Genomic DNA, 51,109 nt, shown 5'->3' with positions numbered 1-51,109 from the left:
ATTATCAGTGCAACCATCCTGCTGCTTTGCCTGCTGAGAAGGTCTGAATCAGAGGTGAGAGGTCAGAGGAAACAGCGGCGAGAACCACCCCAGGGGAAAGGATAGTCTCAGGCTCTGACTCAGCAGGTTCCGGAGTACCAAGACTCCTAGATAAGGCGTCAGCCTTAACGTTCTACGAACTAGGTTGGTAAGTAACCAGAAAGTTAAAACTTGAAAAGAATAGAGCCCAACCGGCTCGTCGAGCATTCAAACTCTTAGCTGAATTTAAATAAATAAGGTTCTTATGGTCTGTGAATCCCGTGATCTGATGACGTGCTCCCTCCAAAAAATGCCTCCATTTCTCAAAAGCCCATTTAATATCCAGTAACTCCCGATTGCTTATATCGTACTTTTGTTCTGTAGAGGAAAACTTTCTAGAAAAATAGGCACACGGTCTAAGATTCGTGAGTGTGGTAGGGCCTTGAGAAAGTACTGCTCCCACTCCAAGCTCGGAGGCATCCACATCCACCACAAACGGACAGGAAAGGTCTGGTTGGACGAGGACGGGCTCAGAAGAGAAGGCAGCCTTCAGGGTAGCGAAGGCCCCTAGCGCATCGGAGGACCAGGTACTCACATCTGCCCCCTTCCTGGTGACATCCGTTAAAGGCTTAGCCACAACAGAGAAGTTCTTAATGAACTTTGATAGTAATTAGCGAACCCCAGGAAGTGTTACCGGGCCTTCGGGGTGGCTGGCTGGACCCATTGTGTGATAGCTTTCACCTTTCCAGGATCCATTTGGATATCCCATGGTGTAATGACATACCCTAAAAACGATATTTTCTGCACACCAAAAACACATTTCTCAATCTTCGCAAATAACTTGTTAGCCCTGAGTCGAGTCAGCACGGTCTGAACATGTGCACGGTGTGTCTCCCAGTCAGAAGAGAAAATCAGAATATCGTCTAGGTACACTCCGACGAACACACCCATGATATCCTAAAAGATGGAATTCATGTATCCTTGAAAAATGGCAGGGGCATTACACAACCCAAAGGGCATAACCAGGTACTTGAAGTGTCCGAGGGGTGTATTAAATGCCACTCATCCCCCTCCTGAATACGAATGAGATTGTAAGTTCCTCTTAAGTTGAGCTTAGAGAACCACTGGGCACCAGCAACCTGGTTAAGGAGGTCGGGGATGAGCGAAAGAGCGTATTGGTTTCTGATCGTGATTTCATTTAACTCTCTGTAATCAGTACAGGGCCTGAGACCCCGGTCCTTCTTCTCCACAAAGAAAAACTCCGCACCTACTGGAGACTCAGAGGATCGGATGTGCCCTTTGGCCAAACTATCTTGGATATACTACTTCATGGACTCCCTCTCCGGAACAGTACCATTGTAGATGCGGCCTTTCGGAAGCTTGGCCCCAGGAATCAAGTCAATCTTACAATTGCATTCCCTATGAGGAGGCAAGGCTTCAGATAACTGTTTTGAGAAGACGTCTGAGAACCCCGAGAGGTAATCGGGTAGCTCAATCCCCTCGCAGGTGGAGATATCCACCTCCACTGGGCGCATGTGATTGGCACAGCGTGAACCCCCCTTGACCAGCTCCAATGCGTCCCAGTTAACTATGGGGTTGTGTTCCCTTAACCAGGGTAGCCCTAATACTATGTCCACAGACACGTCTCTTATAACCAGAAAAGCACAGGACTCAGTATGTAATGCTCCTACTGTAAACTGTAACTCTGGGGTAACCAGATTTACAAGGCCAGCCTGCAATGGAGTGGAGTCAACCGCAGAGAGTAGAATTGGAGGGTCTAGACAAAGAAAAACCCAGACAGTGGAGCCACGAAATCAAAGTTAATAAAATTAGCAGCTGCTTCAGAATCAACAAACACTTGCCCGCCATGGCAGAAAGACCAAAATTCTAAGGTGCAGGGCAACAACATTTTAGACTTCACAGGGAGAACCTTAGCTCCTAGACAGTCCTCCCGACAACTGCCTAGGACTGGAAGTTTTTCCTGCCGCGGCTTCTTTCTGCAGGTCGCGATGCGATCACTCGGCTACCCACAGTAGAGGCAGAGGTTCTTCCTTAGGCGATATTCCCGACGTTGCGTAGGGGACATGGTTCCCAGCTCCATGAGTTCTGCAGTAGGAGGTGACAGGTCGGGTCTATCGATGAAGTAAACGTACGGACCTGACTGGTCCGAGTGGAACATCTGGCCCTTAACCCCTTGAGTGGCACGCCCGGAAATTTTCCGGGAAGAGCTCCACTGCTCATAGTGACATAGCCCGGAAGATTTCCGGGCTATGTATCACTATGGGAGCTGCAGAGCACACTGCCACAAGCTGTGACAGTGTGCTCTGCCTGCACAGACCCACAGAGAACAAAGCAAGGGCTTTGAAAAACCAGCAGAAGATATTGCCGATATGCCGTCAATCTCCTGCTTTGTTTACAGGTTGCCATAGAGACCATTGGCTTGTCAGAAGCAAGCCGATGGTCTCTGTGGCAGGGAGAGCTGGGTGCTTGGCTGTGAGAGGACAGCTAGGTACCTGCTCTTACAGCAGAGATCAGAGAAAACCCTCCGATCTCTGCTGTGTTAACCCTTTACATGCTGCAGTCTATATGACTGCAGCATGTAAAGGGCTGTCACTGCAGCATGTAAAGGGCTGTCACCATCGGACCCCCGGAATGTGATCAGGGGTCCTAATGGGTCCCTGTGGAAGTCCCCTAAATGGACAAAAAAAAAGTTAAAAAATTATAAAAAAAATAATAAAAACACTCGTCTCCCTTTACTTTGCAAAAAATCAAAAATACAATCACACATGTGGTATCCATGCATTGTAATGACCCAGAGAAGGAAGTTAATACATTATTTAACCCCTTAATGACATGGCCCCTTTTTTTCATTTTTCCCCATTTCTTTTTTTCCTCCCGCCTGTTTAAAAAATCATAACTTGTCCTGCAAAAAACAAGCCCTTATATGGCCATGCCAATGGAAAAATGAAAAAGTTATGGCTCTTGAAACGCAACTGCAAAATTAGTTGAAATTCAATGATTAGACCATTTTAAAAAACCTGCCCTGGTGGGCACGACAGGGTGGTAGGAAACCCGCCACTCAAGGGGTTAAGCATCAGTCGGCCCGAATAGCTAGTGACATGGCTTGCTCCAAGGCCTTAGGCTCAGGGTACGCCACCAATAGGTCCTTGAGACCTTCAGACTGGTCTGCCAAAAACAAATCTTTCAAGGTGGCGTTGTTCCATCTGGATTCCGTGCAGTGCTGGCGGAATTGAGAACAATAGTCCTCACCCACTATCCGACCCTGGCGCATGGCTAGGAGCTTAGAAACTGCAAAGGCAGCCCGGTCAGCTTCCTCGTATAGTTGGCCCAAGGCAGTGAAAAAGGAGTCAAGGGACTGTCAGGTGGGAGAGTCAGCAGGTAAGGAGAAGGCCCAATTTTCGGGCTCTCCCCTCAGGCGGGTAATAACGATACCCACTTTGATATTCCGTGCTGGAGGAGTGGGGTCGGAGGTCAAAGTAGAGCTTGCAGCCTTCTCTGAATGCGAAAAACTGGCTTCTCTCCCCGGAAAAGAAGTCTGGAAGTGTAGCCCATGGTTCTGATACTGTACCAGAAACGGGAGGGGGCTGCACAGAACCCGTAGCCGCCCGCTGTTTCTGATGCTGCAGGTAGGAAGTTAGGTCCTGAGCCAGGTTCAGCAGAACCTGGACCTGGTTAGCTAAGGCCACCACAGCCTTCATTGAGGGGTTCAGAGTTGCCGGTCGGATGCAGGGATCTGACTTCCTTTCGGCCAGTGTTACTGTCAGGACTAGGGTCCAGGATACTTGAGGTCCCTGAAATAACCTGCAATCCCTGTCCATACCTACTTGCCCCCCTGGGCTAAGCCCCAGGATGACAACTGGGCGATGGTCCTTACACTCACTAAGGAAGGAGGACACAGGGACTAACGAACAGACAGATAGTCGTACAAACAACAGCAAGGCAAGTCAGACTATCGGGGTCGGCAACGAGAGGATACGCGGTACAAGAGGGTCAGGCAAAGACAAAGTATGTGGGTATAGCAGGAAGACCAAACTAACACTGGCACTAATTTACAGACACAAGCAGGTTTAAATGCTGGCAGAGCTCCTGCCCCAGCAGCTGATTGGGGCATGGAGTCTGACAGCAGCTGAGTACACCCAGCAGCACTGGGGAACCCGCCCCCAGTCTTGCAGGAGGCAGAGAAGGAGAAGCATGCCGGGTTGCCATGGTACCAAGGACGTCACGCGGGGCAACACCCGCCGTGTCCCTAGCAACCCAGCGGTGAGAAGGAGCCCTGTGGTCAGGGGAGGTGACAAGGACCGGGGCTCCCCTGCGGCACTCGGCAGCCGCGGATGTGACAGGATCGGCGGTGAGGGCACAAGGGACCTGTGAGCTGCCGGTCCTGACATTCCTTATGCAGATGATGTGTTGTTATTTGTTTCTTTTCCCCTCACTTCACTTCCTAACATATATCAGATTCTGGATAAATTTGGAACGATATCAGGCCTCAGAGTCAATGAAACTAAATTGTTGGCTCTGAATTTAAATTTACCTCCCCAAATGCTTAAACTCCTGAAACATAATTTTCAATGGGTCACAAAGAGCCTTCCTTATTTAGGTATATATCTTACAAACTCTTTTGAGACCCTATGCCAAGCCAACTATTCCCCCTTAATTAAGAATTTAAAGCAATACCTAAATACTTCGGCATCATACAACTTATCCTGGCTAGGTAGAATACATTCTGCAGATTTGAAAAGCTTACAGTCCAAACTTTTGGCTTTCATTTGGTATAACAAATCTAGACCTATTCAGCAGTTACCCTATCTGCGCCTCGGATCGTGGGAGGCTTGGGGGTCCCCAATATCATAAAATATTATCATTCAGCCCAATTAGCTCAATTAGTCTCCATCTTCTCCCATCATGATAAACCACTTTGGGTATTAATTGAGGCACAGGCAGTCTTGTCCCTACCATTCGAAGAAATCTTTTGGCATAGGTCGGAACATAAAAAAGCAATCATGAATCCCACCCTTTCTTTCTCCCTGGCTCTTTGGGATAGACTCTCTAAAAGATATAAACTGATATCTAGGCACCTCCCCATATCCAGTATCTTTTGTAATCCCACCTTTCCCCTAGGTATGAACAAAAAGGAGTTTGGATGGTGGATGGAGAGGGACCTCACCAGAATAGTTGATTTTGTAAATAGACTTGGCTTCAGACAGTTTAAGTTTTTTCAGGCTGTTCACTCTATTCCAAGCTCGGAGATGTTTTGTCTTCAACAAATTAAACACTGTTTTAGCACTCAAGGAGAATAGACGAGACCTTTCCAAACTAACTAGTTTTCATAGCCTGTGCAACTCAAATGCCAGGGGTCCTGGGAAAATCGCTAAATTGTATTCCCACTTTACAACACCCATGGATAAACTCCAGCATATGAGGAGTTGGGAGGAAGAGCTGGGAGAGAAATTGCCTATCTTGGACTGGCATAAAATAGCCATTTCAACCACAAAGCTTTCTATTAATGGAGCAATAACAGACGGGCTATAAAATTTTAAGGCAATGGTATATGGTTCCGAGACGACTGGCCAGTATGTTCCCTGGGATGTCAGGCTTATGCTTCAGAGGATGTGGAGGTGAGGGTTCCTTGCTACAGATTTGGTGGAATTGCCCTAGGCTTTGTAGATTCTGGATCCAGGTATATACTTTAATATTTTCCATTACAAACCAGTCACTACAGAAATCACCATGGTAAGCTCTACTGTGTAAATGAATTCCTAACATCCCCAAACACACACACAAATGGATATTTTATTGCTTCCTAGCTGCACAGATCGCAATCGCCCACTACTGGAGGAAAACCTCAGTTAGTATTGACTTTGTAAAAACTAAATTGTCTTGGATCATGGACAATGAGAAGCTTGCAGCTATTCTAATGGATCAAGAAGGGTTGTTGGTCATCCTGCTACCATTATTTGCAGACTATGCGCCCATGGAACCCAACAGCCAGAGCTTTGACCCTTCCAGAGCAGTCTAGTTTACCTTCAAGCATTTCATCTATTCCCTCAACAGATTTATGATGAGCATGGTTCCAGCCAGGTTACTACAATAAATTCATTTTTATTTTTCCTTTTCAGGTTCACCCACATAATAAATCATATTACAGCCTCATCCCTCTCTTCCCTTTCATTTTTCGTTATGTGTTTCTCTTGTGTTCCCCCACTTGTTAAAGCCCATTTACGCTGGACGATTATCACTAAAACTTTGCTCATCGACGATCGTTTTAGCGATAATCGGTGTGTGTAAATCGGAGCGGGGCACCCGCATCTCGGGCTCTTTTCCCTGATCAAGGGAGTTTAATTTTAGCAATTAGTTTTATCAGTTGTTCTCCACAGGGGACTGCTGATAGCATTATTTCCCCCATGGAGAATATAAGATCTGAGCACAGCTAATAGCCTCAGGCTATTAGCCTGCCCTCAGTAAAGGTTTCATTAACATACATAATTGGCATTTAAGTGGCTGAGAAGCTACTTGAATACCAAGTATTTTTTATGCAAAATAATCGCTCAAGGCTGTCGCTCAAACTGTCGTTTGAGCGATCTTTGAGCGATTTTCTGCTTGTGTAAATGGGCCTTTACTCTCACTTATGGTTCTCTAATGTTTATACTGATTTATCTGATTAGGAGTTGCAGTAATTGAAGTGAAAATTGGCACTTTACTTTTTTTTTAAATTTGTATGTTGATTAGAAATTACAGCTAGCAATGTAACTCCTGATTTATCTGTTCAATCTACTTGCCACTGGACTTTACACATGACTGTAATGTTGTAATTCTTGATTGATATATTTGGATCATCATAAAACCAATAAATATTTTGTTAAACAATAAAATGGACATTCAATTATGGTGATGAGTTTTCCACTCAGGATAAAGGGCCTGATATGTATTTCCCCCTCTTTGCTTTCCCTTTTTCTATATAGGTTCCCACCCAATAACAAAGAAGATGGGTCCAACTAGGGCTGGGCCCCACTCTCCAAGGACTTGGAGCAGCCGCATGGTCTTCCCAAATGGTTTGTACGTCTTTGCCTATAGTGTTATTATTTCAACCAGGATTTCCTATCATTTAGGTTAGGGAGTTCAACACAGAGATTACTTGATGGTCCTAAAAAATAGAGGACAATAATGGTAGAAATCATTTATTGTATGAGGTTACACATTAGACATGACGTCACATATACAAATGTGCCATATAGAAGATCATTCCATGAATTGTAGCACAGCCTAAAAAAAGTCAAGAAAGACCCCTTTATTTCATGGACACTTTTGTAATTGGACTGGCCTTTGTTAATATACAGCCAACTGGTGGTAAAATTCATGGATATAAACAAAAAAAATGGACTCCGTGGTGGTCCAAGATCAAAGAATACACTGCTGTGATTTGTGTCTATGATATATGGGAAAGATTACACTGTCAATGACTTGATTCCGTAGGGTTATATCAACATGAGCATAAAAATACTGTATATATTAAACTGGCCTGAACTTCATTTCCGTTATTTTATAGGAATACTTGTATCCTTTTCCAGTTTTCCAATTAATTCCATCTGCATCGCTGCTGTGTTCTCCTCTCAGATACTGTCCATTCAGATTGGAGTCATGACAGTATCTATACCACCAGGCACCCTTATACCGTGTTGCACAATTATCTGGACTAATATCATTGTGTCTGTCTTTGGTTGAGAAAGGGTAATAGTTGTGAGGACTAAGAGAGTCACCTGGAATAAAAGAAGGAACAATTATGAGAATTTTCTTTAAAGGTCTCCTTCACACAGGTGAACTGCTGTTTATCGTGGCCGATCACTGGCCAACTGTTCTAGATGCAATCAGTTTGTAAACCGTGTCAATCTGTAAATCAGCACAGTTTTGGCCACAATGTTTAAGGCGCCACTTAGTGATCAAAGTGCGTCCGTACACCACGCTGGCAAATGGTTCTGTTGCGAATCTCATGTTTTTGGATTGCATCTTTGGGTGTACACGATTTTCAGGTAAAAAGTGGTAAAAATCACACGAGGACATAAATAAATATACAATTTTCCAATAAAACACGACCCCAATGTAGCTTTCGTCCACAGCAGGGCGGCACTTTAACCTCATATATATTTTTTTACAGTTTTGTTGCGCACACTTGCTGGGAGCTTCATAATTGTAGCACTTAATTGTAGCGTTATAAACAGTTTCATATAAATACACCATAAATAACCAACAAATATTAGACCTAAAGCCGTCTTTATGAAAAACTATGCCTTTTCTCTTTTAGAACTCACAAATTGCTAACCAAGTCGGCCACCATTATAAATCCCACAGCAGTTATCATCCAGCTTTTCTACAGTGCTGAATGGCAAAGCTGTTATGCCTAGTACACTCTTAGTCACTCTAGTTATATGATGCAGGTTCGGCGTCAAGCCTCCTCCGTACAACTGACATCTACCCACAACAGAATAAAAATCACTCAAACAGCTGTATGTACCCCAAATTGCTACTAATGAAAATTACAACCCATCCCACAAAAACAAGCCCTCATACAGCTACACAAAGAGAAAAATAAAAAAACATGGTGGTTCTCCGAATATGGCAATACTACTGAAATACATTCTATGAAAAATGCTTTTAGCATATAAAAGTAGTAAAACATAAAAAACTATAGAAATTTGAAACAAAATCTCCCCCCAAAATTGCAGAATTATTGTTTCTTTTTTTAATTATACCATGACAAAATTGTATTTTCTTAGTGACCCCACCTTGTGCTCTCTATTAAAGCTCAGTCAGACGGGTGTTTTTATGTGCACATGTTACTTGCGTTTGCCATCTGCATCTATAAGGAACCAATGCTTTTCAATGGCAGCGGTCATATACAAAAATGTGTCACATCCAGGGGTTTCACCTTGTGCTCAACGGGGCCAGCGGCAGCAGCACCGAACCCACTGAGAACATACAGTGAAGATCGCGATCCTCTGGCACAGCTGGTGTATTCACTAAGGGGGGGTCAGGAGTATTTTGACCCCTCAGTTTCAGGAATTAATGCAATTTAGTGTAGAAAAAATAAAATTTCATATTTTTGCAAACACGTAATTTTAAATAGAGGATTTTTTTTCTATAGTGCACATAAAAATGAGGATTTAGGGCTCGCACCCACTGGCGTTTTTTTCTCCACTGCGCTGCGAGAGTAAGTGAAAACTCTCGCAGAGCAGTGCGAGAAAATCGCTGCGATATCACTGCGACAGTCTTTTCAATGGGGCCAGCGGCAGCAGCGCTAGCCCCATTGAAAAGATATGGAGAATGCCGCAGACTTCTGCCACAGCTGTGGCAGAAGTCAGCGGCATGCTATCCCATTGCTTTCAATGGGATTGGCACTGCTGCCGATCCCATTGAAAGCAGTGGTTTCTGACAAGCCCTGCAGAATGATTATTGGAGAAGGGCTTGAAATATAAATCATTCTGCAGGGCATGTCAGAAACCACTGCTTTCAATGGGATCGGCAGCAGTGCCGATCCCATTGAAAGCAATGGGATAGCATGCCGCTGACCTCTGCCACAGCTGTGACAGCTGTGACAGAGGATTCCTTCATCCCCGCGGTCTCCGCGGGGATGAAGGGAACTCCAGCCACAGCTGTGACAGAAGTCCGCGGCATTCTTTATATCTTTTCAATGGGGCTAGCGCTGCTGCCGCTGGCCCCATTGAAAAGACTGGCGATGTCGCAGCAATGTCCCAGTGATTTTGGGATATCTGCCTGCGTTTTTCTCGCACTGCGATGTGAGACTTTAACTTTAGAATCGCATCGCAGTGGAGAAAAAAACGCCAGTGGGTGGGAGCCCTTACACCTCAAAATGCATACCCCCGTTTGTCCTTTGTTCAGAAACATAAACATTGTGGCCCTAATCTTTTGTCCGTATGTACAACGGGGCCAAAACTGAAAGGAGCAGCCGGTGGCTTTCAGATCAGACATTTTGCTTGAAGGCGTTTTAGGCCCCATTGCTCACTTGTAGACTCCTTGAGCGGCCAATACGTGGAAGACCCCCACAAATGACCTCATTTTGGAAACTAGACCTCTTAGCGCATTAATCTAGGGGTGTACTGCGTATTTTGACCCAACGGTTTTTGAATGAATCAAAGCAAAGAAGAAGTAAAAAATTCCGATTTTTTAAATCAATTATGTGATTTTAAAAACAGTCTTTTTTGGACAGCAGACATATGAATGGAGGCTTTCACCCCAAAATGGATACCCCCATTTGTCCCGTGTTCAGAAACATACCCATTGTGGCCCTAATCTTCTGTCCATATGCACAACGGGGCCCTAACCGAAAGGAGCAGCGGGTGGTTTTTTTCAGAATAAACTTTTTACTTGAAGGCGTTTTAGGCCCCATTGCCCACTTGTAGACCCCTTGAGCAACCAAAACGATAGAGAACCCCCACAAATTACCCCATAATAAAAACTAGACCCCTTAACGCATTCATCTAGTGGTGTACTGCGTATTTTGACTCCACCGTTTTTAAATGAATCGAAGCAAAGCAATTATGTCATTTTAAAAATAGTTTTTTTTGTACAGCAAACATAGGAATAAAAACTTTCACCCCAAAATGTATACCCCCATTTGTCCCGTGTTCAGAAACATACCCATTGTGGCCCTAATCTTCTGCCTGGATGCACAACGGGGCCCAAACTGAACGGAGCATCAAACTTTAACTGTCTTTTAACTTTTACGTGATCGCCATTATCTATTGGATAATGGCGATCACGTGACCGAAGGCACTCACCGCGGCCCCCGTGACACCTCCAAGCTCTTGGCTACTCAGAGCTCTCAGGGGAGTACTCTCAGCTCCCCTTACGGATCCAACTTTATTTAACTTTTCTGTAACTTTAACTCAATCGCCGGTATCCGGTGGATACCGGCGATCGCGTGACCGGGGGCAGCATGGAGCTATCACGTCCTGAGCCTGCAGGGCTTTCATTCCTAGAGGATGCATATTTCTACGTCCTCTAGGAATTAAGCCCAGCAAGCCAGGACGTAGAATCCCGATGGGGCCGTCACTAAAGGGTTAAGCAACACCCTGCTCCAGTGAATGCAAGATTTTCCCGTGCATGAAGCTTGGGTCTTCTGCGCGTGAAAAATCGCCCGCTCACGTGATTTTTAGTGCAGTGTAGCCATGATTTTTCACTCGCCTATACTATGCTAAAATCATACCTGTGTGAAAGAGGCTTTAGAGTGGTTTCACACGGGCAAGAAAATCGCACAATTTTTCACATGATGTGAGATTCAGTAAAAAAGCAGATTATGAAACCAATAATTTACAGTGGTTTACTTCCCATTAGTGATGTTTTCACTCATACGATGTTGCGAGAGCAAAAAAGATGCGACATGCTCTTTCTTTCTGCGATGTACGATTTTTTAAATCTCTCATGTTTACCTATGGAGCCTCCTTTTTATCGCATCACAAACAAACTTTAACATTACAAAAAGTCATATTGACTTTCACAAAAAAAATCTCGGCAAAATCGCACGATAGAAAGGTGCGAGAAAATTGCAAACGTGAGAAAATCATGGGAAAAAGTCGTGACTTTGCCACAATTTTCTTGCGAAAAAAATCACGATCGCTCGTGTGGAACTAGCCTTATATAGCTATGGAGACAGAAAATTTTTTAAAAAAGCTATGGCTCTTGGAAAGCAAGGGTCAAAAATAAAAAAAAATGGCTGTGATTTCAAGGTGTTAACAGATGGAGTGCAAGCAGCTGACAATAGCAGCTGATTGTGAGGGATCCTACTACTGGGAGATCAGTCCTATTTTCTAGAACAGTGATCTCCAAACTGTGGTTCTCCAGTTGTAGTAAAACTACAGGTCCCAGCATGCCCTGACAGCATCACTGCTCTAGAAACTATTAGATATTGGGCCCCATGATAGAACATTACATGAATTACCAGAGTAGACATTACCTGCACTACCTCCAAGAAACTTGCCAAGGTGCAGCTTATACTTGCCAGCTTCTCCTGATATGGAAAATGAAGCATAAGCAGCAAAAGTGTGTTGATTTTCAAAATCTGTCAGATCGACTCGCAGTTTATGGGTTCCTAGAAGGTTAAGCATGTACAAAGTCATTGGATGAAGGAAGATGCCAGAATGCAGTAGTCTCTGAACACAGAGAGGCCAGTTTTCTGTAGCACGCTTACTTTAGGCATCTCATGCACAATTGATTGGGCTGCAGGCTTCAGAACAAGTAGTGGGAAATGGGGAGCAGAAGCTGAGCTGCCACCATTACCACCACCTTTACCAGCATTCACATCTACCCATATCCCAGCGTATCCCAAGTCAGCAGCCAGCCCTCCATCTCCAAGCTATGGAGACATAAAAAAGCAAATAGCACACCAACCATCCATGAACACAGAGCCTGAATACAAGCATTGCACAGCTGCTTGCAATGGAAATGCTGCCCTTCAGGCTAGAGGGCACAAATGCCTTCTGCAACATCATGCTCTGTGCTAACCCGCAGTACTAGATGCCCAGCTGCCATTTCTTTGCCTAAAAAGCTGTCCCTGCTCTGCATCGCCATGGTAGTGATAACGTGTCCTTGGCGGAAAAGTTGGTCCAGCAATCATGGCTAGGGACATTACATATCCTTAACAGCCCTGTGCATCAATGTCCTGTAGGTGGGGCCTGAAGCTGAAAGGGTTGTCTCTCATTTCCTTGTACCCCCAAGAGTTATGGGACATTCATCCTTGTCTGTTCCTTCCTCACCCCCTTCTCCTTTTATTCCTACCGCCTTTCAACATCCTCCACATTGGCACAGTTATCCAAATGTGACAAAATGTGACCTTCATACAGCAATGCACTAGTAAATGCCAAAATGCTGTCCTAAAACACATATGTCTAGGGGAACACAGCCACACAACTGAAGTGGTGTTGACAGCTCTGAAGGCCCAGGCTGACACGTGGCTGTCACCGTACCATCTGAAACTAGGCAAAGTCATATGTGACAATACAGTCAACCTGCTGGCAGCCCTTCACCTCGGCAATCTCACAAATGTTTTTTACCTGGCCCATGTGATGAACTTTGCAGTGCAGCACTTCCTAAACAATTACCCAGGTTTACATCCAGTGCTGAAAAAGGCCAGAAAACTGTGTTCACACCCAGCCACCTCTCGTCTGGCAGAGGTGCAATGACTGTTCGGGCCTACCACCCAATAGTCTCATCTATAATGTGCCTATGCAATCCACATTGCATATCTTGCATATGTTACAGAGGCTAATCTATAATGGAGTGCCAGATGCTGTATTCCGTTAGCAGATCAAAGACGTGTACCATTTTAGTCTGCGTTCAGGAAGCAAACAAAATGGTCTGTCGTGATGATGCACTGATTAGTATGACCATTCCTGTTGTCTGCCTGTTGAAACAGATGCTGCAGGGCTTCAGGGACAGTGATGTGTTGTCACAGGATTAGAAGGAAGGCATACAAATCTCCCAACTGTCTGACCAGTCCTACATTACTCAACACTGCAGGGAGGGTGGCTTTGGGCAAGAAAGTGGGCATCCTCTCTAAAACATTTTTCCACTGATCTGAGAAGTATAGAGGAGTTAGAGCAAGAGGAGGAAGAAGAGGAGGGAAATAATATGGGTTCAGAGTTGGGTGAGGTCTACACAATGTTCCTTCCATGCATTACTAATCACAGTTATTATACGTTGATGGCAGGATTAGCTAGAGGACACTCTTAGGCCTGACCCAAGGAATGTGAGCAATCACTCTTAAGCACTTTGAGCATTTGAGTTTTTAGGCTGCAATGCTTGCAGAAGGACCGTCACATATCCCACATCAAAACATCAGATCATTACTGGGTAGCCACCCTCCTTGATCTCCACTACAAGGCCAAAATGACAAATCTCAATCCAGTAGTGGAGAGGAACATCAAAATGCAGCATTATTAGGACATACTGTTAAGCAACTTGAGCACAGCATTTCCACATGGCTGCAGGAATGCATCTACAGTGAATTGCAGCTCTGCGGTTCATGGCAGACAAGCAGGAAGCCACCACAGCAGAACCACCACTGATGGCAGGGAAGTCTAGCAGATGTGTGGCATAGTTTTTTCAGCCCATCACAGCCTTCACCAAAAGTAGAAGGTAGGACTCACAGTCACAGGCAGCAGTTATCCATGATGGTCCAAGAGTATGTCAGCTTGGACTTGGATGTACTCACGCATGGCTTTGGCCCATTTGACTTCTAGGTGTCTAAGCAGGATGAGTGGCCAAGGCTTGCATAACATCGTTTAGAGGGGTTTACCTGCCCCGCTGCCAGTGTGTTATCAGAAAGGTTGTTCAGCACAGCTGGGGGTGTGATAACTGACAGAAGCATCTGCCTGTGTCTACAGACAATATGGATTGCCAGGCGCTTATAAAAATGAACCAGGCATGCATTTCACCTGGCTTTTGCTCCCCCTGTGGCAGATTTCACTGATTAGTTAGCATGCTGGGAATTTTCACTGACATATGATTGAGCATAGATTTATATCAAAGACCATATTGTGCCCTCAAGGTGCTGTTGCTGGCGATGGTGCTGCTGCTTTCCTTCTCCTGCTTCCACCATGTTTCTTCTTCCTACTTCCCCTCAAATGAACAATATGTCAGTATGGAAATAGGGAGCTATAGCTCTTGTGTTTCTACAAGGAGCACACTCTGCTATAAAGGTGCTGTTGCTGCTGGTGGTAGTGGAACTGCTGCCCTCCTTCCCATGCTTACGCCATGTTTCTTCCTCTTATTCCTTCTCCCAAAATGAAAATTTGTTAGAACAGAAGCAACATCTGTAGCTCTACAGCTTTTCCTTGGAGAAGGCCTGTGATCGTCTGTCCCTATTACCTGATAGAATTTCTCCTTTTCAAACTTCATGACATTGCTTTTAAAAGAAGTACCACTGGTGCCGTCTTTGGTAGCTCTACAGCTGTTCCTTAGACCAGATCCATACTTGAGTGTTCTGTTCACTTAACAGAATTTGCCCTTGAAAAATTCATGGCATTGCTTTTAAGCAATCAGTACACCTGCTGTCTTGCTTGGTGTAATTTTTTTTTAATCTAAAAGGCCTTCTTTTGTTTTCAGTGACTTCCTGTGCTACGATTCACCCCTACAACACTGCACACTATTTTAGCCAATTTTTGGGAGGACAACAGTCTTCTCCAGATGTGTATCTACATTCCCTTGCAATTTGGGAGCCTTTGGCTGCATTGGGAACTTTCTTGAAGGCAAATCAGTAAACCCAATTTTTACTCCCATTGGCTTTAATAGGAGTCAGAATCAACTGTCCAGCTTCACAATGCTTTTTGTGAAATCAGCCAACACAAAAGAATTATTCCACTAATATTGTCCTAATAGCAATAGTGTCCCTGATAATGTTCCTAGTGGTCCAAATAATAATCGTGCACCCTCGATAGTGGTGGCAATAGTAATAGTATGATAAGAGTGCAAACCTGTAGTGCCCTCCTTGCCCTTGAGTAACAACCATGGATGCAAAAAGTTTACATACTCTAGCAGTTTCAGTCTACCCATCATGGCTGCTTTATGGAGAAATCCTGCTTCCTCCACCTGCATCTGAGCTGCGTACTTCATATACAGGAATGCAGACACTAGGAGGGGGAGCATGGACTACGCAGACACCGGGAAGGATGCAGGGTCCCTGCCTACAGCAGCCATTTCCAGATGACAAAAAAGGCTCTCTGCAAACAGCAGCTGTGGCGGCCGGACGACAGCTTATTACTTGTGGTTATAGTTGCTGCCTGGCTGAACTCACAGGGAGCAATTATTTTTTAATATGGCTGCTAAAAAAATAAATACTGACACCGCCCTTGGAACTTGGCTAGGACAGTGCTTCAGAGGCTGAGTGGCAACCCTACCTGATGGGTATCGAGTAAGAGAAGGGAGTGCAGTGCTCTGCAGTTCCACAGTAACAACTTGTAGTACATCACAATATGAGCAGACTTGTCTACAGTATTGACAGAGGATTCTGGTAGATACAATAGTTACCTGAAGATGTGAGATAAAGGACAATGAGGGACGGCGCTCCACCTACTGAAATGCAATTCTCAATTAAAAGAAGGAATAACAAAGGACTTACCCGGTGTAGGTGGATGGATCCCTGTAATAAGGACCCCCCACCTAACACCTCCACGTCCTAGTAAGCGTTGAATATGTGATGAAATCTCCTCTCTCCAATCCAAAAAATATTGAAATGGATGCACAGAAGCAAGCAAGGATCTGTCGCCTCCCCCAATGGGGGTGCGACCAAATATATGTAGAAAAACCAAAAAAACAAAAAGGATCCAGCGCTCCAAAGTGAAGGAAACCTATTAAACTAAATCAATAGTAGGTTCCTTAATTAGCAAAACAAAAGAAAAACTTTTACTTAAAATTCGTCCGACGCGTTTCGTCGCAGCAGCGACTTTTTCAAGTGACATCAATACAAACAATTTCTTATCCTTATATAGCATACAAAACACTTTACTCACATGTTAATTGCTGCATGCTGCTCGTACACACACCCGAGACGTCGTGTTCTGACTTCCGGCGGGCGGGAGGGTGACGCAAACAGCTTCCGGTGCTTACATTATGTTTCCGGTTTAAGGATCCATAAGACACGGCATGCGCCGGAAGTTAAGCACAGTTACTCGGGACAACTTATGTGTAAAGTGTATAAGCTTAAATTGATTGCAATTTATGCATAAGAGAAGCCTATTGAGATGCGCACAAAGTTGGACTGATGCAAAAGTCCATGTCTAGCGGTATAGTACATAAGAGTACATAATACAAGGGTGTAACTGTGCAACTGAGGGAATCTACAGGGCCCACATTTACGGGGCAAGAGAAGAGGAAAGGCCCACATTTACGGGGCAGAAGAGAAAAAGAAGCCCACATTTATGGGGCAGAGGAGTGTAAGACCCACATTTATGGGGCAGAGAGTTTAGAGTTAGTAAGGTTCTTGTCGGTGACGAGTTATTTTGAAGTTTCATGAGAATTTATAGGCCACTGTGATTTTTGAATTTTCCTTATGGCTGGTTTTCTGTCAGGACAGATTGATACAGGTTCCTGGCTGACTGAGGCGAGGTCTGTATTCTCGAACCAAGACTTGGACACTAATTTTCAGGTTACATCCATCAATCAGGCCTTTAAAGGCCTTACTAAAGCCTACAAGGACTATGTACGGACATGGTGGGAGGTCCAAGGTCTCTCTAATTATTTAGAGAATAAGATCGTACCACGAGGTCTCAGGGTCCATATCGCCCCCCCCCCCCCCCCCGAAGCTACGCAATAGTCCCTTTCTTACGAAGTGGGAGCAAGAAGCAACGGAAAGCTCTTTTAGATTCATGAACCTTCTCTTGGATGAAGAAAAGCAGAATCTTGAGAAAAATGGAAAAACACTGGAGGAATTAATTAAAGAAACAAAAAAATTCTCTAGTGAACAGGATTTTGAAAAAAGAGAGAATACACTTAAACTAACAATAGAGAAATACACTTGTTACTTAAAGGAACGGAAACATTTCCAATTTAAAAGGGATCTGGCCGACTTTAAGGAAAATAGGGTATATGAATCTCGCTCCCACACAGAATCAGAACTAAGCTCATCAGAGGGTGAACTCTCAGGTACAGAAACATCTAGAAGAGCTCACTTTCCGGAAAGATCTAGAGGAAGGGGAAATAGTAGATCTAGAGCACGGGGCAGGGGGAGATATGGACCCAGTGATAATCGTTTTTTAGGTCAACCGATCTCCAGCTATATGCTGAGAGATCGAGGAAGCATGGGGACCTTTTAACATATAATAAGAGACCCAGAAAATCTAGGGACCTCCCTTTAATGACTAAAAGCAGTCCAACAGAAACAGGGCATCTAAAGGACAATTCTCATAACTCGAATGAAGATGAACTACAAGTGATAAATCTTTCTTCAAGAACTTTATCTGTGGATGAACTAACACTTCTGAAAAAAGGTCTCTCGTTTATTCCCACCAACCGATTTAATAGCTTCGAGTGGACAAAAGATATTTCCCTTTTTTTGCGCAAGTTGCGCTGGAAGAAACATTTCATTATTGAAGGAAAGAAAAAATGTAAAGAGATGGGCCTGGATCCTGAAGATCTTGAGGCGCTTGAAATGCTTGAATGCCTTGAAAATGACAACGAGAGGGATCCAGGACATGGACCATTTACGGATCTTAGATTGAAAAGTACAAGTACACCATCAGGGGATTGTCCCTTTATTGATCTATTTGAGTCCATGGTCCTAAGAGATCTTAAAGACCTGTCTCAAAAGAGGAACTTTAAACAACAAAATCTAACATCTAAACAAAAGGAGGCGATGATAGCTCTTGAAAGGGATACGGAGATCATAGTGAAACCCTCTGACAAAGGGGGGAACATCGTGGTCCTTGACAGGGAGAACTATCGACAAATGTGCCTTAAGATGTTAAATGACAGACTGACGTATGAAACTCTAGAATCTGACCCAACTGATTGCTTCCTCAAAGAACTCAAAAAGATTCTAACCGTAGCGAAAGAGAAATCATTGATCAGTGAAAAAGAGTTCTCTTTCATGTATCCAAAAAATCCACAGATTGCGACCTTTTATGGGTTACCTAAGATACATAAAGGGTTAACGCCCCTTAAAGGAAGACCTATCGTTTCGGGCATCAACAGCATAACTCAGGGAATCAGTAAATATCTAGATCAGCTATTGAGGCCTTTTGTCGAAGCACTGCCCACCTATGTCAGGGACACGATGGATGTACTGAAAAAAATAGAGGGTATCTCTCTATCTCCCGGAACTATGCTAGCAAGTCTCGATGTGGAGTCCTTGTATAGTTCCATTCCGCATGAAAAAGGGCTGGAAGCCGCCGAATTCTTTCTGTCCCAAAGGGGGAATTATCTAAAGGAGCATAATGCGTTCCTACTTCAACTGTTAACATTTGTCCTCGAACACAATTATTTTTTGTTCGAGGGTAAGTTCTCCCACCAGCTCAGGGGTACAGCAATGGGGAGCCCATGTGCCCCCAGTTATGCTAATCTGTACCTGGGCTGGTGGGAGGAAACCAAAGTGTTCAGCGAAGAAAACGAGAGATGGACTGCATCGATTGATTTGTGGCTCCGCTACATAGATGATGTGTTTATTCTATGGACCGGCGATCCGAGTGAATTCCAAAACTTCGTATTGAGCCTGAACAACAATGATCTCAATTTGTTCCTTACATCAGAGATTAATCCGCAAAAAATCACATTTCTTGATCTGACCATCTCGAAAACAGAGAATGACCAGTTGGAAACTACAATTTTTCGTAAGCAGACAGCATCAAATACTCTCCTTCACTGGAGCAGCCACCATCCAGCCTCACTAAAAAGGGGGATCCCGAAAAGTCAGTTCATTCGAGCAAGGCGGAACTGCTCCAGTGAGGGGGAGTTTCGTATTAAATCTCAAGAGATGCGGAAAAGGTTCAGTGATAGGGGCTATCCAGATAATGTGGTGACAGAAGCCTATAATCAAGCGGAAGCTTCAAAAAGAGAGGACCTTTTAGAAGTCAAACAGAAGATCAAGGATGATAAGTTGATCAGAGTAATAGGCTCGTTTGATGAGAAATCTCAAGATGTACGTAACATTCTAAGTAAATATTGGGATATTCTCACTAAAGATGGAGACATCAAAGATTTTCTGTCAGAACGACCAATGATTACATTTAGACGAGGGAGGAATTTGAAAGATCGCCTGGTCCATAGCCATCTCTCTCAAAAATCGCTTAGAACAACGTGGCTACCAACAGAGCCAGTCAAAGGCTCCTACCCTTGCTCAGGATGCAAGGCGTGTAAATTCATGCATCGATGCAAGTCCTTCAGGAGTTCGTCCACAGGAAAAGAATACATCATAAAAGATTTTATTAACTGTAGAACAAGTGCTGTCGTTTATATGGCAACGTGTCCTTGCCCGAGGGACTACATTGGCAAGACGATGCAGCAGCTTCGCCGTCGTGTGCTTGCACATGTAGGAAATATAAATAGGAAAGAGAAAACAAGTTTGGCAACACATGTCATTGAAAAACATGGCGGAAATCCTGATGTAGTAATGTTCCGAGGAATAGAGACAATAAGAAGCAACGGAAGACGGGGAGATATAGACAGAAGACTGCAGCAAAAAGAATCTGGTTGGATCTTCAGAATGGACTCCTGTGCACCAAAAGGATTAAATGAGTGTTTATCCTTTACGTCATTCATTTAAAGAAACATATGTGTTGTCTGCACTAAAGTAGATATAGAAGATTGATGATTTAAGTTCAGGTAGCAACATCAAACCTGTCTTTTATGGCGCCTTATGAGATGATAGAAATAACATCATGATCTTTATTATGATCATAATAACGTTTACAGCTGAAGTATAAATCCTGTTTGTTCTCTGTGCTGCTGCAACCGATGTGCGAAGAAAACTGGGTATGAGGTTAAAATCCAGTCCACTAAAAATGAAGTTAAGGACTATCATATAAAAAATATAAATAATAAAATAAAAAATAAAATAATATCTGAAAATCTCCCTCGATTCCTTGTTTCTGAGATCCATAAGAAGTAGACTTACCTGTTTGGTAAAAACACCTTGAAGAAAATGTCCTGTAGTATTTGGTACAAAGAATGACCTTGGCTGTTTATAATGTTATCAGTAGGGGCATGCCTGTCCTACTCCTTTAATAATCTTGGAAGCATTTATGGTAGGGACATATGAATTATATTTATATTCATATTAAATATCCCTTTCTCAGTATGTAAACTGCATTAGGCGCTATTATCAAGTGTCTCTATAGGAGCTCCATCCCAAAATGCTTGTAGAAGGTATCAGAAAGACAAACACCCGTTTTGGAGCCAGAGCGCATGCGCAAGGTTTCAGCGTCCTGGTGGCCATGGTAACATCTCTGCCATGTCGCCAGCGCCCGGAAAACACCGGCAATGCCTTCGCTATTAGAGACACACTTCCGCTGTCTGGCCGTTACCTAGGTGATGATGCTAGCATCACCGCTACTGTGCCGGCGTTCCGGTAACGCTGGCAACGCTGAGGCTGCATGGGGAAGTTCCCAGGACCCAGCGGGGCCACGTACGGAGCGACGCTGTGACGTGATGACGTCACAAATATCGCGAGATTTCGCTAATAAGCCCATACTGACTGAGCAATGCTGACTGGTTGTGAAGGACGAGCCCCCATGAAGAAAGGGTGGAGCTAGGTATATAAAAGAAGGTAAAGCTCACATACAGACCAGCTCTGTCTCCCTATGGTCACGTTAGCTGCTTTCCATCTAATGCAGCTAATGTGGCTCTGATATATCTCTGTCCCACTCATGTGGGCTTTCTAAACTCTAAACTCTCTGCCCCATAAATGTGGGTCTTACACTCCTCTGCCCCATAAATGTGGGCTTCTTTTTCTCTTCTGCCCCGTAAATGTGGGCCTTTCCTCTTCTCTTGCCCCGTAAATGTGGGCCCTGTAGATGCCCTCAGTTGCACAGTTACACCCTTGTATTATGTACTCTTATGTACTATACCGCTAGACATGGACTTTTGCATCAGTCCAACTTTGTGCGCATCTCAATAGGCTTCTCTTATGCATAAATTGCAATCAATTTAAGCTTATACACTGAATGCCTAAAGTTGATCACCAAAGTATGTCCACTTTCTAAATGTGGGTCACTACCGCCTTAAGTAGTTATCTGAATTTAGAGGTTGTGAGCACTGTGACCCTAACATTTGAAAGCAGTTTTATATGCGGGTTACCTTTATCATCATCAACATATACAGGCATGTCACACACTAACATGCTATTCCTGTAAATGTGGGTTTTGCCACAAAAGGAACTGTGTATTTAGCTGTGTGAGGTACTGGACCAAGAGTGAAGAAAGGTTGTTACATTTATTGTCCGCTAAGATTATTTTGCGCGGACACACATATACCTATCGCGGGGGGCTGAGAATTGTCTGCCATCCTTATGAGGACGATATAGAGGAGCCGGTACACGTCAAGTCAAAACGGATCGTTCTTAGCGCATAATAAAGCATTAATGATCCTTTTCTTTGACGGTTTAAGCCACAATCTGTCATCATCAGTGCAGCCGTGTGGCTCTGGAGAGAGTGAACAACTGATAATCACTAACCCTAACTAAGCAAAATCTATGATTTAAAGTACATACGGTTGATCCATCCTGATGAAGTGACACGAAAATAGTGTCATAGAAACGCGTCGTTTGATAGTGTGTACAGTGACAGTGTGTACAGACATAGAAAATTCAAGAAAAACACTGATTTTTTATCAACATGAATCTCTTTGCTGATATTTCTCTAGGGGTATGATAAGAATGAATGCTCTGGATTTCATAAAAACGCATTAACATAACGTGCGGGTGACAGAGTCAGATTATCTTATCACCTTCAACGTTTGAGATTATTTGTATCTCCCAATATAACCTGGTGCTACGTTTGATAGTGTGTACAGTGACAGTGTGTACAGACATAGAAAATTCAAGAAAAACACTGATTTTTTATCAACATGAATCTCTTTGCTGATATTTCTCTAGGGGTATGATAAGAATGAATGCTCTGGATTTCATAAAAACGCATTAACATAACGTGCGGGTGACAGAGTCAGATTATCTTATCACCTTCAACGTTTGAGATTATTTGTATCTCCCAATATAACCTGGTGCTACAAGTATCAACTATACACAGCACTAAGAGGTTACAAGAGGAATACAATAATAAAAAAAGAAGCAATATTTTCTCACCTAGAAAATAACAGAGTTGTGAGTGGAGTGATGGTCAAGTCACCTTGAAAACGGACCAACACTCACAACAAATTCTCTGTGTTTGTGGACTTTTGTGTATAGTCCCCCCTCCCTTTCCCTTTCTTTTAACAAAAATTTAATAAAATTTATAATTTTAGTATTAGTAAGGTTCTTGTCGGTGACGAGAACTCACTTAGTTGGTTACCAAACCCTCGCTTGTAATCATTCCAGTCTCTGAAAAAGTTGACAGTGCCATCATACCGTCGCTGAAAAACCTACAGACAAGGACAAGGTAAGTATAACACTGGAGGTGGAGGGGGAGCTTTTGTTTAGGGAGTTACTTTAAGTGAAAACTAAATCTACTTTATAACATACAATCCATCCTCCTCCATCTGTATCCATGTCACACAAGACTGTAAGTGGATTCTTTTCATCTGGGAATATTTTGTACCACCCACTGAGAATCATCCCTTTGTCCAGCAGTTCCTTGCAATTTCGAGGTGCTGGAAGAAGTAGAAGGTTTGGTGGTGAGTACCAGTGGTGATATAATGAGTAACATTATATTAGTAGATTTTTACGCCAAGAACTGGGTTCTATGGCCAAGGAAATAAAAGGACATATATATAACTATATAGTGAACCAGTAGTTATACGTTACATACTCCTACATGTATGTAATATAACCACTATATTACAGTGACATAACAGCCAACAGAAGTTGAGCAATGACCATGAAACAGAAAAAAAATCAATAAGAATTAGTTGTCATCATTTTACTAAAGAAGAAACATACAGAACTTAGTTAAAAATTCATTTTTTTATAGTTTCAACAAACGCTCAAATAAGGGCTCTTTCGCACAGGCGTAATTTATACATGCAAAACACAGAGGATAGAACCTATTGATTTCAATGGGTTTGTTTGGATTTCTGTTTTTAATGTGCACATCTCTTGCGCATGCAAGAAAATATAACATACTCTATTTTGTGTGCATTAGTGTATTAAAGGGCCCCATAAAAGTCTATTGAGGCTTTGAGGCTGCACAAATGCTCACACAATACATAAGGGGATGCGCAAAAAAAAATGGGGAAAAGAACACATGTGGATATCATTAAAAAGGATGTGCCGCACCTAATCGCCTGTGCTAGTACATGGTCATGCGAAGTACAACTATGCGGCTGTACGCAGGGACATGGCCGAGCTCACAGCTGGATTCTAGGCCCGCCTATGTCCGTGTGAGCCCAGCTACGGTGATTTCATACTATTTTACTTATTGTGCACATATTTTACTCATTACAATCTCTGAATCTACTGTTACATAATACTGTAAATTTACTCAATATTATCCCAGGTGTAATATCTTTGGATACTCACCATATGCTGGAGATGAGATCCCGGGGTCTCCTTTCTCTCCTAGAAAAAAATGTATTGATAAATGAATGAATGAATGAACAAATAACTGAGCATTTTCCTTGCATTTCTCAGCCTTTCATTAGGCTGCGTCCACACGGGCTACAAAATCATTGCTACAATGTGAAGCCCATGCTTTCCAATGGGTTCTTTTATATGAGCGATGTTTTGGAGCCAGACTTTGTAACCCGTGCGGATGCAGCCAAAAAAAAAGAGCAGAAGACATTGGAGAAAATGTATCAAAACTACTGAAAAACTGAAATAGCGCAGTTATAGCAACCAGATTCCAGCTCTGACTTTTCGGAGGCCCAACTGGACTGGTTTCTCCCCTATTTCTACACTGTTTTCCAAATTATTAAGCACATACCATTTTTGTTTGTTTTTCCAGAATAGACACTATGTGCAAAGATATATGTTACCCTCAATAGTTATATTACAATGCGGATGTTATTACAAGCAGAAGTCCTGATAACGGTGATGGCTTTATTTTTATTTTATAATATAATAATAATCTTTATTTGTATAGCTCCAACTTATTCCGCAGCACTTTCAGGCCTGGATAAATGCAAAACAATACAACAATTACAATGTGAGGTACATTGGGTTTGACACAAATGGGTTGGGGGTGGTACAGGAGGTGCAAAGGGTGGGGGAGAGGAGCAAGGCACAGGGAACACAGGCAATAGGAAATTTCGTGTGCAGATCAATTATTAGAAAGCAAATGGGGTGGGGCACCATAGGGAGGGGCATGGGACTAGGTCAGGAGAGTTGGTATGCTTCCCTGAAGAGGTGCGTTTTTAAGGCACATCTGAAATTTCTTGAATCGGGAATTGTCCGGATGCCTTGGGGTAGAGCATTCCAGAGAATGGGTGCTGCTGTGGTGAAGTCCTGTAGGCGAGCATGTGAGGTTCGTATTACAGGGGTGTTTAGTCTGAGTGTGTTAGCCGATCGGAGTGAGCGGGTTGGGTGGTCTATGGACAGGAGGGAGGCGATGTATGGTGGCGCAGCGCCATGCAGAGCTTTGTGGGTGAGGTAGAGGAGTTTAAATTTAGTTGTGCAGTGGATGGGCAGTCAATGCAGTGACTGGCAAAATGCAGAGGCATCTGAGTAATGACTGGATAGAAAAATGAGCCTAGCTGCCACATTTAGTATGGATTGGAGTTGAGCAAGTCTAATGCAGGGAAGGCCGATGAGTAGCGAGATGCAGTAGTCAAGCCGGGAGTGGATGAGCGCGACCACGAGCTGGTCCGTGGTTAGGAACAGCCATATTTTAGCAATATTTCTGAGGTGCATGTGGCATGTATGGGCAAGAGATTGGATATGGGGGGTAAAGGAGAGGTCAGAGTCCAGTGTGACCCCAAGGCACTGGGCATGCCGTCTGGGGGTTATGATGGTGCCAGACACTGGAATGGAGATGTTGAGGGGAGGTCGGTTGGAAGGTGGAAAGACAAGGAGGTCAGTTTTAGAGAGGTTTAGTTTGAGAAAAAGGGAGGACATAGTGTTAGAGACATCGGACAGACAGTTGGTGATATTTTGGAGGAATGGTCCAGAGATCTCACGAGAGGAGGTGTATAGTTGGGTGTCATCATCGTAGAGATGGTAGTGGAGGCCGCATTTGTGGATGGTTTGTCCAATTGGGGCAGTATAGATAGAGAAGAGAAGGGGACCAAGGACCGAGCCCTGGGGTACCCCAACAGCGAAAGGAAGTGGAGCGGAGATAGAACCAGCAAAGGAGACACTGAAAGAGCGGTCAGAGAGGTAGGAAGAGAACCAGGAGAGAGCAGTGTCCTTTAGACCAATAGAGCGGAGCATAGTGAGAAGGAGGTCATGGTCGACAGTGTCAAATGCAGCAAACAGGTCAAGGAGGATTAGTAGGGAGTAGTCACCTCTCAACTTAGCAGTCATCACGTCATTTGTTACTTTTGTAAGAGCAGTTTTGGTCGAGTGTAGGGAGCGGAAACCAGACTGGAGGGGGTCGAGGAGTAAGTTGTCAGAGAGAAAGCAATGTAAGGCGGGAGTAGACCAGGTGTTCTAATAATTTGGAGATGAAGGGGGGGGGGGGGGGGGGGTTGAGATGGGTTGGTAGTTGGCAGCATCAGTTGGGTCCAGGGTTGTTTTTTTTTAAGCAGAGAGGATATGATGGAGTGTTTAAATGAGGAGGGGAAAGTGCCAGAGGTTAGGGAGAGGTTGCTGATTGTGGTGAGTAATGAGAGCTGGGGAAAGGGACTGGAGGGGTGAGAGAGTCGCTAGCGCAGGTGGTGGGGTGGGCAGCAGAAAGGAGCTTGGAGACTTCTTCCTCTGTCGTTGGATCTAACGTAGATAGTGAGTAGGTGCTGGATGCAGTGCTGATGAAACTGGGATCGGGGCTAGTCATGCAGTTTTCAGAGATTTCTTTTCAAATGTTGTCGATTTTTTTCTTTGAAATAGGCAGCTAGATCTCCAGCAGTCAGGTCTGTCGCAGGGGCCTGTTCTTTGGGGCTCAGCAGGGAATGGAAGGTCTCAAAGAGTTGTTTAGGGTAGTGGGATAGTGAGGAGACAAGGGAGGTGAAATAAACTTGTTTGGCATGGTGAAGGGCTAGGTTATAACTTTTAAAGCATAAATTTGAAGTGGAGGAAGTCTGCTGGCAGCTTTGACTTTCCCCACAGCCGCTCGGCACACCTAGAGCACCGCCAGATGAAGCGTATTTGGGACATGAGCCAAGGTTGCTGTTGTCTGCGTTTGATGGCTCGAGTCATGGGCGGTGCCGCTTCATCCAGGGCACGACTGAGGGTGCTGTGGTAGTGTACGGCTGTCAGGTTAGGGCAGGGGAGTAGAGAGATAGGTGATAGGGAGGACTGAATGGTCTCAGCAAACTGTTTAGTGCGGACGGACTGGAGGTTCCTAGAGGTGCGATAGATAGGAGGGTCAGGAGAGATGTGTTTTGAAATGAACACAAATTTTTCTCAAATTATTATGCAGAATTCAGTTTTTTTAACACATAATGAAATGCATATAATTTCAGACATAAATCTATTATTCCTGCATGCAAAGATAATTTTGTAAAATAAAACACACCCTGAAACAAAAGGTTTATATTTCCAGATCAAGTTGCATATTGATATATGAGCCCTTCGTTGATATGACTTAAACAACTCTCTTATCCATTGAACTTGTAAGTACATATAGTTTATGCTTATATTTCATTAGAGGATACTAGTAATGCCTCTTTTTGCTGCTGTTTTGAGGTATACTGACTTCCACATTCATATATCTTTCTTTCAAAGATGTTCCACAGCTTCTCAATAGGATTGCTTCTTCTTCTATGTCCATAGCCTGGGGAAGGAAATGGCAAATCACCCCGCAAAAACAGTCTGCCAAGAAAACCTGAGGAGTCAGTCATGACTTTGTGCTTGCACCAGGGGACTTTACTTATGTCCATAGACCATTTAAAGTCTATAAAGCCCAGGTGGAGTCGCAGGCCAGTGCATGTAAAAGCCCATTTACACTGAAAGATGATTGCTCAAAAATCGTTCAAACGACAGTTTGAGTGACAGTTTTGAGCGATTATCTTTGCATAACTCTTAAGTAGCTAATTAGCTAACAGTACTTAAAGAGTTAAATGCTGTGGGAGCGGAACAGCGCTGACCGCTTAGAGAACAGCAGCTGTTTTGTATATGCAAATTGCTGCTTTGTTCTCTGAACTATTGCTGAGAGTTCTGAGTGGGATACCAGCTGAAAGAATACTATCAGCTGGCGTTCTGCGGAGAACTCAGCGTGCTATCTAGCTAAAAATCAGCAATGAACGACTCATGCACGAAAAATGCATGATAGCCGAGCATTTACACACAATGATTATCGCTCAAACATGGCTTTTGAGCAAATTTTGAGCGATAATTGTTGTGTCTAAATGGGCCTCAAGTGTCTTTGTGGATGTACATAAACAGTTAACATTAGGGGTTTTTCTGGACAATAAACCTTATTAACATTTAAAAAAAACTACAGTGTGCCCAACCTCACATTACCCCCAGATACGGACTCCCTACTCCAATCCAACTTCCCCTTTAAATGGTTGACTGGGACATTGGGCTACTTGGACATTAATTTAACAAGCTCCTACACCTTGCTATTCATGCAAAATTATATGCCACTCCTCTGTAAACTCAGACTACTTCTGGAAAACTGGGACCAATGGGACTACTTCTGAAAAACTGGGACCGATGGATTGGAAGAGTGAATTCCCTAAAAATGACATTTCTGCCTGAACTACTGTACGTTTTCAGAGCTCTTTCAGTAATATACCTAGGCACATTTTGAAGACACTTTAGCAGATGACCCTCCACTTTATTTGGAATAACTCTATTCCTAGGGTGTCACGCTCTACTTTGTACAGACATAGACTGCAGGTGGGATTGGGAGCCCCAAATATATTGAAATACCACCAAGCTGCCCAGGTGGCCCAACTAGCCCCCCTTCATTCCTCCCTTCATTCCTCCCTACCCCATCCCAATACCTGCCTACCTCCCTCCTTTATCCCTTTTGCAAGTTGGCCCTGACCTGGCCACTGAGGTTCTTAAATCGTTTCAATGACAAAGGCAACAATGAAACGTGGAGAAGAATCTGAGTATAACGGATTAGAATTATACTACTACCACTAAAAGGTCCATTCACACGAGCAGATAATCGCTCAAAGATTGCTCAAAGGACATTTGAGCAATAGCTTTGAGCGATTATTTTGCATAAAAAATAATTGGTATTCAAGTAGCTACTCAGCGACTTAAATACCAATTATGTATGTAAATGAAGCCTTCACTGAATGCAGCTAATAGCCCAAGGCTATTAGCTGCATTCAGTGAAGGCTTCATTTACATACATAATTCAGATCCTGATCACCAAAAAGTGCACCACGTCCGACCTGCATGAGGGAGTGCAGTTTTAGTTTGTGGATATGCATAACTCAGCAGTACAATATCCATCATATAGTTTTTCATTTACTACAGAAAACCTTGTTTTCTGAATACAAACCTGGCAGCCCTGGAGGCCCGACCTTCCCGGGGTCTCCTATAGATCCTGAAACAAGAGCAGCAATTTAGCCATCATCTCAATAATAATCTCACATACAGGGTAGCGAAATTAAACTTCTCAAACTCAGAGGCCACTCCAAATGAGATGAAATTCGGACAGCGACCACTTCACATGATGCGATCGCCATTTATTAAAATTTTTTAAGGTAAAAAGTCACTGATAGATGATGCTGTAGCGGGCCAGGTCTACGGTGACAGACCTGCATCGGTGTCACATCTGAAGGACAGCATTCGTCAGCATTAGAGATGAGCGAACGTACTCGGTAAGGTCGATTTCGCACGCAATCGAGCACCGCGATTTTCGAGTACTTCACTACTTGGGTGAAAAGATTCGGGGGGCGCCATGGGTGAGCAGGGGGTTGCAGAGGGGAGTGGGGGGGAGAGGGAGAGCGCTGCTACCCCCCGCTCCACCACGCCACGCCCCGCCCCCCGGCGACCCCCGAATCTTTTCACCCGAGTAGTGAGGTACTCGAAAATCGCGGTGCTCGATTGCGAAATCAGCCTTACCGAGTACGTTCGCTCGTCTCTAGTCAGCATATCGAAGAGATTAATGCTGACTCACTACGTTCAGCGGTGGGCAACAAGGTTTTCTAAATGGCATTGTTGAAAATGACCCGTAGAATAAAGTTATCATGTCATTTATGTTGCAGTTTGTGCGCCGTAGAAACAAGACGCACTGAAAGATGGCTAAGGTCGCTTTTTTTTTTTCATTTTACTTCATTTAGAATTTTTAAAAAGTTTTTCAGTACATTATATGGTACATTAAATAGTACCACTAAAAATACAACTCGTCTCGCAAAAGAAACCCTCATACAGCTACATCAATGGATAAATAAAGAAGTTCCGAATTTTTAAATAGGGGAGAAAAAAAGGAAAACGGAAAAAAAAGGCCGTGTCATTAAGGGGTTAATAGCTGAGCAGGCAATGCATTAGCATATTATATGACCTGCTGGAAATAGTGCCAGTATTCTAAGGATGACAACTGCAGGGTAGAGATGAGTGAGCACACTCGTCCGAGCTTGATGCTCGTTCGAGCATTAGGGTACTTGAGATGCTCGTTACTCGAGACGAGCACCACGCGGTACTCAAGTCAATTGCATTTCCTTCCCCACATGCTTAGCACCATTTTCTAGCCGATAGACATACGGGGAAGGCATTACCACTTCCTGCTGTGACGTGCCAGCTCTATCCCACCACACAGCAGTGAGTGGCTGGCGAGATCAGGTGACCGCCGAGTACTTAAAGTGGTCCCGCCCGCGGCTCGCCTCCGACACACGCTGGCAGAGGTTAGGGAAAGTGCTGCTGCTCATTCAGGGATAGTGTTAGCGTAGGTCCTGTCTTCAAGAGCCCCAACGGTCCTTCTTAGGGCTACATCTGACCGTGTGCATTACTGTTGTGGCTGGCTGGGAGCAGTAGTGCACCATTTTTTTTTTCATCTCAGGTTGTGCAGGCCATTTCATCTATAGCGTTCTCAGTCTGCAGTGTATTATACAGAGTTTAGGGAAAGAGCTGCTGCTGATATAGGGAAAGTGTTAGAGTAGGATCCTGTCTTCAAAAACCCCAAAGATTCTTCGTTGGGCTACATCTGACCGTGTGCATTATACTTGTGGCTGGCTGGGAGTTGTAGTGCATCCATTTTTGTATTACGCATCTAGGCCTGTTCCCAGCCTTTCAGTAATAGTTTTCTCAGGCTGCAGTGCCGTACAACCAGCTCTCACCGTGAAACTGCACTCTAATATTTCCTAGCCTGCTGCGAACTACTTCATTTATACCGTTCTGTGTCTGCAATGCATAACACAGAGTGTGGGGGCACAGCCACTTCTATAGGGAAAATTATATACACTATACAGTCCGTATCCTCCGTGCAAAAACCCCAAAGCTCCTTTGTTAGGCTACATCTGACCGTGTGCATTATACTTTTGGCTTGTCTGGAGTTGTGCTGCATCCATTTTTGTATTACACATCTAGGCCTGTTACCAGCCTTTCAGTAATAGTTTTCTCAGGCTGCAGTGCCGTGTGACCAGCTCTCACCATGAAACTGCACTCAAATATTTCCTAGCCTGCTGCAAATTACTTCATTTATACTGTTCTGTGTCTGCAGTGCATTAGACAGAGGTCTCACTGCTAAACAGTACTGTAATATCACCTGGGCCACTGCAAAGTATTTAAGCTCTACTGCTGTGCATAGCGTCTCACAATACCCTTTCCTTGGTGGCGTTGAGATCGCCGCAGTTACCAGCACTATCCACTGGCTTTAGAGTCTTCTCCGACTCCACACAGCCTCTCTTATTTACAAGTCTCTGCGAGCGGTAAATTACCCCAGGTATCAGCGCAGGACAGCGAGTTAATTTTTTTCAAGTCACAGCATAGAGCCTCCGCTATCTATAAGTCTCCGTGTGCGGTGAATTAAGCCACAGTTGTCAGTGCTGTACAGTGGGGTAATTTATTTGGGCCCAGCTCTATTCTTAATCCGCCATGATGAGGAGTAGGGGTAAGGGTCGGGGACGTGGACGCGAACGTCCAAGTAAGGGTGTGGGCACAGGCCAAGTTCCTGGTCGTGGTGAATCACAGCCGGCTGCTGCGGGATTAGGAGAGAGGCAAGTTTCTCAGGTCCCCAGCTTCATATCACAATTTACAGGCCTGCGTGGTAGACCTTTATTGCAAACAGAGCAGTGTGAGCAGGTTCTGTCGTGGATGGCAGAAAATGCGTCCAGCAATGTATCAACCGTAAGTGGGAAAAAATGGTTCCTCTCTCACCTGAGGAGTTTGTCATGACCGATGCCCCACCTTTGGAAAGTTCCCAGAGTCCGGGTGAGGAGGCTGGGGACTTCCAGGAACTGTCTCAAGAGCTTTTTGTGGGTGAGGATGATGATGAGACACAGTTGTCGGTCAATGAGGTAGTAGTAAGGGCAGTAAGTCCGGGGGAGGAGCGCACAGAGTATTCGGAGGAAGAGCAGCTGGACGATGAGGTGACTGACCCCACTTGGTTTGCTAAGCCTACTGAGGACAGGGCTTCAGAGGGGGAGGCAAGTGCAGCATTAGGACAGGTTGGAAGAGGTAGTGGAGTGGCCAGTGGTAGAGGCAGGGCCAGAGCGAAGAATCCCCCAACTGTTTCCCAAAGCACCCCCTTGCGGCAAGCCTCCGTGCAGAGGGCTAGGTGTTCAAAAGTGTGGATGTTTTTTAGTGAGAGCGCGGACGACTGACGAACAGTGGTGTGCAACCTGTGTCATACCAAGATCAGCCGGGAAGCCACCACTACCAGCCTCACCACCACCAGCATGCTCAGGCATGTGATGGCCAAGCACCCCATATGGTGGGATGAAGGCCATTTACCGCCTCCAGGTCACACCACTTCCTCTTTCCCTGTGCCCCAACCTGCCACACGGATCCAGTCCCCCTCCCAGGACACAGGCACGAGAGCCTCCCGGCCTGCACCCACACCCTCACCTCCACCGGCCTCCACTCCATCCAGCAATGTCCCTCAGCACAGCGTTCAGCTGTCGCTAACACAAGTGTTGGAGCGAAAGCACAAATACGCTGCCACCCACCCGCACGCACAAGCTTTAAATGTGCACATGTGCCAAATTAATCAGCCTGGAGATGCTGCCATACAGGCTTGTGGAAACGGAGGCTTTCAAAAACATGATGGTGGCGGCGGTCCCGCGCTACTCGGTCCCCAGTCGCCACTATTTTTCCCGGTGTGCCGTCCCAGCCTTACACCAGCAAGTCTCCCGCAACATAAATCGTGCCCTCACCAACGCGGTTACTGGGAAGGTCCACTTAACCACGGACACGTGGACAAGTCCTGTCGGACAGGGCCACTATATCTCCCTGATGGCACATTGGGTAAATTTGGTGGAGGCTGGGACCAAGTCAGAGACTGGGACCGCTCACGTCCTACCCACACCCAGAATAGCGGGTCCTACCTCGGTGCTGGTATCTGTGGCGTTTTATGCCACCTCCTCCAAACCCTCCCCCTCCTCCTCCTCTGCCACCTCTAACTCTCAATTAAGAAGTGTGAGCACGTCGCCAGCAGTTGGTAGCACATGGCACGGCAGCACAGCAGTGGGCAAGCGTCAGCAAGCCATGTTGAAACTAATCGGCTTAGGTGACAAGAGGCACACGGCCCCCGAGCTGTTGCAGGGTCTGACTGAGCAGACCGACCTCTGGCTTTCGCCGCTGAGCCTCCAACCGGGCATGGTCGTGTGTGACAACGGCTGTAACCTGGTGGCGGCTCTGCAGCTCAGCAGCCTCACACACATGCCATGCCTGGCCTATGTCTTCAATCTGGTGGTTCAGCGGTTTCTGAAAAACTACCCCCACTTGTCTGACCGGTTCGGCAAGGTGCGCCGCGTCTGCGCACATTTCCGCAAGTCCACCACGGACGCTGCCACCCTGAGGACCCTGCAACATCGGTTTCAGCTGCCAGAGCACCGACTGCTGTGCGACGTGCCCACAAGCTGGAATTCTATGCTGCACATGTTGGCCAGGCTATACGAGCAGCATAGAGCAATAGTAGAATACCATCTGCAACATGGGCGGTGTAGTGGTAGTCAGCCTCCGCAATTCTTTACTGAGGAGTGGGCATGGATGTCAGATATCCCGCTGCTTTGCCTGCTGAGAAGTTCGCTGCAAAGCATAAAGGCTGACGCTTTGCGGTTGGAACAGGAGACAGGGGATGCCAGTATGTCGCTTGATAGCCAGACCACCCTGATGTCTATATCTCAGTGCGTTTTGGAGGAGGAGGGGGAGGAGCAGGAGGAAGAGGAGGAAGAGACAGCTGGGCACACTGCAGAGGGTACCAATGCTGCTTGCCTGTCATCTGTTCAGCGTGTATGGGCTGTAGAAGAGGAGAAGGAAAAGGATCCTGAAAGTCATCTTCCTAGTGAGGACAGCAATGTGTTGCGTACTGGTACCCTGGCACACATGGCTGACTTCATGTTAGACTGCCTTTCTCGTGACCCTCACGTTAGACGCATTCTGGCCAACACAGATTACTGGGTGTACACCTTTCTCGACCCACGGTATAAGGAGAACCTTTCCACTCTCATTCCCGAAGAGGAAAGGGGTACGAGAGTGATGCAATACCACAGGGCCCTGGTGGAAAAAGTAATGCTAAACTTCCCATCTGACAGCGCTAGTGGCAGAAGAGGCAGTTCAGAGGGCCAAATAGCAGGGGAGGCACGGGGATTAGGCCGCATGTCCAGCGCAGGCAGGGGAACACTCTCCAAGGCCTTTGCCAGCTTTATGGCTCCCCAGCAAGACTGTGTCACCACCCCCCAGTCAAGGCTGAGTCGGAGGGAGCACTGTAAAAAGATGGTGAGGGAGTACGTAGCCAATTATACCACCGTCCTCTGTGATGCCTCTGCTCCATACAACTATTGGGTGTCAAAACTGGACACATGGCACGAACTTGCGCTGTACGCCCTGCAGGTGCTGGCCTGCCCTGCCGCTAGCGTATTGTCAGAGAGGGTGTTTATTGCAGCTGGGGGAATCATCACGGATAAGCGTACCCGCCTGTCAACTGCCAGTGCCGACATGCTTACACTCATAAAGATGAACAAAGGCTGGACTTCCCCAGACTTCTCTTCTTCACCGGCGGCGAGCAGCGGAACCTAAAGATTCTTTTCGCTGCAACCGGAGAAAAAAGCATTCTCTGTCACCGGAAAAAAAGGGGGAATTAGCTTTGTCAATTACTCTCGGATAGTATTAGTCCTCCTACTACTACTTCTACTCCTAAAACAGCATGTCATCACGCTGAACTGCCAACTTTTCTGCGGCCCAAAAGGCTCTGCTTATAATTTATTTTACAATTTTTCAAAGTTTCAAAAGTATTGTATTGATACTTTAACAGAAACCAATTTTTTTCAGAGGCCTGCCTCCAGGCTCTGTTACAAATCAAGCAACAGCGAGCTGTATCTTTAGAAAATGTTTATGGGTTTCACCTGCCCTCGCGGTTGAGCAATTTTTCAGGGGTACACTTGTACTCTTGGTACACAACTTTTTCTGGCCCTCGCCTATACTGTTATCTAACTAATTTTTCCGGCCTTCACCTACACTCCTGGTACACCAATATTTGGGGTTCGCCTTTACTCTTGCTACAGAAAAATTTAAGGGGTCTGCCTATACTTTTACTACAGAAATGTTACAGGGGTCTGCTTATACTTCTGCTACAGAAATGTTACAGGGGTCTGCCTATACTTTTACTACAGAAATGTCAATGGCATAAATACACTGACTGACTAGGGCAGAAATGTGGGCCGAGGTCCTTGGCGGGGTGAAACTCTGCCATGTTTGGGCACTCTGATTTCTTCCTGTGTAATACCATCTTTTTGCACTGACAGCATAGGCGAGCCCAAGGAACTCAAAGACTTCCCCTTGCGGTGTTGAGCTATCTGACACCTACACAGAATGAATAGTGTGTGGACACATGGATTTCCCATTGCTATGTAACTCGCGGCACCTTGGGTCACACAAGATGGAGGCTGGAACCGAGCCCGATCCAGAGCCCGCTCACGTACTTCCCACACAGACTATTGCGGGTCCTACCTCAGTCATGGTTTCTTGGCCTTGTTATGCCACCTCATCCTCTTGCTTGGGGTCTGAGGATCAGCGCTGGGCAACATGTATTTTCTCTCGTGTTACCACAGTTATCTGAGACACTGGTTTGGGCCACACAAAAGGAGCGTTGCTGCATTAATGATACGTTCACAGCTGCACTAGCATCCGAGTCCGCTTTATGCCCACGATTACTGAGGGTTTGAGCCGAGGTTGAGGTCTTTGGCAGGGTAAAACTGCCTTGTTTGGGCGCTCTGATTTATTTATGTGTAATACTTTCCTTCGGTTCCATGGGCTCATCTATGCTGTGGGTGCAGAAAGACTTCCCATTGTGTTATTTTACCTGTCTGGCACAAACACACTGATTGACTAGGGCAGAAATGTGGGCCGAGGCCGAGGCTCTTAGCAAGTTGAAACTGTCAGAACCAGCAACTCTCGGGGCCACCGTGCCCACACCACCGGTCCTGCCACCCGGGTTACAGGAGTGCGGCGTAGGGGAGCCCCGGTTTTAGTGATCTCCCCGGGCCGCTGTAAAACTGGTCGCCGCCGGGTTGCTAGGGAGGCAGCAGGTGCTTCTCTATTTCCTTGACTACTTAGCATGCCTCCCTGGCAACTGTCTCTTCAGCAAGGCTGGGGGCGTGTCCCCAGCACCTCCTTGATGGGCCCTGCTGCTGTCAGGCTCCCCGCCCCAATCAGCTGCTGGGGCGGGAGCTCTGACAGCAGTTAAAAGTGTGTGTTTTCCTTCCATCCCTTGCCAGTGTTAGTTTGGTTCTCCAGCTGCACCCGCGTTTATTTTGACTGCTCTTCTGACCCCAGCTTTTCTGACTCTGCTATTGGACTTTGACTACGTTTTTGCCTTCCCCTCTGTACTGCGTACCCTCCTGTTGCCGACCCGGATTGTCTGACCATTCTACCGTTTGTTTGTCTTCAGTGTCTGTTTGTCTTCCCGTGTCCCGCTTCCCTAGTGAGGGTAGGGACCGCCGCCCAGTTGGCGCACTGGGGGTTAGCCCAGGGGGGAAAGTAGGCAGGGACAGGGGTTGCGGGATTTCTCAGGGACCCCCATATCCCGGACACTGTCCTGACAGTAACACTGGCCGAAGGAAGGTCAGACCCTTGTATCCGCCCGGCAACTTTGAACCCCTCGATGGAGGCCGTGGCGGCTTTAGCAAACCAGGTCCAGTTCCTTACGAACCTTGTCCAGGACCTAACCGCCCGCTTGCAGCTACAGGAACAAGTGGCTGCTGCAGGTCCCATGCAGCCTCCTTCTGCTCCAGGAGTGATGTCAGAACCTCGAGCCACGCTTCCGGATTGCTTCTCCGGAGAAAGAGGTCAGTTTTTTGCATTTAGAGAGAGCTGCAAGCTCTACTTTGATCTCCGACCCCACTCCTCTGGTACTGAGTACCAGAAAGTGGGAATTGTAATTACCCGCCTGAGGGGAGAGCCCCAAAATTGGGCCTTCTCGTTACCAGCTGGCTCTCCCGCCAGACTAGCCCTTGATGCTTTTTTTTCCGCCTTGGGTCAAATTTATGACGAACCCGACCGGGCCAGCTACGCAGTCTCCAAGCTTCTGGCCCTGCGCCAGGGTTGCAAGATGGCGGAGGACTACTGTTCCCAATTTCGCCAACATTGTATGGAATCCGGGTGGAATGATGCCGCCCTAAAAGACTTATTTTTGGCCGGTCTGTCTGAGGGTCTTAAGGACCTACTTGTGGCCCACCCGGAGCCAAGAACCCTGGAGCAAGCCATGTCGCTGGCTATTCGGGCCGACCGACGTTTGAGGGCCAGACACGCCGCTCGGACCACTCCACTCCCCATGCCCACTTCTTCTACGGACCCGACTGTTTCACCTCCCACCACCGAGCCCATGGAGCTGGGGGCCATGAATCCCAAGCAACGACGGGAATATCACCTGAAGAAGAATCTCTGCTTCTACTGCGGGGAGCCGGGTCACTGCATTGCCACCTGCGCCAAGAAGCCACGGCAGGAAAACTTCCGCTCCTAGGCAGTTGTCGGGAGGACTGTCTAGGAGCCAAGGTACTCCCGGTGTTGTCCAAAATGTTATTGCCCTGCACCCTGGAATTCCATTCTTTCCACCGTACTGGGCAAGCCTTCGTTGATTCTGGGGCTGCTGCAAATTTCGTTAATTTTAATTTCGTTGCTCAACTGTCCGGGGTTTTGTTACGCTTAGAAACTCCGATTTTTGTTTCAGGAGTGGACTCCACATCATTGCAGGCAGGGGTAGTTAATCTGGTTACCCCTGAGGTAAGGTTTACTATAGGAGCCCTAAATGTTGAAACCTGCACATTTCTGATGATGAGAGATTTGTCTGTGGACGTCGTCCTAGGTCTCCCCGGGCTCCGGGAGCACAATCCGGTAGTAAATTGGGACACGTTGGAACTGGTAGAGCGGGGTCCCCGCTGTGCCAACCACCTATGTCCGGTGGAGGTGGGTATCTCCACCTGTGAGGGGGTTCCCCTACCAGATTACCTCTCCGAGTTCTCGGACGTGTTCTCCAAGCAATTATCTGAAGCCCTGCCCCCTCATAGAGAATGGGACTGTAAAATCGATTTGATTCCTGGGGCCAAACTTCCCAAGGGCCACATTTATAATGTTATGGTTCCAGAGAGAGAATCCATGAGGGACTATATCCAGGACACCTTGGCCAAGGGGCACATACGGCCCTCAAAATCCCCGGTGGGTGCCGGGTTTTTCTTCGTCGAGAAAAAAGATGGGGGTCTCCGGCCCTGCATAGATTATAGAGAGCTAAATAAGATCACAGTCAGAAACCAGTATGCTCTTCCACTCATTCCTGACCTCCTCAACCAGGTCGCTGGTGCCCAATGGTTTTCTAAACTTGACCTCAGGGGAGCGTACAACCTCATTCGCATTCGGGAGGGGAATGAGTGGAAAACCGTCTTCAATACGCCTCTCGGCCATTTGGAATACCTAGTAATGCCTTTTGGATTGTGTAACGCCCCCGCCATTTTTCAGGGGTACATGAATTCGTTGTTTCAGGATATCATGGGGGTGTTCGTGGTTGTATATCTAGACGACATTCTGATTTTTTCCTCCGACTTGCCAAGTCACCGTACTCATGTTCAGACTGTGTTAGCTTGACTCCAATGTAACAAGCTGTTTGCTAAGCTCGAGAAATGCGTTTTCGGGGTACAAAAGATATCATTCTTAGGGTATATCATCACGCCATGCGACTTCCAGATGGATCCTGGGAAGGTGAAAGCCATCACGGAGTGGGCCCGGCCAGGTACCTTGAAAGCTCTTCAACGCTTCCTCGGCTTCGCCAATTACTATCGCAAGTTCATTAAAGACTTCTCCGTGGTGGCTAAACCTCTAACGGACCTCACCAGAAAGGGAGCAGATGTGAGTACCTGGTCTTCTGATGCCCTTAGGGCCTTCGATACCCTAAAGGCGGCGTTCTCTTCAGCGCCCGTCTTAGTACAGCCGGATCTGTCCTGCCCGTTTGTTGTGGAGGTAGATGCCTTAGAGTTTGGTGTGGGAGCAGTACTGTCCCAAGGTCCCTCCACACTCACTAACCTTAGACCGTGTGCCTATTTTTCTAGAAAATTCTCTTCCACTGAACGGAACTACGACATAGGCAACCGGGAATTGCTGGCTATTAAATGGGCTTTCGAGGAGTGGAGGCATTTTTTGGAGGGAGCTCGTCACCAGATCACGGTACTCACAGACCATAAAAACCTCACCTATTTAGATTCCGCTAAGAGGTTAAATGCTCGGCAAGCCAGCTGGGCCTTGTTTTTCTCTCGGTTCAATTTTGTTGTTACCTATAGACCCGGCTCAAAGAATGTCAAGGCAGATGCCCTGTCTAGGAGTTTTGGTTCCCCGGAACCTTCCGAGTCTGAGCCTGAGAGTATTCTCTCCCCTGGAGTGGTCCTCGCTGCTGTCTCCTCCGACCTTTCACCTCTCATACACGCCGCTCAACAATCCGCACCTGAAGCCCTTCCGGAAGGCAAATTTTTTGTTCCGTTGTCACTGAGATTGAAAGTGTTAGAGGAGACACATGCTTCAGTCCTAGCTGGTCACCCCGGTATCAGGGATACTCTAGAGTTAGTATCCAGAGTCTATTGGTGGCCGCACATGGCCAGGGATGTACAGTTATTTGTGTCCACGTGCCGGGTTTGCGCAAGGGGGAAGAATCTCAGGAGACGTCCTGAGGGTCCTCTTCTTCCCTTGCCCATTCCGTCCAGGCCATGGTCCCATTTGTCCATGGATTTTATTACTGATCTGCCATCCTCGCTGGGGAATACGGTCATTTGGGTCATAGTTGACCGTTTCTCTAAAATGTCTCATTTCGTTCCGCTTTGCAAGTTGCCTAACGCCAAACTTCTGTCTGAAATGTTTATCAAGGAGATTGTTCGGTTACATGGGATCTCCGAGGATATTGTGTCAGATAGAGGGATACAGTTCGTCGCTCGCTTCTGGCGAGCTTTCCGTAAAAATTTTAATGTTAATTTGTCTTTTTCCTCCGCCTTCCATCCCGAGAGTAACGGACAAACAGAACGGATGAATCAAGAACTTATCCAGTACCTGCGACTTTTTGTCTCTGATAACCAGTTTCAGTGGGCCAACTACTTACCTCTCACCGAATTTGCTATTAACAACCATGTTAACTCGTCGTCCCAATTGTCACCCTTTTTTGTAACTATGGGTTCCATCCCCGGTTCTCGCTTTCTACTCCTTTTGTCTCGAACAATCCAGCCGCTGACATATCCTCTGAGGAACTGTGCACAGTTTGGGCCCAGGTTCGTAAGAACCTTCAGGGTTCCCAAGAGAAATTGCGTAAATACTCTAAGAAAAGATGTACTATCTCGGCACCTTTTGTGGTCGGGGAGCAAGTTTTATTGTCATCCAAGAATCTGAGACTTAAGGTTCCCTCCCTGAAACTTGCTCCTCGGTTCATTGGCCCATTTACTGTTTCGCAGCTTATCAACCCGGTGTCGTATAAGTTGTCACTTCCTGACTCCTGGAAGGTCCACAAGGTTTTTCATAAAAGCTTGCTTAAAAAGTACGTGACTCCAGTTCTACCCACCCAGAACCCGCCCCCTCCTTCTCTGGTACAGGGGGAACTGGAGTATGAAGTAGAAAGGCTTGTTGATGTCCGACGGGTTAGAGGTGTTTTGCAGTACCTGGTCCACTGGAAAAGGTTTGGCCCTGAGGATAGGACGTGGGTCCCTGCCAGGGATGTTCATGCGCCATGCCTAGTCTGTTCGTTCCACGGGGTTTTCCCGCTCAAGCCCGCTCCTGGCCATGGGGGTCCGGTGTCCCCCCCCGTAGAAGGGGGGGGTACTGTCAGAACCAGCAACTCTCGGGGCCGCCATGCCCACACCACTGGTCCTGCCACCCGGGTTACAGGAGTGCGGCGTAGGGGAGCCCCGGTTTTAGTGATCTCCCCGGGCCGCTGTAAAACTGGTCGCCGCCGGGTTGCTAGGGAGGCAGCAGGTGCTTCTCTATTTCCTTGACTACCTAGCAAGCCTCCCTGGCAACTGTCTGTTCAGCAAGGCTGGGGGCGTGTCCCCAGCACCTCCTTGATTGGCCCTGCTGCTCTCAGGCTCCCTGCCCCAATCAGCTGCTGGGGCGGGAGCTCTGACAGCAGTTAAAAGTGTGTGTTTTCCTTCCAGTCTTTGCCAGTGTTAGTTTGGTTCTCCAGGTGCACCCGCGTTTATTTTGACTGCTCTTCTGACCCCGGCTTTTCTGACTCTGCTATTGGACTTTGACTACGTTTTTGCCTTCCCCTCTGTACTGCGTACCCTGCTGTTGCCGACCCGGATTGTCTGACCATTCTACCGTTTGTTTGTCTTCAGTGTCTGTTTGTCTTCCCGTGTCCCGCTTCCCTAGTGAGGGTAGGGACCGCCGCCCAGTTGGCGCACTGGGGGTTAGCCCAGGGGGGCAAGTAGGCAGGGACAGGGGTTGCGGGATTTCTCAGGGACCCCCATATCCCGGACACTGTCCTGACAGAAACTCTTCCATGTTTGGGCACTCTGATTTCCTCATGTGTAATACCATGCTTGAGTTCCTTGGGCTCACCTATGCTGTGAGTGCACAAAGACTTCCCATTGCATTGTTTTACCTGTCTGGCACAAATACACTGACTGACTAGGGCAGAAATGTGGGCCAAGGCCCTTAGCAGGGTGAAACTATGCCATGTTTGGGCACTCTGATTTCCTCATGTGTAATACTATGCTTGAGTTCCTTGGGCTTGCCTATGCTGTGAGTGCACAAAGACTTCCCATGGGACCTGGGAGCCTCAGATGCAGCCATGCATGCTGCCCCTGCCCTTCCCTATCCGTTTCTGTGGTGTTTCCATGACTTTCTGATGTTTTCTTTTGTGTGACAAGTCATGACCTATGCGGAACATCGGTCCCATACGAAAATGCTCGAGTCGCCCATTGACTTCAATGGGGTTCGTTACTCGAAACGAGCTCTCGAGCATTACGAAAAGTTCGACTCGAGCAGCCAGGCATGTTGGTGCTCGCTCATCTCTAGTAAAAACGCATACGCCTCTGTGAACAAGCCTTGAAATAGGCAGGAAATGAACAGGTATCTTCCTTGTCCTTTTCCAGGTCAAGCCCCCCTCATGCTTTGGAGATGATAAAACGAAGGAAAATTATAGAGAAATTTGGTAGCCTTTAAGAATAATGATGTCTTTAGGACACTGTGACTTTAGTTCATGGTGACTTTTCCTCTAGATTGGTGGTCAAGCTCAATGTGACTGAGGTTTGGAGCTATAATTATTATAAAATTCTGAGAAGTCTGAGGAATTTCATATTTGTGGATTATTATGTTGCAAGCATGGTGAAAGTAAGTGTGGGAGTGGGTGTTGCTGGGCAAGTGACAATAGATAGCAGATGGTGTTATAATAGGCCGAGTTTGTGAATCTCTAAAAAGGATACATGAGAATCTCACATTTATGCCAAGGTTTTGTCAAGTCTTTGGTTTAATACTTTCTTTGTGATATATGCTATATCTAAAACAATTTAGAGTATAAATGTGCACAGGGGGAGGACCATTTAGATCGCTCCCTTATTGAAACCAGAATTTGTCATCTGATTTCTTTACGAAAAGGTGCGGCTGACACCATACACAACAACTTATCTACCTGACTGGGATACTTCTCTAACAGAGGTGTCATTACACATCACTACCGTGTTTACCCCATAATAAGATCTACCCCGATATAAGCCCTACCCTGATTTTCGGAAGGGGGTTGAAATATAAGCTCTCCCCCAACAATAAGCTACACTACATAAAGAAAAATGCCTTGCAGGTGCCGTTGCTGTCCTTCTCGCTGTTCTTTTGGCATACAGTGTACATGGGGACAGAAATCACTATATACAGTGTACATGGGGACACACATCACTATACAATGTACAGGGGGCCACGCATCACTATATACAGTATATATAGGGGGCCACACATCACTATATATAGTGTATAGGGGGCACACATCACTATATACAGTGTACAGGAGGACACACATCACTCTACACAGTGTACAGCAGGAAACACATCACTATATACACTGTACAGAGAGACACACAATAGTGTAATACAGTGTACAGGGAGACACACATCACCATATACCAGTGGTGACGAACCTATGGCACGCGTGCCAGAGGCGCACGCGGAGCCCTCCCTGCTGGCACACGTGCCAGTGGCTGCTCACCTCGGTAGTGAATATTGTAGGAATCCACTATTTCTGCTTAGACCACTGTGGGGATCACTATTACTGCTGAGGCCACTGTGGGGACCACTATTACTGCTGAGGCCAATATGGGGGTCACTATTACTGCTGAGGCCACTATGTGGGTTACTATTACTGCTGAGGCCACTGTGGGGGTCACTATTACTGCTGAGGCCACTGTGGGGGTCACTGTTACTGCTGAGGCCACTGTGGGGGTCACTGTTACTGCTGAGGCCACTGTGGGTGTTACTATTACTACTGAGGCCACTGTGGGGGTCACTATTTCTGCTGAGAAGAGTGTGGGGGTCACTATTACTGCTAAGGCCACTGTAGGGTTCACTATTACTGCTAGGGTATGTTTACATGTGGTGGAAATGCTGAAATGTCTGTGGGAAATTCTGCAGCATTTCCGCATCCAAAACAGTCACATCGGGAAGTGAGAATTAGATTACGTATGTAAAATTTGGACGCCAATTCTTTTGCACTTAGAATTGAATAATCGAGTTGGGACCCATTAACTTTTCCTATTTATGACATAATCAATACTCGTGCCAAATTTCATGTTTCTATGACATCGGGAAGTGAGAGAATTGGATTACGTACGTAAAATGTGGACGCTAATTCTTTTGCGCTTAGAATTGAATAATCGAGTTGGGACCCATTAACTTTTCCTATTTATGACAATCAATGCTCGTGAAAAAAAATTCAAATTTCTAGGACATCGGGAAGTGAGAGAATTAGATTACGTACATAAAATTTGGACGCTAATTCTTTTATGCTTAGAATTGAATAATTGAGTTGGGAACTATTAACTTTTCCTATTTATGACATAATCAATGTTTGTGCCAAATTTCAAGTTTCTATGACATCAGGAAGTGAGAGAATTAGATTCCGTACGTAAAATTTGGATGCTAATTCTTTTGCGCTTAGAATTGAATAATCAAGTTGGGACCCATTAGCTTTTCCTATTTATGACAAGATCAATGCCCGTGCCGAATTTCATGTTTCTATGACATCGGGAAGTGAGAGAATTAGATTACGTACGTAAAATTTGAATGCTAATTCTTTTGCGCTAAAATTGAATAATCGAGTTGGGACCCATTAGCTTCTCCTATCTATGACATAATCAATGCTCGTGCCAAATTTCATGTTTCTATGACATCGGGAAGTTGGAGAATTCGTGGCGAGTTAGTCAGTGAGTCAGTCAGTGAGTCAGTCAGTGAGGGCTTTCATCTTTATATATATAGATAATTCAATGAGAGTCACAGTGTTTGGTCCAATTGGAGCTCCTCTCCCCTCCACCTTGTCCCCATCTTTTATACCTAAAATTCCCTATGAGCCAGCCAATAGCAAGACACGTCTCACGTCAGCGGCTTACTGCATTAATGAGTTGTGGCTCAGCAACGCTATTTGCTTAGCGCACTTGCTGTGCAACAAGCTATGCTATTCTATAACTACAAATTTGCGGAAACACAGTAGTTCTGTTTCCATATCTCCTATTCACTTCCATGAGATTTACAGAAACTGGACAGAACAGCCAACTCAGTTATTTTATTCCGATGGCTGTGGCATACTGATGAGTATTATCATTTTAGTCATTATTGGCTTAAATCGGAATACGCCTTTTTAGTTTTCTAATAGTAACTGTTAATTAGAAAACTGGAAGACAACTGTTATGGCCATCATTGTAGCCATCACAAAGAATGTCTCTGTGCTCTCTTAGGACTCATATGTCGCCACTTTTTTTTCTTTTATAACCCACCAACCAAGCAAGGTAAAAAAGTAAGTCAGGTGTGGGTTCAACCACTGGGAGTCCTACCCAAAAGTATACAAAAGGTGTGGAAAGTCTAAAGTAACACATTTTGGGGTATCTATACTCCTTTTTCAAGCTTGCCAGGTATTCTGACATTCTCTCCTTTTATAATCTGCAAGTCCACATGGATCCATTCCCTTCATGACGTACACAACATCCATAGATGCTATCTGCCAGCAGTCACGCTTAGTAACATGCACACCTTAGACACCTTTAAGGTGTCTGGTGTTAAATCCTGCAGCTCTTCCCACAAGGGGACTTGATTGTTCTAAGTTCCTCTGATTTAAATTTGGGTGCATCTTCTGGGTGTAGCGGTCATTCTAGTTATCTGGTCTGACCACGCACAGCGAGTGAATTCCTTTCATCCGTTTTTTGCATCTTCACCATTTGGTCTGTCCAAGTGCTGTTCTTATACTGGTATATACTTGAATGAGGCTGTTGGCTAGTTCCAAATTCCCCCATGGAAGTGAACTGCAAATTTTCCTCTTTTTACACTCGGAGACACAATGAACCAGAAGCAAGCTGAAAGCATTTCTTTTTCTTTTAAAAAAAACATTGAATTCAAGGGGGAAAAGGGGAAACGTGTATTTCTGTTTTTGTTTTTTGTTTTTTCATTTTTCTGCTTCAAAAATGGAGCACAGAGACAAAAAGCCCTAACGCAGATGTGAATGAACTCTTGCATCTTTGGGTAGCTGGTTCCACATAGTCTTGTACAAGCAACATATGGCTGGTTAGTAATGGTATAAGTACAAGTCTCAGGATATCCTACCCCTCTAGTTCTCTGACTCTGCATGTATGATCTTCTACAACAACACACAACACAAAATAGGGTGTGATTCTTTCTGGAAGGAAACATTGTGGAACCTGCAGTTAGTGTTTTTGACATTAGATGGCGATGTGGTCTTCACAATCAGTAAGTGCTCATCTTGAATTCCTGGAAATGGAGTGATTATGTTTTTTTTTTACTAGGCAAAAACAGCACCGAATGTAAACTACAAATATTCAGATAAACAACCTTTTTTCTGCTAGAGCACCAGTTTTCTGATTTAAGTGGCTGCAGAGGTATAACTAGGTTTTACCATTTGGAGCAAAGATTCGGTTTAGCAATCTCAAACAGACATCTGAGAGTGTGACCCAACAGTGTAGCATCTGGACACCGCGCTGCAGCAGACAAATGTGGTGAACCAGAGGTGTAACTAGAAGCTCCTGAGCACTAATGCAAAATTTATAACTTGGTCCCCTACCTACCATGTGTTTATAGTACTGGCATTCTCCTTTGTATTAGAGGGGCCTCATAAGACTCCAGGTCCCGGTAGTGACTGCTACCTCTGCACTCCCTGTAGCTACACCCCTGTGCTAAACAGCATGATGGTCAGGAAGAGCACATAGACAGTGTAAGGAGACATATAAGGCCATGCATGCTCTTCTGGGAAATGTTGTATGCAAATAGGAGATGGCACAAGTCCAGGAATATGGTTTTCAGACGGCCATCCTTGTGTAGGGTATGATGGAGTTTCTTTGCAGTTTTCCTTAGTACCTATAGCTGTAGATTGTAGGTCACTACTAGAGGCACACAATCATTTCCTTCCTTCTCTGTGTATTGGAATAGTTGATTTCTGGGTATCCTGGTGGCTCTGGTGATTTGGTCATCAATTGAGTTAGGATGGTTGCCCTGATTTAAAAATGTCCTTTTAGGATGGTATAGATGTTCCTGTCTGTCTGTTGGGTTGGAGCAGATCAGATTGTATCTGATGGCTTGGCTGTAGACAATGAACTTTTTGATGAGTTTAGCGTTGAAACTGTACCATCTGAGGTATGTGGGCCGATCAATAGATTTCCGGTGTAGGGATGTCTGCATTAAGTTGTTTGAAATCTTATGGTGGTGTCCAAAAAGTTGATTTCAGTGTATGAATAGCTTAATGTTAGATTTATGGTGGGGTGGAATGCATTGAATCTTTCATCGCATTTAGTTCTTGTTCGGTATTGGTCCAGATGATTATGATATCATCAATGTAGCAGAAATAGGCCAATGGCTTGATGGAGCAGAAGGTTAGTCACTCTCCATTTTTGCCATAAAAAGGGTGGCATATTGTGGTTCCATTTTACTGCCCATGGCAGTTTCAGTAAGTTGCAGGAATATCTCTTTGCCAAAGGAGAAATAATTGTGTGCTAGGCTGAATCTTGTAACACAGATTCAGAGGCAACCCCCATTGGCCTCAAAGTGAACCTGGCAGGCGGTCAGTCCATCTTCATGTGGGATGTTGAAATCTAAGGCTAAAGACCAAACCAGACTCTACGGATGGGTGTCTTTTCCTTCCGGAGAAGACCCTTGTTTGTCTTATATTCTTAGTCATCTTGTCAATGGTGATTGAAAGGACTAACATTTGCTTTTAGGGAAATCATCTTGCAATAGGTGGTGCTGTGGAGGTACTTTCCCATTCTCTTTTTGAATAGTCCTAAATGTAAATAGCAAAGTGACTACTTTACTTATTAACCCCTTCCCTCGATATGACGTAAGGGTACGTCATGGCAGTGGGGTACTTCCCGCAACTGGACGTACCCTTACGTCATGTGGATAGCACAAGATCATAAGAGATCTCGTGCTATGTGGCAGTGGGAGCCGGCTGTCACTGATAGCCGGGCTCCTGCTGATCGGAGATGCGCCGCTCACTGTTAACCCCTTCCCTATCACAATCTATGTTGATCGCGGCTTGGGAAGGGTTCACAGAGGGAGCGCGCACACTCTGTGACGTCATTGGGCTCTCGGGATGTAATCGCAGAGAGCCTGGCTGGTTGGCATGGTAACAGGACACCACCTTCAGGCGTCCTGTATTAGCATTGCCTATGATCGCTGTAATAAGCGATAAGGCATTGCAGGAGAGAAGTCCTGCAATACCTTATCATAGCGATCAAAGCTGGTATGGTGCAAGTCCACCAGAGGGATGCAAATTGTGTAAAAAAAAAAGATCAATATAATGTACAAAAAATAAAAATGTAAAGAAAAAAAAAACCTTTTGGGAGCTTTTTCTCATATTAGCATAAAATAATATTGTATATAATGTCATGTCCATAATGACGTGCACAATAAGTTGCACATGCTTTTTATCCTGCACGGCAAAAAGCGTTTAAAAAAATGCTAAAAAACTAAAGCATTTTGCCTCCCAAAAAACGTAATAAAAGTGATCAAAAAAGCTGGATGTACCCCAAAAGGGTAGTAATAAAAACTACAGCTCGTCTTGCAAAAAATAAGCCCTCACAGAGCTCTGTTAATGGAAAAATAAAGAAAGTTTAGGACTTTGAATGCAGCGATTTAGAAAAAAGATTTCCAAGAAAAGGGTTTTTATTGCAGAAAAGTGGAAAACCCTACAAAAATGATTAGAATTTTGGTATCCTGGTAATTGTACTGGCCCGCAGAAAAAAATGTATCGTGTCATTTATGCTGCATAATTAACGCTTAAAAAAAAAATCTATGGCAGAATTGATGCGTTTTCTCTCCCTGTGATCAAAAAAATAAAAAATAAAAGTTGTACAATATAGTCTATGTACCCAAAAATCACACCAATAAAAACTACAGTTCGCCATGCAAAAAACAAGCCCTTATTCGGCCGTGGCGACAGAAAAATAAAAAAGTTATGGTTTTTGAAAAATGGAGATGAAAACCCACCAAAACTCATTGCGTCCTTAAGCCCAAAATAGGTCATATCTAGAGATGAGCGAACGTACTCGGATAGGCACTACTCGTCCGAGTAATGTGCCTTATCCGAGTACCTCCCCGCTCGTGCTGAAAGGTTCGGGTGCCGGCATGGAGCGGGGAGCTGCAGGGGAGAGCGGGGAGGAACGGAGGGGAGATCTTTCTCTCCTTCTCTCCCGCCCGCTCTGCCCCGCTCCCCGCTGCGACTCACCTGTCAGCAGCGGCAGCTCCCGAACCTTGCTGCACGAGCGGGGAGGTACTCGGATAAGGCACATTACTCGGACGAGTAGTGCCTATCCGAGTACGTTCGCTCATCTCTAGTCATATCCTTAAGGGGTTAAAAAACGTTATTCATGGTTTTAAGTCATTCATTCAATAAATTTTATTTAAAAACCTTTTTATTGTCTATTATTTTTATATATATATATATATATATATATATATATATATATATATATATATATATATATAGATAGATAGAATTATTCGTTACAGCTTTGCAGCCATTTTATTAATTGTTCCAATGCATCTTTAAAAATAAATGGAACCAACTTTACAGTCATGTTCCCTTCCGTTTGGCTCTACTTGTTGCTAAGGCACATTGCAGGCTATGCATTGCATAGCAAGAATGTTTGCGGAGGGAATGGAAAACGTATTATTGAAACAATATTTACACTAAATATCATTTTATTGGACCAGAAGTCTCCCAACAAAATTATCTTTTACAGACAGTACATACATGACCTAATTTTTATTTGGGAAGGGTCGGAGAATGATTTAAACAGTTTTATCAGCTATTTAAATACGAACGACTATAACTTGTCTGTCTTTGGTGGGAGCTCCCCCATTTCCGTAGAATTACTTGATCTACTTTTGGATCATGAAAATGGGAGTGTCTTTACCAAAAATTATTTTAAACCCGTGGATGGAAATAGTTTTTTTTTTTTAGATTTCAGGCCTTCACATTATAGGAAGTCCATAAGGTCATCAAACATATTAGACACAATTTCTCTAAGAAGGTGATTTTAATGCTCAGAGCTTGATTTTAAAAGAAGGATTTAAACAAATGTTTTACCCCTGTGCTCTGGTGAATATGGTCTTTTTGAAAGCCAAAGAGACCCCTTAGAAGTAGTGAAATTCATGCTAATAAGCCTACCAATGCTAATAACAAATATCACTCTTGTACAATCTTTTCAGCAATATACCACCCAACCCATAAATTAGCTTTAGAAGAGTACTCACTTTGAAGACCTCCTTAGCCCCTAGCAACCTAAGAATTACTAAACCACATTCGGTACATGAACAACATTTATTTCCTTAGCTGATAGTGTATTTCCAACATGGCAAAAAGAATCATAAGTGCTGCAGCAGTATTTGCCGCAAAAAAACAAAATTTCATGAGTTGTGTGACCAAGGAAACTTTCCCGAACAGGTCTTTTATTAAGGGCTTAGTCACATGGGCGCATCAGCACCCGTACACAGGCACCTATGCACCCGTGTGACTGAGCTCTTACTGCAGGAAGAAGACGACCGTACTTCCAGACGGATGACTCCTTGCAGCGCTGTAGAAAGAACACATGACGGTCAATGAAGATGGTCACATGTTCCTTCTCCCGGCGCTGCAGAGAGTTGTCCATCTTGAAATGCGTCCGTCTCCTACCTGCAGTAACACGGGCGCCGATACGCCCGTGTGACTAAGATCAAACTGTTTATCAAGGTTTGTCATTTATTTAAAGGAATGTCCCTGCAATCTCCAATATATCGGACGTACTACCCAGACCTTGATATACCCAATACTATTAATGGTTTTTTGAAACATAGGGTCTCTAGACATGTGTCTACAGTTCATAATAATGATTTTGAGGTATTCTCCATTACGATTCTTAAACAGGTTTCTTCCCTTACAGTTAACAGATTCGAAACTCTAAGAAAAAGGGAGATGTTCTGGATTTTCAAGCTCAATACATTAATAAGAATGGGCCGTAATGAAAGTTTAAAGTATTTTTAGGTTTTAACATCTTAACA

The 51,109-nt window shown here is 45.2% G+C and overlaps 1 protein-coding gene across 1 annotated transcript; it reads right to left on the bottom strand.

Moving 5' to 3' along the window:
- Positions 1-7,545: 7,545 nt before the first annotated feature.
- LOC136620213 (ficolin-2-like) lies at positions 7,546-50,721 on the bottom strand. Its single transcript, XM_066594919.1, has 9 exons — positions 50,599-50,721; positions 40,476-40,653; positions 29,247-29,291; positions 24,209-24,247; positions 23,213-23,340; positions 23,021-23,112; positions 12,990-13,016; positions 12,005-12,153; positions 7,546-7,793 (listed from the first exon to the last, which is right to left on the bottom strand). Exons 1-9 carry the CDS (start codon positions 50,719-50,721, stop codon positions 7,546-7,548), a joined length of 1,029 nt encoding a protein of 342 aa, XP_066451016.1.
- Positions 50,722-51,109: the final 388 nt, after the last annotated feature.

This window comes from Eleutherodactylus coqui, chromosome 3 (assembly GCF_035609145.1).
Source record: "Eleutherodactylus coqui strain aEleCoq1 chromosome 3, aEleCoq1.hap1, whole genome shotgun sequence".
Classification (NCBI taxonomy): Eukaryota; Metazoa; Chordata; class Amphibia; order Anura; family Eleutherodactylidae; genus Eleutherodactylus; species Eleutherodactylus coqui.
The sequence above is the reverse complement of the archived record's forward strand: the minus strand, read 5'-3'. Positions and strand labels throughout refer to the sequence as shown.

Bases quoted from the DNA above. Each gene is read 5' to 3' on its own strand.
- LOC136620213 (XM_066594919.1), bottom strand. From the start codon at position 50,721: ATGGACAACTCTCTGCAGCGCCGGGAGAAGGAACATGTGACCATCTTC. The intron at 24,248-29,246 runs GTTTGTATTCAG...ATTTTTTTCTAG, and splicing joins CGGGCCTCCAGGGCTGCCAG to GAGAGAAAGGAGACCCCGGG. The intron at 23,113-23,212 runs GTATGTTATAAA...CCTTGTCTGTAG, and splicing joins CAGATGGAGGAGGATGGATT to GTTTTTCAGCGACGGTATGA.